This window comes from Ochotona curzoniae, unplaced genomic scaffold, assembly GCF_017591425.1.
Source record: "Ochotona curzoniae isolate NIBS_2020 unplaced genomic scaffold, NIBS_Ocur_1.0 patch337, whole genome shotgun sequence".
NCBI classification, from domain to species: Eukaryota; Metazoa; Chordata; class Mammalia; order Lagomorpha; family Ochotonidae; genus Ochotona; species Ochotona curzoniae.
Window position 1 is genome coordinate 2,011 of NW_024466903.1, and position 72,089 is coordinate 74,099.

The following is a 72,089-nucleotide window of genomic DNA, read 5'->3' on the forward strand; positions in this document are numbered from 1 at the left end:
AAATTATGACTAACAAATTCTCTACAGAACATCCTTAAAGGGAAATCTTGCAAGGATTAGTATTTGGAACATCTGGGTAACGTCCAAAAAGTTTTAAATTCACAGCCTTCGTGAAACCACATATATACTTGAGAAAATTCCACTGACGAGCCTCAACCAGGGACACAACAGTTTTTGTTTTTGTTAGTTTTTTTTTTTTTTAAAAAAAGGTTTTCCAAAAAGATGGTGTATTTTCTGTTTCTGTGTTGTCAGGTTCACCTGATTTTGATTCTATTTTCTGGTGGCTGACAGAGCAGACCCCCCACCTCCACTCCCCTTTAGATTCGAGATGGCTGAACTGCAGATCTTTTCTGTTGAAGTATCTGAAAGAGTTGGGCCTTGTATTCTCACCTGCCAAGTTCTTGGTAGTTTGAGAGACGAGTTCTGGGTTGTAGTCTTTATCACTACCTTCCTGGGAAGTTTATGGACATCAAGCCTTTGGATTGAATAGAATAACTCAAGGTAGTTACCTGCTCTCTGCACCTTCACTTGAGGACTTAGCTTTCCCTGCCTGGCTGTTTCCCTAACAGCTGGTAACAATTGTTATGTCATCTTCATGGCTGTATGACTTCATTTAACTGTGGACTCATCTCTGCCTTATACAGCATCAGTTGAAACACTAAAAGTGATCAGATATTTCAAGAGGTAGATCTGAAGAAATGTTTGAATACTAAACTTCTCCACAGCTCAAATTCTCTGTGGGTTGCACTGATACAAAGTGAATGGTATTTTTTGCTGATAGATTTCCATTTGAGGCTATTTCTTAAGCTTGGAAGATGAGATGACAGAAGCACCCTGTCACAGCATCCTAAGTTTCAGAGCAAACATTTAAGTTTGGTTTAATATTGTTTCACTACTAAAAAAAAATAGCACATTACTATTTATTTGTGATAATTTGGGGCCAAGCTGCTGCCTGCCATATTGGCGTCCTATAACAGAGGGCTGGTTGAAGTCATGGCTACTCTGCTTACAATCGGGATCCCTGCAAATGTACCTGGAAAGGCTGAGAAACATGTTCCAAGTGTTGGGCTCCTGCTACCCATGTGGGAGGTCTGGATGGAATTCCAAATTCCTGGCTTCAGCCTGGCCCAACCTTGGCTTTGCAGCTCTTTTGCGAATCAGTATATGAAGATATCTCCCACTCTGTCTCTCCTTTCTCTATAACTTATTTTTCAAATAAAGAAAACTTAAAATTAACTACATATCTCAAACTAGTCATCATCCCTGCTATCACACTTTGATTACAGCATGAATTATTTAACAATTGGTATCTGTGTATATTTGGAACACTTTTTTCATTTTTGCCACAGAGCCGTATTTATTTTAAAATACTGGCTTGTTAAATTAGATTTGAAAATGCTTATTTTTGAAAATCTTAACCAAAACTAAGAAACATAAAATGATGTATAATCCAAGACAGTCACTGACCATTGTATTTCTACCTCTTTGGAATGTTACTTATGTAATATAAATAGTAACCACATCAATAAATTCCTACATTTTTGCATAAACATTTATATAGCTATGCACGTATATATATGTGTGTGTATGCGTTTCATACTTAGAGAATACCAAATTGAAAACCGAAACTACATTGTCCATACTAATAGGGGATGGGAAATAACCTTTTTATCACATCAATAGGTTTATGATTGAGATAAAAAATAAAAATTAAAAAATAAGTAGCACACAGACATATTTAATATAATTTTTTAAAAAGTTTTTGTTTATTTATTTTGAAAGGCAGAATTAGAGCAAGAAAGAGACAGACAGAAAGAGTTCTTGCATTTGCTAACTCACTCCTTAAATAGCCACAATAGCCAGAGCAAGACCATGGCAACACCAGGAGTCAGCATTTAATCAGTATCTTCTGTGTGGGCAGCAGTGACCCAAGCACTTGTGTCATCTTCTGCTGCTTTCCCAGGCGCTTTAGCAGGAAGCCGGATTGGAAGTGGGAAATCTGGGACTCACACTACCTCTATGCACCACATTGGCATTGCAGGCAGCGATGTTAACCTGCTATGTCACAATGCATTGCCTTCATCGGATTTTTAAAAATTTTTTATTTCATTTTATGACAGTTTCATAGGCTCTGGGATTCCCTCAACCCCTCCCCATGCCCTTCCCCCATGGTGGATTCCTCCACCTTGTTGCAGTATTACAGTTCAAATCCAGTCATGATTCCTTCATTGCAAGCATGTACCATGTATAGAGTCCAGCATCTTATTGTCCAGATAAATAGTTTTTTGGGAAGACCATCTCTGGTCTGAGTAATATAAATTTGATGTGACATGAGAGACTTTAGAAATACAATACCAACGTAGCAGGTAGATATTTATTTTTATTAAGTATGTATAGCTGGGGGAAGTATCGCTGGACAAAGTTAGGTAATGCCAAGGCTTATTTTGGGCTAGTATGTCCTGAACTCTATCATTATTATATATAATTTAAAAAATCATTGTACTGTGATGTTTTAAACCAACAAAACATTTTTAAAGTATCTGGTTATAATGTAATAAAACATAAAACAAGATGATATTCCTTCTTTTGTTTCTCTGGCACCAAAAGTTACACTGGACACTTTTCAAATATGAATTGAAAGGACTTATATAGGAATGAGGGAAGGCTAAAAACCCATTTTAGGGTTTCATTTAAGACTATTTGCATTTATTAGGTATTAAAGAATCATCTTTTCTGTGCTAACCATTTGTCATGACTTCAAACACTTATTCAAGTTTGAAGTCTACATCCAGTAGGTTTCCCTTATCCATAATCCGTATTTGTGCTTTCAGTTATCCATGGTCAACTGCAGCCCAAAAATACTGCAAGGAAAACTCCAGAAAAAATTTTAAATGACATATAGTTCTGAATGGAGTGATGAAACTTGGTATCATGTTCTCTATCCCACTCTGGGTGGCACTTATACTTTGTTCAGTATTATCTATGCTGCATATCTGCCAGTCCATCAGTCACTTAGTAACCTTCTCCATTGTTGGATCACTTGTCTATGGCAGTGCTTGTATTTAGTATTCCTTGTTACATAGAAAAGGCCACAAAATGTGCATCTAGTGATGCTGGCAACTCCAAGGATGTCACAGAGAAGTCTTAAATTGCTTCCTTTAAGTGAAAAAGTCTCAATAAAGAAAAGACATCATATGCCTAAGTTGCTAAGAGTTAAGGTGAGAATACATCCTCTGTCCATTAAGTTATGGAAAAGGAAATGGCTAATTTTCTGTTGCATCTCAAATTGCAAAAGTTAGATCTACAGTGCATGCTAAGTGATTAGTTATGATGAAAAAGACTTTATATTTCTGCAGATATTGGAAAAAGCATGATGCATGCTGGATTTAGTACTAGTTGTGGTTTCAGATATCCCTGGAGATCTTGGTCTATATCCTGTGTACATAAGAGGAAATGAGAGAAACTGTAGTAGAATTGAAGAATGTGTTTTAGATGGATAAAGACAGATTCAGTAGGAAATTATTTTGTACAGTTCTTTCACTATTTTATGTTGAATATCAAGAAAAACAATCTTGTAGATTATTTTAGCTCTACTAGTCAGATAATGATTTTTGTTGCTATTGTTGCGTTACCATTTGAATAAAAATATTCCAGTCAAGATTGCCTATGTAAAGACTTGTATGTGTCCTGGTAGACTATTTGAAAAATATTACATACATTTTAAAACAAGTTTTGTATACTTTAAAACATTTATTTGAAAGGCACAGAGACAAAGAAAGGGAAACAAAGATCTTCCCTCCACTTGTTCAAACACTTGCAGCAGGCTAAGAGCCAGGAACTCCACCTGGGTCTTTCACATAAGAGGTTTGAAACCAAATACCCAGACCATCATTTGCTGCATTTTGGGTATATTAGCACTAAGCGGCTTTAGAAGTGGAGGTAGAACTCCAACCTAGGCATTATGACATTGGATACCAGCACCCCAAGTTGTAGCTCAACTTGTTCTGCTTGAATGACTGCCTCATAGGGCACATGCTATTTCTTAGAAAAAGAAGACGTTTGATAAATAAAATGTATTTTGTAAAGAGTCTGATGATTACCAAACTGTCTCACAGAATGGAAATATTTTTTCATCCTGGAAATGTTTTAGGGCTCCCTATATATCCACAGGATAATGATTAAATTCTTCAGCTTATTTCATGATTACCCCAGTCTTTCTACTTCATCTTACATTATACTTACCCAGATAACTTTTCCTATTTCTCTTACTTGAGGGCTCCCCAAACATTTCATCATCTCATGTTAATTCGTATTAAATACTTTTGAACCTCCTATTCAAAGAAGGGCCTAGAAATGTTCCATTTCCCCTTCATTTTCTACCATGCTAACTATCTATTTCCTCTTGCAGGAGATAGCTCAGGGGCCATGCCTACCCTCTATATATATGTGTGACAGTATGAACTTCATTTCTACTTCCATTGCAATCTCTGCTTTCTCCTACACAAAACACTATAGTTACTGATTCTTGTCATCTGTTTGAAAGTAACATACTTTAAAAATTTACAAGCCTGGTGCAATGGCTCAACTGGCTAATGCTCCTTCAAATGCAATGGGATCCCGTAAGAATCCTGGTTTGTATACTGGGTGCTCCAGTTCCCATCCAGTTCCCTGCTCATGGCCTGGGGAAAGTAGCAGAGTATTGCCCAAAGCCTTGGGAACCCATATCCACGTGGGAGAAGAAGCGTTAGCTCCTGGCTTTGGATCAGCTCAGCTCTGGCCATTGTGGCCATTGGAGGAGTGCAACAGAGTTCTCTGCCAGAGACAGGAGACAGGAGTTCTCCGTCTCTCCTGTAAATCTGACTCTCCAATGAAAACAAATCTTTAAAAAATACAGATATTTATGACTATTCCTAGTATTTAACATTCATTAAAGAGACAGTAATTGTTGTATCAAATATTCAAATTCATAAGTCTTCTTATATTCCATTACACCATGGTTATGATTGCCCTTGCTGTTCCTTGAAACAAATATTCAGGTTGTCTTACTATTATTCACTCAATACACAGATTAAGGGCAAGTGTGACAAAAATAAGTAGTACAATACTGGAAACATATACTATTTTTGCTATCATCATTTTGCTATCCTTTTCTCACTGTGTAATATTGATACCTTTGAAAAAGATCATTTGGCCATATATAATAAAGAGTTTATTTCTGGGCTCTTTATTCTGTTCCATTGATCTATATGTCTGTCTGTATGTCAGTATCACATTATTTCAGTTACTGTTGAGTAAGATGTTTTGAAACTAGGAAGTATATTCTTTTTAAAAAAATTAAAAATTATATGTACTTATGGGCTAAGTTTAATATTTTAATACATGTATTCAATGTGTACTGTTCAAAGGAACCAACATTTCCTGTTATGTGACATTTTTTGTTTGGAGTCTTTAAACATTATTTTACTTGCTCATTAAATATGAAAAGCTACTGTGAATGGTAGTAGTCCCATTATGCTGTGCATCAGTAAGATCTTATTGCTTGGATCTGATTTGGTACACATTATTCAAACTTTTTAAGCTCACTTCCCCACCAGCCTGTATAATTATCACTCTGTATTTAGATTGAGTGGTTTTTAGCTTCATACAGGTGGGAGAACATGAAGTGCATATCTCCTGAGTTCAGCCACCTTACTTAACCTGCTTATTCTCCAGTTCCAACTATTTTGCTTCCATTGACAAGAGAAATCAGAACCCATGTGCATCAATCCCATTTCTGAGTATATATCCAAAAAAAACTGAGATATTGGTACACCCATGTTCAATGAAACAATAGCTAAGAGGTAGAAACAACCTTAATGGTCACTGAGAGATGAATGGATGAAATGTGGAATATGTACATATGGAATATTTAGTAGGAATTCTTTTTCATGCTACTACATGAGTGAACCCTTTTTTTACACATGTCACAAAAAAGTATATTAGTTTTATTTCACTTACAGGAAAATAACTTGGACATTTATAATTATCATTACATATAAATATTTGTAAATTCTCAATAACAAAGTAAAATGATGGTTATCAGAAGCAGGGAAGAGGGAAAAAGAATTGTGAAGTGCATATTATGGGATTTCAGCTTTGAAAGATGCAAAAATTCTAGAGCAATGCCAACATGCATGTGGTTTACATTAAGATTCTACATATAAAAATGACCAAAATGGTATTTTTTTGCCACAACAGAAAAATGACCAGCAAAACAAATATTGCTCCAAGATTTGTGTGGAACATATACCTCCCAGAGTTTTAAACATGTGTTTTATTTCATTTCTCTTGTGTGATGGGGGGGACAGGATTTATGATCTTCAAAAGAAGCAAATCTCTTTGTCATTCAGCTTCATTCAGTTGACATTAAAATGATCTCATTGTTTTGGGTATAGCATTTCTGAAGAAGCAATGAATTAATGCCTCCGTTTTTTGGTTTTTTTTTTTTTTTGGTAAGGTTTTTAAATTTGAAAGTCAGTTACAGATTGAGGAAGACAGAGAGAGATCTTTCATTCACTGGTTCAATCCCCAGGGAAACAATCAAATCAGGAACTAGGAAAACCTTATGTGGGTGACAGCAACCCAAACACTTGGGCCATCTTCTATAGTTTTCCACAGGCCATTAGTAGGAAGCTGGATGAGAAGGGGAGTATCTGGGACATGAACTGATGCCTTATGCAATGCTAGTGTTGCAGATGGTGGCTTTACACTCTATATCACAATGCCAGACACCAAACTGCTTCTTTTTAATATACATCTGTGCTGCATTTCAAACGAGTTGTGCCTTGATCTAATCACCCTCAACATTTTGTGGTCTAAAGCATATTTTCTAAAAAGTGTCTGAAAACTATGTACTTAGGTTAAGTAACTGCTGTATTTAGTCTTACTTAGCATTAAGGTACATTATGATTTTGGCAATATATTATTTCCTTGTTGCATTTTTCAAGATTTTTATTGGAAAGGCAGATCTACAGAGGACAGACAGAGAGGAAGGTCTTTCACCGGCTGGTTCACTCCCCAAATGGCTGCAATGGACAGAACTGAGCTGATCCAAAGCTGGGAAGCTGACAGGAGCTGCTTTTTGGTCTCCCACGGTGGTGCAGTTTCTCAAGGCATTGGGCCATTCTCTACTGCTTTCCAGGCCATAAGCAGGGACCTGGATGGCAAATAGAATAGGTGCGACATAAACCAGTGCACAAATGGGATGCTGCACTTGAGGGTGGAGGATTAGCCAGTTGAGCCAATGCCCTGGATCCCCAATGGATCTTTTTAGTGGCCATAAATGGGAGATCTCTGATTTTTCAAATGCACAGAGGGCTGGCTTTGTGAAATAATGTATTAAGCTGATGTCTGCAACACTGGGATCCCCCATCAGAGCACCAGTTCAAGTTCCAGTTTCTCTGTTTTTGACCCAGCTTCACACTGATGTGCTTGAGAAAACAGTGGAAGATGTCAGCAATGGGGAAGATCTGACTGAGGAAAACTGGCTGCTGGCTCCTGATTTTGGCCTGGCCCAAATACGGACTATGGGAATATGGGGGAAGGGAGTCGGAACCAGTTGATGGAATATTGATCTCTCTCTCTTTAACCACCTTTCATAAATCTCAAAACAAAAACATGGGTCTAGAGATGGAACACATCAGAGTAAATATCTAAATATGTTTTCAAACATATTTACTATAACCAGAATAGCAGGAACGAGATTTGAAAACATAGCTATCCATTTACCGGCATCAGCTGTTTGGGAAAGTAATGTAGTAAGACTGAATGGTCAATAAATGGAAATTTTCAAGTAATGAAAGAAACATAAAGATGAAGGAATTATTATATAAGAAAAGGAAAGTAACTCTTTAATGGTATTCTGAATGAGAATTCAAAATATAAATACATAACGTGTCAATTAATTCTAGTACTAATTAAAATAATGGAAACTTCAATACCATAAAATTAAACAGAATAACCAATTTTATTTTTAACCATGCCCATAAATATCAAAATGAGCACACTATAATTTTCAATTATGAAATCAGATTTCCACATATAAAATCAGGCATATATTTTTATTTACAAAAACAATAAAAATTTTTACTATGGAAAAATAGGGATTACTGCAACAAACAGGAAAAACAGAATGCATAAAAAGTAACACAGAACAACTTTCTTTTCATTTATTTCATCATCTCTTTCATTTATTTTTTGTGACCTAGCCTGACAAAACATGAATTACTTTGGTATTTGCTAAAATACAAATAAATAACATTTTTAAGCAAAGAGTAAACTAAAAAATAGGCTGAGTGTTCAGTTTTTTTGAAGCTAAATGCCAATCGATCTAAATTGGAGTTTGTGGTTATGAAGGTCCTTGTCATTGTTCTTTCTTTGCCCATATGAAAATGTAGTAGAAAATACTCATGGAAAACTGTTTTAATTAAATCTTAAATTCTTATCAGTTTTACTGATAGTGCTTAGTCTTAGTCACGGTCACTCAACACTAGTGTTTGTCTACAATCATGCAGGGTGGACTGATCTTTGTATTCAAAAATTTTAAAATAAAAATGCAAATTAAGGAATTACATGAAATAATATTTTCCTTGGTATTTGGCATTTATTATTATATTCAAAATATAATAAATTATTTAAATTCATCTGGTTAAAATGATTATTCCAAGGAGCTATTCTATCTTTTAACTAATAAGCTTCAGAAAGCAATAACTTTTATTTTAAATAAGAGTTTCTATTTTTGGAAGAAACAGTTTCAGTGACCTGAATATGCTTACAGATTTTCTTATCACCAGAAAAAAACAGCCTAAGTATCATACAGGTATTTATGAAATAGTAGGTACAAGGACTGCTAGGAAAATGAAAAATGAAATCCAACAATGTATACTGGACAAAAGAAAAATTCAGTATTTAAATTTCACTTATTCTATTATTAAATGGGACATACAACTACTTGTAAATCTCATGCTTTTTCTCATTTTTAGTAGCAACTTGTATGTAGCAAAGCATAACAATGCCATTCTCATGTTCTTCTGCCCTATAAAGCATATGTTATGTCCCAAACTCATGACAGTTCACTCCAGTAGAGGATATAGGGGGCCCTCTCCCTGCCAGAAATCAGAGCAAAGGCTTAGTAATATATATAAATATATATAAGCATATTTATGCAATGTAAATTTTTGTATTAATTTTGAATCTTTCTTCATTAAGAAAAACCACGATACATTTTTTTAGATACCCAATGTATACTTTTAAAAATAATCATGACCACATTGTAAGCTTCTGCTTGAATGTATATAAATACAGCAATATCATTTGAATCTAGTGCAAACAAATGAGTCCTTTCCTGGACATGGATAATACCAAAAAATTTACATTTCACTTACCATTTGGAAAAAAAAATCTAAAATGTATAATTTTTAGGATTATGTGAAATATCTCTACGTTATTATACATGAAAATAACTTGTTTCACATAAAAATCATGAGAAGATATTGTAAAAGAAAAGCTTTTCAGAGATCCCATTTTATAAAATTTAAAATCTGTAGAAAATTTCCATTTAGTGTAACTTTGTTGTTTTAACTGTATTGTAACTGGGGTGGGATTGTTACATGGGAATGGGGAGTTATGAAGTGACTATTTTTTTTTTTTGTGACCACTCACTTTTAATTTTGGGGAGAAATATTTACTATTTAACAAAAATAAATTAAGCTAATTACTCCTCTGTCACAGATGACTTCCTGGATTTCAGGATCAGGTCTTTAATGGATGAAGAAAGTTCCTGAAGTTCTTTACGAGTAGTATTGATGATATCTTGCTGTTCTTTGTCCAATTCCTCATTCAAAGAATCATCTCCCTGTCCAGTCTTCTTATTCTGACTAACCAACTGCTTTACAACCAAACCTTGATATTGTACCAAAAGAGTATATTGATCCTGAAAAAACAGAAAGATGAGGAGAAGTTAGCAAATACAATTTAATTTTCAGTGGAACAGGTACAGCAGGATATGTATGACTAAAACATATCTTTATAAAATATTGGACATGAAAACATAAAAGCAAATATAGCAAAGTCCTTAATCTAAGGAGTATACAATTTAGCGGAAATAAAACATGAATGCAGATCACTTTCAGTTGACTTAACACAAAGATATGGTCAAAATGATACAGTAGTTCAAAGTCAAACTATTTTTAGCTAAAAGATTTTCAGAGGAATTTGTGTAGGATAAGATTTTTGAACTGGACCTGAAGCAAATTACCTTGTCTAAAAGCTTAATTTATAAATTCGGAGCATTCTTTACCATGGATCTTATAAATCCTGAATTTTGAGCCAGCTGTATTTTTAAAAATCAGTCTCCTAATTCACTGTTCACATTCTATCCCCTGAAAATATTCAGAATCTAAGAAATTGAAGTTGAAAATATATTGAAGTTTAAAATACATTAAATAGGTAATACCTCTGGAATTTTATTATTAAGAAAAGCAATGATCTGTGGGACACATCTTCCCGGTGCATGGAGCATGCTGTGGGTTGAGAACTGAAACAGTAAGACTGACGTGAGGTGCAGAATGAGAGCAGGGTCTTCTGTGACTTTCAGCTGTTCAGCCAGTGCTTGTCGATGCTGGAACATTATCTGTCTAAACAAATATAAAATCACATAAATGTATTATCACTTACCAAATTCTCACTGATATTAATTTTCTTCTCTATTCAGTTCATAACTTGTCTAGCTAATTTTATGAGCATTTTAAAGTACTTTCCATATATGGGGATAATATGGACAGACACAACCTTAAGTGGCATGGTCAGGCTGACTACAGAACAAGATATAGGTCAGAGATATTCAACTGTAAGCTTTTGAGTGTCTGGACATGAAACAGAACTACACTGATACAGAAATGTTTCTTGCACAGAAAATCTCTAAGCTGACAAAAAATTCTAAGCTTAATGGACTACGAAATAAGGAGCTCTACTCCTTATCTGAAATGTTAGAAAGGAATACTAATTTTAAGACTTTGAACATATTTGAACATCTATCAGGCATATTGATAGGGCTCTATGAACAATTCAGTAATATTCAAATTTCAGATATTAAAGGTCTCACACTTAAGAACGTTAATAATGTATACAACTCAATTTTACCTTTCTCTTTTCTTGTCTCCTTTCTTTAGCATAATATCACATGTTTCTGTTGCTGAATCCAGACAAGAAAGAAAGTCTTCTATGCTCTGAAAATATATTTTAAACCATAATTTAACTTATAACAGGAGCCTAAAGAAATACAGCATAAATACGTGTGTGTGCGCAATATCTTCACATACAATTCTTTCAAAAGTTCATAGCAATAAGAAAAATTGGGATTTAGAGTTTAACGGAAAAATGCCCCAGTATTATTCTTTCACTCTATTTGCTAAAGAGGTACATGAGTGCAATATACTTATTTTAGATTGAGTTCACAATTATTCTGGTAAAAACCTATTTAAAGATTTTTATAATACAAACCTCCAACCGGGAAAACTAACTAAAATCAAATGTTATTTACCTTTTCATTCAGAGAATTATGGAGTTTTGTGAGAGTTACTTTGGTTTCTTCTGACAACTTGCTTAAAATCTTTTTTCTTACCTGTAAGGAACAAAATTGTTTATGCTTTTTTTGGGCATTATGCTTCTGACACATAGTGGTTATATGATCAAGCAAAAAAAAAAAATGAAAGCATATATATTGCTGAAACATAACTGTGAATCAATTTTATATTGCTCTTGAATTTTAGATCTAGCTAGAAATGAAAACAAAAAACCAAACCAAAACACAACAAAAAACCATACACACACACACACTCTCTAGAATCAGAGAGCTAGCCAATAGTCAGCTCATTAGAGACAGTTCTAGTCCTCAAATCTGCACTAGCAACAAGAAGATGCTTCAAAAAACTTCACAGAAAATGTGCATTATGAAAAAACTATGCTTGGATTTCAGAATTTTTCCCACCAAAATAAACTTTAATTTCATTATTCGTGAGCTTCCTCATCATCCATGTAAGAGGAACACTGGAGAGACAGTGGGAATTACAGTATTTGGAAAAAGAGTTATCTCTTGTGCATGGGGGTGGAAAGAGAATACTCATCCCTTCCCAGTGTCAGCTGAGAAGGTACTCTGTCATAAAGAACAAGGATGCCTGTAAGACGGAAAACTGATCATGTCCTGTGGCTGGACGTTAGGCTAAGTGGTGTAAAGAGGACTGTTTGACCGACATCAAAGGCAGTGATAGGCATATGAAATCATTTTCAAGAACTTAGCTTTGCTAAATGTCAATCTTGAGTAGATCAAGAAAGTTAAGGGAGAAGAGCAGAGGTCATTTTCATCTTAGTGACAGATAGCAACCTTCTTCCACTTAGCAACTGAGAACCAAAGCTCTACCTGCCATTCGAAGAAAGGAAAAGATGAGCTTTCAACTTTAGCCTGTGTTGAGAACTTTGAAAAATATTCTGCAATTATCTAACTAATGAAATGAGATGATGTTATCAAATGAAAATGACTACAAAGTTGTTGAAACTAGTGAGAATGCTGTTAAGGATTTGGAACAGCAAAAAAGAAGCTATATAATATGAATTTGGAAAGGAAATCCTGTTGATTTCAAAGTATTTAAGCACTGCTACTTTTAATAGATTGGTTATATAACCAATCCTGTCAGCAAGTGTGTATATATTATATGAAAATTAAGACTGCTTATAGATTTTTTCTAAAAACTTTTTACTGTGTAATTTCAAGTGAGAGAAAATGTGCTTACACTTAAAGCAAAATACGTTAAGAGTGGTAAACAAATCACTAACATACTTCACTTGTAATGGTTGAAGGATCATCTACCGCCATCATCAAATCTGAAGCTAGGAAGTTGAAAATGAGGTTAGTGATGTCTGTACACACGGTCTTCAGCAAGTGCTTGGTAAGGGAAGCCTGAGTGTCATCTGGAAAAAAAGGAACTGAATTAAAACTAACTCCTCCCCCAAAAACATGAGAATCAATGAAAAAAAAATCAGTATTAAATTTACCTGCAAAAAATTTCATCCCTTTTTCAAACAATCTAATATTATTATACAAGTTTGAAACTTCTTCTTGCAAATCCTTGATGGTGCGTTTTCTGCCAGTTCCAGATGCAGAAGTTGAAGACATAAATACTGAACGTACTACCTCGAGATAAGTTTTATTAAGAGGCCTGTGCAAAAGAGAAGTATATTTAAGTCTATTAAAATGTACTGGATTTGTGCAGACAATAAATTTTGCTTCAATCAAACCTTGAAAGATTTGATACAATAAAATAAATTTAGATAAATTTAGATTGACATTTCACCCAGAATGTTTCACAACCCTAGGAATGAAATGCATTATTTTCTTATCTCTGCGTACTCAATGTTACTGCATGGAAGACAATAAAAACATTAACTGGGCCCAGCACAGTGACCTAGTGGCCAAAGTTCATGCTTTGAAGATACTGGGAACCTGTATGGGCAAAGGTTCTAATTCCAGCATCCCTGCCTCCCATCCAGCTCCCTGTTTGTGGCCTGGAAAAGCAGTCAAGGACAGCCCAAAGCCTTGAGACTCTGCATCCATGTGGGAGACCCAGAAGAGGCTGCTGGCTCCAAAAAGGTTCATCTTCAGGCACTGCAGCTGCTTGGGGAGTGAACCATCAGATGGAAGATCTTCCTGTTTGTCTCTCTTTCTCTCTGTATATCTGCCTTTCCAGTAAAAATACATAAATCTTAAAAAAAATTAACAATATAGACTTCACAGTTCAAAACAAATTTTTAAAGTTATTTGGAGTATAACTATAAATATCTTCTTATGTGTTTCTAAATTCAAAGTAGGATGTACTTGGATGCTGGATTATATTTATGTAAACTTATATACTCTGATTAATTTGAGGGATGACCAAGTAAGTTTAGTAATGGTCAAGTTAAACACAATTTCCTCTCCTTTTGTATAAAAATAAATTCAATCTGATTCATTCATAAGGTAACTTATCTAAAGTTAATATTTCTTGAGGATGCTCTATTACTTTTCACCCTAACAGCAAATATTTTATTAATTAAAAAGAACAAATTTTTTTTTTTCTTTTGTATACAATTTCTCATGCTATGGAAACCAGTGACTAGTGCTGGTATTTTCTTTCCAACTAAGACTTAAGGTTAAATCAGTGAACAAGGACATTTTTAAGGGTTTTTGTCCTTTATTTTCCTATATTGCTTTGCCCAAAGCATCTAACACATATCTGTTGAACTGCTACAGTCAAGTAATATCTACAATTTGGCAGCTAGATTAAATTCTAACCTTGGAAAAGGAAACGCCTAAAATATGTTTTTGTTGTTCTCCGGGAGAATTTTAATAACCCACAGAGTATCTATCATAAAATAGAAAAATGCAATTTATACTTGCCTTATCAAGTGTTCTGCAAGTTCAGAAATAAATTCCTCAGGAGCATCTTGTACATGTTTTCTTAAAATGTCTTCAATTTCATCCTGGAACATAAAAGTCATCTCTGGCTTTTTCTTTCCTATAATAGAGACAAAAAGAGAGAGAGAGAAAACAAATATGTAATAAAAATAATTTTTATTAACATATTAATCATCATTAAAAGATATTAATTTAATGTCAATAAAAACATCCATGTTAACAAATAATACCTAATGAAAATACTGCTTTAGAAAACTATATAGTATATGTAATGTAATTTATATAATTTTCCAACTTCATCTTAAAATGACCTTCTCCTAACAATTTCATCAAAAGATAATAAAAATTTTCTCCCTCATCTAATTTAGATGATGCAAATACACAGAAAAAAATATTTTATGAAAAGGTTCTTTCTCTCCACTGAAAAATGGACAGTGGTAGAATTTTACTCATAAAAAATTATGTTAACTACAATCCCAGTAGAATTGGTAGGCTAAATTTTGACTTTTTGGAAAGAAATTGAGCTAAGAACAAAACAGAAACAATCCAATTAATCATACCCTACGTTTATAACTTATTTTTGTTGTCAGAAAAACAAATACACACACAGGAAAATTTGTATCCAACTAGTGCTATTGGACTATATGTTGTAAAAACATAACCTCTATCAAGTTACTTGGTTGTGTATAAGAAAAACTAACAATATTTCCATTAGAAATTGCAAAGGTTCTTTTTTTTTAAGATTTATTTTATTTTCATTACAAAGTCAGATATACAGAGAAAAGAGACAGAGGAAGATCTTTCGTCCAATGATTTATTCCCCAAATGAGTGCAACAGCTGGTGCAGTGCTGGTCTGGAGCCAGGATCCAGGAACTTCCTTCCAGGTCTCCCACATGGGTATAGGATCCCAAGGCATTGGGCCATCCTTGACTCTTTCTCAGGCCACAGGCAGGGAGCTGCATGGAAGTGTAGCAGCCGGGGATTAGAACTGGCGCCCATATGTGATCCCAGAGCATTCAAGGCGAGGACTTCAGCTGCTAGGCCATGCCGCCGGGCCCAGAAATTGCAGTTTAAAGGTGAGTATTTCCAGCTAATTAACTTACTGCTTTTACAGGAGAAACCTTAGAATTAAAAATAAAATAGGGCTCTGCATCACAGCGTTGGCTCAGTGGCTAAATTCTTGCCTTGCACACCCAGGATCCCACATGGGTGCTGGCTAGTATCCTGACTGTTCCACTTTCCATCCAGCTACCTACTTATGGCTTAGGAAAGCCATAGATGATTGCTCATAGCCTTAGAACCCTGCACCCATGTGGGAGACCCAGAAAAAGCTCCTGGCTTCAGATCGGCTCAGCTTAGGTTGGTACAGCCATTTGGGAGGTGAAACGATGGATGGGAGGCCTTTCTATTTGTAAATCTGACTTTTCAATAAAAAATAATTGGAAAAAAAGGAATAAAAGTAAAATGGCTCAAAAATCAATTTTTAATATGAAGATTTAAAGAGCTGAGATCACTGCTTCTGAGTAGACAAACAGTATCCTTCTTTTCTGAGATCTATCCATTCCTGATATTCTAACTACTCTTGTAATTTCCTGTCGGATTCCTGTATGGATTTTACAGTGTATTGTGTTTTACACAGTAATCTGTCATACTGAACTGATAATATTTTACCCAAGACATAGTTAGGTCTTCAGATACTGTAACACAATCATTTTCCAAACACATTGAAATTACAATTTTTTTCAGGTGGAATAATTTTACAACTCGTGTAACACTTCTCTATCTATACAGAAAAATGAACACATGCCTCAATTAACAAAGCTACAAATATCAGAGAAATATTTTTTAAATGCTTCTTCACCTCCATCCCTCTTTATCTAGGGAAAAGGATAATACATTTATCAGTGTAAATTGAAAACCCACACTGAATAGTCTTAATGCTATTGAAAATATGGGTATAGCTGATAGCCTATCTAGACACACTTTCACATAATTAAGTTTTATACATACTAAGAATAGCAACAATTTCTACTTCTCTAATTAAAATCAGATCTTAAGTGACTGTGCTGTTACAAATAAGAACACATTAATAGCTGCAGCCACACCACTGATATGTGTACCTCCTAACTATGGTCCATATGTCATGAAATCTGTGAAAGAAGAAAAAAAAATCTTCTATTATCATCATCTGAAATTTGTTTTTAAGTATTTAATGGGGAGCATTATGGTGAGCATTATGGTTTTACTGTTAACTTTTTAAACAGAAAATGAAAATACATTAATTTTACTCAGAAGAACAAACTCAGATGTCTTGTGCATACTTGACTTGGTCAAACACAGTGCAGGAAATAAGGATGAATACAATTAATTCTCCCTCAGAGATAGAAGTAACCAATCAGTTAGGTATTACTATAGTAAGTAAGCATGCACCTTACATATTACCTTTTCCCATTTAATGCCTTTTGTATCTTTAAGAATTCCTTTAATGTGAAGCTTTCTACTTACTTCTTTCTGATCACAGCCAGTTACCTCACAGATATCATTAAGCATACATTTACTAACTTTATTTCATTCTATACCCAGTTTCTTCTTTTTTTTTTTTTTTAAAGATTTTAATGATTTGAAAAGCAGTGTTAAGAGAGAAAGGAAGGGGGCTACAGAGAGAAACAGAGATCTTCTATCTGGTAGTGCATTCTCCAAATGGCTGTAAAAGGTAGGGCTGGATCAACCTGCCAGGAGCAGGAGCTTCATCTGGTCTCTTACATGTGTGCAGGTGTGCAAGGACTTCATCATCTTCATTTCCTTTTCCTAGGCAGAGTACCTGGGAGCTGAATTAGAAGTGCAGCAGCCAGGACTGAAACTTGTGCCCATATTGGATGCCAGTCTTGCGGGTGGTGACTGAATCAGTTATGCCATAAAGCTGACCCCAACTGCTATATCTTGAACACTGACAGCATCAACATTCTCAGAGGTAACATTTTCCCCGTAAGATTACTTGTGAATGATTACAATCTTGTTTCCAGTATTACTGCTTTTAATTTCTTTGTTGTGTCTCTTTGTCTGCCAATTCCCTGTTCTGATGATCCATTTTCATAAAGTGGTATGTTGGTTAGTCACTGGGAGACAAAAAAGCATCACAACCACATACTCTACCTGTGCATAATGCATAAATGTGTAACTATCAGCCAATGATAAGCTATACAATTCAAAACATAAAATAGGCAACAGGACTGTCATAGTTTCATGATATACAACTAATTATGAGTATGTACTGATTTATGAATTGAGGCACTAGCAGTGAAGTTTGAATTTCACACAATTATTAACAAGTAAAATATCAGGGCAACTTGGTAACTGAAATTTGAACTGTTTTTGTGGACTGAAGTCACTTATACAATGGTAACTGAAATTTGTACCCAGTGAAATCATGTAAAACAAAATCATCCTGTGTAAGTATAAAGATATACTAATAAAGCTAATTATATATACATATGCACCTTAAAAATATGCTGAACAAAATCATACACAGAAAGGGAAAATCAAGATGGCAGAACAGGGTAAGGACACGTTAAAACGGACAGAAAAACATTTAATCAGGATGAAGCAGAGAGGACACATTCCAGGAAATAGGAGAGGACAGAACAACAGCAGAGGGGTACCTGGAGACTGACAGACACAGGAAAGCAGCAAAAACAATGGTGTGGTGTTGCAGTGACTGATACTCCAGCAGCATTCAGCTAACAGCAATCTGAACTCCACCAGCAGCCAGAACTCCACCAGCAACCAGGTGGGAAGGAACTTTCACTGGGAGCTTGGGAGGTGAACCCAGACAAAGAACTGTCTGTCCTGCTGGTCCGTTTGATTTGACCAGGAGCAGAGAGAGAGCAGCAGATCCCAGACAGGTGATGCAAGAACAGGGTGGATTTCACAGCCCAGTCAGCCCTCTTGAGCTGAATCGGGAGCCATTTTGCGTAAGGAGGAAAAGAGAAAGGACTGAGCACACGCTGAGCTGGGAGTGAACTCATTTGTGACTCAGTGAACTACATCAACATGGCATTCTACAGGTTCCACCCAAGACAGGTCTGGGTAGCCCTCAGACCTGACGGCCAGCAGATCAAGAACTCTAGTAGTGGAACGTCAGGCACCATTTTGTACACTGTAGCAAAAGCTTTAGGAGTACAGGGGACAACAGTGAACTGCACATGTGCTGAGCTTGTGAGAACTCACTGAGTTCTGTGGACTGCACTGGTCCAGCAGGAAAATAATACCTACTGTGGCATTGTACGGGTCAAAATAGGTCCATGTGGCACCCAGACCTAACGTCCAACAGGTTCTGGCAAGATCAGTGCCACCAACAACCTAGCTATATAGGACACCTGGTGTCTCTCTAATCCTGGGACCTGCTCCAACCAGAAGTGGGAGAAAGGTTGCAGAGACAATGGTGCAGCCTCAGCATGGTATCACAGGAGGTGGAGATTGGTGAGCCAGGAGTTGGGGCTATGGAGTTCTTTGTGGAAATCTGACATAAGAACCCAGACCTGGAACTCGCTGGAGGGAGTGGCACAATTGGCTGCAAACAAAGAGTTGTGTACCAACTGCAATAAGTAAAATCAAACTGTAGACCTGTGGGTGACAGAGCTTAGAAACCTGCCCCAAGGAGAAGAATCTGCTAACCAGAAGTATAATGACCAAGAGCAAAAAAAGAGACAAAGGCATAATGAATATTATCGAAAACTCCCCTGCAAAAGAGCAAAACCCTATGCCAACCTCAGAGTTAACTGAGGAAGACATTGAGGAAATGGGGGACACAGAATTCAGAAAACTCATTTTAAAGCTTCTGATCAACAATGAGAAGCACATGCAAGAGTTCAAAGAATTTAAGGAATATTTTACACAAGCAACAGCAGCAATAAAGCAAATCAAGGCTGATATATCAGAAATTAAGAACACAGTAGAGCAAATTAAAAGTACAGTGGAGAGTCTCCAAAATAGAATGAAACAAGAAGAGCAAGCAATCTCAGCATTGGAAGATATTTCCTGTCACCAGTGGGAAGCAAACAAAAAGCTGGAAACAGAGCTGGATCAGGCCAAAAAAAGTATTCAAGGATTGAAAGACACTATTAAGAGGCCAAATAAAAGAGTTATGGGAGTCCCAGAAGGTGCAGAAAGAGAAACTGATTTTACAAATATATTTAATGAAATAATAAAGGAAAATTTCCCTAATTTAGAGAAAGAATTGGGAAACAAGATCCAGGAGGCATACAGAACTCCCAAAGCGGAAGGGGGAACATAAAAAACATTAAAAAAAAAAACCCAGAATAAATAAATAAAAAAGAAACAAATCCAGTCAGTCTATACTTTTCATCCTGTTTTGTAGAGTTGAAATCAATTGTCCAAAGAGCAGCTCTCTTGGAATTTGAACATGAAATAAACTATTCCCAGGTCATAAAAAAAAAGTGATCTTCACCATGACACATGATCATGAAGCTCTCCTCAATCGAACATAAGGAAAATATCCTGAAATGTGCACATGAAAAATATCAATTGACATATAAAGGAATGCTAATTAAACTCACAGGAGATCTCTCACAGGAAACTCTAGAGGCAAGAACAGAATGGAGTGACAGATTCCAGATTCAAAAGGAAAAAAATTGTTGGCCTAGGATAACACATCCAGCAAAGCTTTCTTTTGTCTTTGAAGATGAAATATAATTCTTCCATAGTAAAGAAAAGTTAAAAGAATATGCCTTTTCCAAACTTGCCCTACAAATGATACTTCAAGATGTTCTCTTGACAGAGAAAAAGAATAGCATCAAACAAAACCAAAGGCAAACAGGAAGAACATCCCAGTAAAATGACAACAGAAGACTAAACCAATGAAGAACCCATTCCTAAAACGAAAGGACCAAAGTATCACGCATACATATTAACTCTGAATGTAAATGACTTAAGCTCAATCAAAAGTCATAGACTAGTAGACTGGATTAAAAATCAAAACTCGTCTATTTGTTGTCTAGAAGAGACACATTTCACCAACAAAAAATCAGCCAAAACTATCTCTCATGGGTTTTGATGTTTTCGTTAGTTTCACTTCTTCAAAACACTTTCTTCTGATTAAATTCTTCAGTGACTCATAGATCATACAGTAGCATCATTTTCTGCAAGAAGGCTCTTGATTTTCATTTCTTCAGCTACACATTAGTCATTTAGAAGCATGTTATTTAACCTTAACGTGTTGTTAATGTCTTTTTTCTTCCTGATGTTGATTTTGTTTTGTTGGTTTACATTTAAGGGGATGTATACTAGCTGCGTAATGGAGACTGTCATACATGTTATTCAACTTAATGACATTGTAAATTTCTATTTTTCTTTCTATTATTGATTTTGTATTATGACTTTTCATGTGAGGGGATGTACAGTAGTTGTGGAATGGAGACTAACATATCCAGATGTGAGGATACAATGTAGTATTGTCTACTTACAGACACAGATGGACTTATAATGAAACTGTTTACTGTATCTTGACAACAGGATGCTGGACTCTCTGCCATTGTCCATGCCCCCAATGATGGACATATGATTGTGTATGAAGAACTATACTTTAGCAATGATATAGAGGAACTAGGTGGGGGGTTGGAGCTGGGATAAGGGAAATACCAGGAGCCTATGGAACTATATCATAAAATTATAATAATAATAAGAAAATGTTAAAAAAAATCATACACAGAAAGAAAAAGTAAGATCAAGGTACATACCGGTGTGAGATGACTGAGACTCATCATCACTATCATCATCTTTTCTTCCTTTCTTCTTTACCTTCTTAATTTTGTATTCTCTGGCATTGCCCCCACCTCCTCCTCTCACACTTCCACTACCCTCTGTTAAAAAATGACATTCATTAGCATTACATAACTGAATCTAAACAATTTCAGAAAATGGTACTAAGTCATTGCATTTGATTTTAAAGCAAATAACAGAAAAAAAATAAGCAAAGAAAATTTGGGGCTCTGCAAATGTGAACACTCTTCATTAAAATAAAAGCAACTTTAATAAGAGATCAATAAAAATAAAATATGAAACCTTTGGAGTTTAGACAGGCATCCCTGCCCTAAAAAGCAGTCATTTATAATTCTGTCTGGTGTCAGCTAAACTCATTCCTTTATCTCTTCTCGCCTACTGTCTCTGAAACAAGTATGCTTCATTCATTCATTCTTTTACAAAAGACATATCAATATCCCCTACTGAGACTCTTCACCAAATTAATTCCACTTGATTTTGCCCTAGTGGGTAAAAGATCACAATGAATATTTAGGGGAGCTAACCTGACTCTTGTACCACCCAAGCTGATCATGAACTCCTGGAGAAGAAGGACCATAGCTCATAAACTTCTGCATTCTTGAGGTCATAACAATGCTTGAAATATAACATGTACAATAAATTACCATGAATATTAAGTTGCTTAATTAGAAAAAATTATCAGTTAATACAGGCTAACTTATCACTTAAAAAAAGCACAAATTAGGAAAGCAATTTGAATATTATAAATAAAAATGAAACAATGTCATTGAACTACTTCCCTACTATTATGCATTTATATATTTTTATTATTTAATAGCAATTATATGTATATTTCTGATTTATATATATTTATGGTTATAATTGTTTTAAAAATATTTATTTGCAATGAAGAATAACCTTCACACACAGAGATAGAGAATTTTCTAAAATAGCTACAGCAATCAGGGCTACACCTGCCTGAAGCTGAAAGCCAGATTTTCCACTTGAATCTTCCATGTATTTGTTAGGATTCAGATACTTGAGCTACTATCTGCTGTTTCCCAGATACATTACTAGGAAGGCAGAAGTGGGAATAGAGTAGTCAGGATGCGAACTGGTATTCTGGCATGGGATTCTGGCATCTCTAGTAGTAGCTTAAAAATCCCTGCATCACAATGCCTGTCCCTATAATTTGTTTTAAATATTAAAAATACTGAAACTGTTTTTTTCATAAATATTACATAGAGGTTTTTCTAGATTCTAAATTGAATTCACTTAGACTTTATCATATCCTTGACTTATATCCATTAGTTCCCATAAGAACACTATTTTCAAAAGTACTTATTGAAATGAACATGCCTGTAACATTTCATAGTAAGTTTATAAGAGAACATTCATTTTTGAGATGATTCAATGTAATGTAATTCAGTGTAATGTAACTACATGTCTACAGTAAAGTAGTACTAGAATTAAAAGCAAAACATCAGCCCCTAAGCTTTAGTGAGAAATAAAATGACTAGTTACACTGATGTAAATCCTCATTTGATATAAGCAAATTGATAACTTCAAATAATGACAAAATATGTGCAACTATAAATTTATTAATTTACTATAAATGTCCTGTTAAAATAGATTAAAACATCAGAATATCATTGTATGATTTTATAAATTTTAAAACAGGAAATAAAATCTCATATAAATGAGTGAATTCTCGTAACGATAAGAACGCTTTCATTATAAATGTGGTTTTCATAATATATGCTCAAGGTAGCTGTGCTGTTATTTAAAAAGTTGAATATCAGATTTTTAAAAATACATTTTTATTGGCAAGTCAGATTTTACAGAGTAGACACACAGAGATTTTCCATTTACTGGGTCACTTCCCAAGTGGTTGCAAAAGACAGAGCTGAGCCAGTCCAAAGCCTGAGTTGGGAAATTCTTCCAGGTCTCCCGTTCGGGTGCAAAGTCTCGCGGCTTTGGGCCATATTCTACTGCTTCCCCAGGCCATTAGTAGGGAGCAGGATGGAAAGTGGAGCAGCCAGGACATGAACCGGCATGATATGGGATCCAGGTGCTTGCAAGGTGAGAATTATAGCCATGGAACAATTGCTCCGGCCCTAGATCTCTTTAATATGTATTTAGTGCTTTCTTTGGCAGTACACATATTCAAATTGGAATAATACAGAGAATATTAGCACGGTTCCTAGGAGAGGATGACATGAAAATTTTTAAAATATTTATATTATACAATAAACTTGTTCCTATTATAAAAATTATGGAAAAATATGCTACCTTTAAATGCACCTTTTAAAAAAATTTAAAAATATACCAAGGGTGCTCTGGGTACTACAGATTCAAAAACAAGAAGATTAACAAGGCTCTTAAACAACAGAACACATTGCAGTGACAGAGTATTACAAAAAGCTGATGTCATGCTTTGACAGAACGACTGTGGAAACTATTATGAGGGATTAGGAAGTGACATTTAAAGTTGTCTCTGAATGAAAAGGAGGAACCAATTATACGAAGTTCAGGAAGCAGTATTAAAGGTTTAATGTGAACCTACACTTGGCAAGTTGAAGAATCAAAGAACTGTTGGGGTAAAACATTGAAGGTGACAGGGAAACAGGAGATGGGCCATAATCCTAAAAATATTACAAATATTTATTGCAAAAGAACACAAACTATATATAATCCCCCAATATTTCCAATTTTGTAATTAAAATTTAACTCATTAGCAACAGATTTGGTTGGTATTATCAGTCAAATTAAAGGGTGATAATAAAACAGTCTTTCAAAGAAACTAATAAATGCTAACTTTACTGGAACAAATTCATATTTTAATCTAACTCATAATTTATTACCTGTTGCTTTCCTCCTCCTCTCGTCTTTTTTATCTTTTTTATTTGTATTAACACTTTCTAACACGGAGACTTGTTTCAGATCTTCTTCAGTGATTAAATGTACAGGATTGTTTTTCATTTCCTGAAATAAAACATGCTTTTTTGTTGCTGTTGTTAAATACATACTGCATTTCATTGTTTATACTCATATTCTAACATATCTTAAATATTCCTGCTTAATTTTAATAGGAACTATAAAGCATTGTCATAGTTACTATTTTTTAAAAAGATTTATTTTTACTGGAAAGTGAGAATTAGAGAAAGAGAAGCAGAGATAAAGCTCTTCCATCCACTGGTTCACATTCACCCACGAAGTGTCTGCAACAGCTGGAGCTGAGACAATCTGAAGCCAGGAGCCTGGTTGGAGCTTCTTTTGGGTCTCCCATGTGGGTCCAGGGTCCCGAAGTTTTGGGACATTCTCTATTAGATTCCCAGGCCAAAAACAGAGATTTGAAGGAAGTGGAGCAGCATGCATATGAACAGGTGTCCATACAGGATCCTGGCATGCAAGGTGAGGATTTTAGTCACCAAATTATGGCATTGTGTCCCATAATTACTATTTAAGGCTATTTCTCTTTTCTAAGAACTAGTGATTATGGGCCCGATGCAACAGCCCAGCTAAATCCTCACCTTGTACACGCAGGATCCCATATGGGCACCAGTTCATATCCTGGTTTCTCTATTTCCCTTCCAGCAACCTGCTTGTGGCCTGGGAAAGCAGTAAGAGGATGGCCCACAGCCTTGGAACCCTGCACTCATATGGGAGACTTAAAGGAGGTTACTGGCTTCTGGCTTTGGATCAGCTCATCTCTGGCTGTTGTGGTCACTTGGGAAATGAACCACTGGATGGAACATCTTTTTTGTTTCTCCTCTCTGCATATCTGCCTTTCCAACAAATTATCAAAAAAAGAAAAGAAAAAAAAATCAGTGATTCTTCGTCTTTTACACCTGTCATGACTCTCAAAGTCATGCAGGTATACGTTTATATATTTGAAAGGTGGAGTTGGGCCCGGTGCGGTGGCGCAAGTGGTTAAAGGTCCTCGCCTGGCACGCCCGGGATCCCATATGGGCGCCGGTTCTAATCCCGGCAGCCCCGCTTCCCTTCCAGCTCCCTGCCTGTGGCCTGGGAAAGCAGTCGAGGACGGCCCAAAGCTTTGGGAACCTGCACCCGCGTGGGAGACCCGGAAGAGGCTCCTGGCTTCGGATCGGCATAGTATCGGCCCGTTGCGCTCACTTGGGGAGTGAATCATCGGACGGAAGATCTTCCTCTCTGTCTCTCCTCTCTGTATATCCGCCTTTCCAATGAAAAAATAATAAAAATAAATCTTAAAAAAAAAAAAAAAAGAAAGGTGGAGTTACAGAGAAAGAGATCTTCCATCCACTGCTTCAATCCCCAAGTGGATATTATCACTGGAGTTGGGCTAGTCCTAAACCAGGAGACAAGACAGATGTGGTTCCAAGGGTCTAAAGATTTGGGCCACCCTCTGCTGCTTTGCCAGGCACACAGGCAGGAAGCTGGATTGAAAATAGAGCAACAGGGACATAAATCAGCACCTAGATGAGATGTTGGCACCAAAGATGGCAGCTATATTTGTAACACCAAAACATCAGTCCCTGATGCAGGTATTTAAATCCCAAACTGATATTATTTAAGGAATGGAAACTTGATCAAATAATGGTGTTTAAGAAGTGGACTGGTGGGAGGTCTTCAGGTCACTGGGGATATATGTGGTGAATATAACTGTCACAAAAGAGTTGTTGGAAGAGACCTGAGTTGGGAACAGCCTCTTAATCTGTCTTTCTTCTCACCATGTGCTTCCTTCCTTAGTACACTGCTGTCATTTACCACCTAGCCAAGAGGCCACCTGATCCTGAACTTAATCCGCTCCAACAGTGATAACTTCTCTTCATAAAGTTAGTTGTTTCATTTCTTTGGAGTACTCAAAACCTAGTTAATAAAATATCTATTAATAGCTAATGAAAAAGTCTTATCTGGTACCCAAGCAATTGATTGCTCAACATCAGATGAAATTCTCCTTAGCTGTTATTGGCTGGTCTTAAAACGTCATCCCTTCCACTACCTTTCGAAAGGGAGTACCAAGTAGAGTATCTGGGTACCTGAGGTCATCAGAAAGATAACGAAACTTCCTCACCCCCTACACCACACACAAATATGAAATTATACCCTAAGTCAAATAAATGAAATTTTCTCTGAATTCATTCTCAATAATCTTTGTTTTTTGAAAGTTCATTTTGATAACAATGAATTATTTCCAAGGCCATAAACAGTCTTTATCTCATGGAAAGGTTCTATTTGACTAAAGTACATTTGTCAAATTTTACATTTTGTTTATTGACAAAAGTGCATTTGCTGGTAAAAATGCAATTATTTCCCTTTATCATTCTGTAAAGAGAAATACTTCGAATGTTACCATTTCAAGGTGATACAACCCTCTCACATGAACTATTTTGTGGTTAGAAGGAAGAGTCCATGGAAGGATAGTGATGCTGATATTAAGACCAAAAGATCAAAAATAAAAATAACAACTTATTTACTAACTTATTGCTGATATGTATCAGGCTTTATATTCCTCATTTACTTATATGTGTCCTTTCCAGAGTAGATAGCATCGTCTATTTTTGAAGAAAGCTGGAAGTCTATTTATCCAAAATCATACAGAAGGTGAATATACTAAATCTTGGATTTACTGATATCAAACATGTATTCTTTTTATTCTTCAAACCAGAATAGTTAATACAAGCTATTTACATCTTTAATAAGCCCTTATAAAGATTAACAGTTTAATAAAACACATGGGTTTGTCTTATGCGTTTGATAGCAGGTTTTATAAGGAAATGGCGCTGTATAATTGGTGATTATTAAAGCAGAGCCAGAATGACCTCTATTTCAGAATATTTTGACAGCAGCTGCTCTTAGGAACTAAACAATTTTGACACCTACAAAATTTATTTCCTCAGTAAGTTATTCTGTGTCCCTGAAATAGATGAACTTAACGACACTCAACCTTTAGTAAATACAATGTGTACTGATTCACATAAACACACTGTATATTTATACCCATCAAGATGACACGTTTGCCTGTCTTAGTGTTTTAAAATTGAACCAATGCCCTTAGTAACTATGATTTTAATATATAAAATCAGTTTCCATGTTCTAACAGAAATGAAGAAATGAAAAAACAATTCCAGGAGAGGAAATAAAAAAGGAATGATAAAGAAAATCATGTATGACATAAGGTGTTCATTTTGGATCAAACTGCTCACTTCATATTTCAAAAAACATCAGAAGATTCTAATATGAAAATAATCTGAAGATTAGCAGGTGAAAGGAAATCTGGCATACCTTTTCCGCTTTTTGGTGCATCAGTTCATTGAACAGCTCTGCACAGTCATTTATAAACTTTTCACTAGCTACAATAGTGTCATTAAAGACAACAGCTGATGCCTGTTTGGTGAATGCTCTCATCACCTGTTGAAGCAACATGGCAGCATCTTCAACTGATAAAGAACTGGGTAGCAGAGGCTAGAATAACAAATAAAATAAAGTCAATACAAGTTTTAAATAAAACATAAATCATTTGTTTTATACACAAATATAGAGGATCTCTTAGGGGATCTCTTCAGTATAACGGCCTTTGGATCCACATCTATGCCCCAAATTTCCTAATTTCCTTTTCGATTTCATCAACAATACTGAACTCTGGAATCACAGATCCCGCTGCCTACCATTCATCATCAAGTGTCAAAGAACCTTAAGTCATTCAATTTCTCCAACTTACAAAGTTACTAATAATGCATTAAAAAAGAATTGTCCTAATAACTTTATCTGCAAAATGTATTTCTTCTTCACTCCTTCTTCTACCAAAATTACCATTTTGATCAATGTTCTCTTTCCAAAGTGCTCCTCCTGTGGGCAGAAAGTCTGGCCACCAAATCACCACAAAATAGAATGGTTCATAGGATGCTCTTAATAAAAGTTATTGAATAGCTAAAAAAAACTTAAATCTGGAGTTTTAGAAACATGGATACCCAGAACAGCATTTTCTGCTAAAAAACAAACACAACAAAACAAAAGAAAAAAAAAGTCAGGTCTGAATCATGACTATGAAATAATGGATTGATGTTGATTTTACTTTACTACACTTACCTGTGTGGTATAATAAAGAGATCAACAATGAACACTGATCAGTAAAACAGTATCAGTGTCAAATACATTAGCAGAGATTAGTAGATAAAGGATAAAGAAATGACACACAATACCTAATACCAGTGCAGCTGAAGCAGTATGGGTAAGATAGGGGGAAGCCTTATCAATTTCACTATCAGGATTAACAAAGTGCTCTATTTATTTGTTGGAGATTTACAGAACAAAAGATATTGACAATCCAAACGTAGAAGGTTACTCTCTATTTGAGAAACTGTGATGACATAAAACATAAAATAAATTGTTTATTGAAATAATTATTTCTAGAATGTCTACCTAAAATCAGGATGATCTCGGTGTACCTTAACTACTTAAACAGCAAAGCACTAGTAAAATATAAGTTATCACTGGTTTAAAGAAAATTTAAGAAAAAAAAAAAACTTACTGCAATATCAACCCATGTTCCAGAGCTGATAGCTTCCTCCACTGATGCTTCCACCTGGTCCACAAGTCCTTGGCCGACACAAGCCGCTTTCAAAAACAAGAGCTGTGTAGTCTTGTATCTTTTCTTTATGTAGTTAACAGCATCTGGGATTCCAAGTCTGCACAAGGCATCAAATTCTATAAATATACCACAGATGAATTAGAATTGCTAGCCATTCACACCTCTTAGGAATTGCAAAAAAAAAAAAAAAAGATCCTGTCTCCTGGGTTGGGCCAGCAGAACTCTGGTTACTACGGTTAGTCATCTAAGGTGTGAACCCTGTCTCTCTAATTCTTTGAATAAATAATAAATATTGTTTTTAAGAAGATAATGTGCATTTACCAAAAAGTTTCTGAAGGAATTGTTTTAATTCCTTAAACAAGCAACCATTTTATCCAGATAACAGAACCTTAGAAACAGTATAACTTGGTGTTGAAGTACAAGAAACTAATAAAAATGAACACAGTAATGTCTAACAGCCAGTAAAATATTCCTAAGATTGTAAGTCTGGAAAATCTGGCAATTTTATAAAATATGCTTTCCTTTTTGAATTAAAAGTATTTGGATTTTAAAAGCATCATCTTAATTTGCAATATAGTTAATGGTTGGTATCAACATTTGTTTTTGGCTTTCTGATGTTACAGCTGTTCAGTAACCATGGCATTAAAATCAGGTCTATGAGCCATGGAAACCAACGTGATTATTTTTATACTAAAAGGAAATCAAAATAATCATCTGTTCAACAACAGAGAAATACACATGGATTCCAAGGTTAGACAACATTTTCTCAGAACGTGTTCCAGAAACATATTTTAGCAAAAAAAAAAAAAAGTAGTTACCTAGATAGCCATTCTGTCTGAAAAAGGAATCCACCCAAGCACTCTGTGTCTTGGAGTAGATGTCCGGGACAAACACAGCTTTATCTTGCCTTCCACCAACCACAGTGCCTCGCAAGCGGCCACTATTGACAAGCTCCTCAAGCACAGCTGTAAAAAGAACAAAAACAGGCAAATGCGAGTAAATCACAGTAGGTGAAACCTTAAATAGTACCTTATCACTTAACAGTTTGTTTCTTTCTAATCTCTTAAAAGCCAATGTAATCTTTAAAAAGTATAATTGAAGGGATTTTAGTTTTATATAAAACTCTGGCATTCATCAGAATTTTTAGGTTACAAATTCAGAGAAACCAAAAGTGTTGAATCTGTTGAAGATTTATTATTTTTATTGGAAAGGTGGATTATACATAATTTTAATATAGATTGCAATAAGTTTAATTTTAAATGTCTTAAAATTTAAAGTTCATATTTGGAAAGGTAGTAACAGTTAATTTTTCTTTCCACATTTAAATTTATTTCCCATTCATTTTAGATCTATTTTTGCACTAATGTCAATCAAAATATTAAATTACTGCTTTAAAAAATTATTTTAGTAAAGCATTAAATCAAAGTTGCAAAATCCCAAACATACACAGACACAAAGGACACAGTTCTTTAATAGATATGATATTTCATTATTTTAATATTAACAATAAATTTATATTGCTATAAACTATAACAACTTTGTTAGACTAGTTTCATTTTAGAAAATGTAATATAAAAGTATAAGAAACAAATTATAAATAAAAATTGCTCCAACAATTTAAAATCCCTATCTATATTAATATATATATAATTTCTCTCTATATATCAATAACTATACATTTTAATTTACACATATTTAAGCACATGTTCATTTCTGAAAGTAAATAATAATAAAACAGGTATAATGGTGCACATATGAAAACTATAAATGTGTCAGAATAAATTTTAAAATTAGGAGGAAACCACATTAAAATAAATGAGTTTTATAATCACACTATTTCGAAAGTAATTGAAGTATATATATATATATATATATCTGAGCTAAACTCACAGTAAAGAAGTTGCTCTTGAAATCCATATTTTGAAATTAAAGAATTCACTGCTGTAGGTCTTCATTGGAAGAAGAAAAAAATACTTTAATTAATTCAAGGCAGTTGTATTAATTACACAATAATTGGGATAAGAATTTATAAAAAAGACAATTATTTTTTAAAATTGGAGTCAAAACATACACCAACTTTTAAATCCTTATCAGAATTATCCTATTGAAAGATCAAAGAAATAGCCTTCCAATCCATAATTAATTACATCCCTACTCCATTAAATTTTCATTTCCGGTTTCTCTGGTGCTTGGCTACCAGCTTTGGCTTTCAGTGTACATCTTTCTTCACTCTGAGCTCTTCTCACTGGGATATTCAAGTGAATGTTATTTATGATTTCATTTTTAAAGAAAAATCAGCTCATAAGTGTACTGAAAAGAGCTCAGAATATACTTTTAGACTAGGGTGAACGGGAGAGATCAATTTAAAACGCTCTTTATTGTTTATCAAAAATTTTTAGTTATAACTGTACATTTTAAAAATCTTTATTTTTATTAGAAAGTCAGATATACAGAGAGGAATATCTTCTGTCCAATGAATGACTCCCTAAATGGCTGCAATGGACAGAGCTGAGCCGATCCAAAGCCAGAATCAAGGAGCTTCCTCTGGGTCTCCCATGCGGGTGGAGGGTCCTATGGCTTTGGGCCATTCTCAACTGCTTTCTAGGCCAGAGAGCTTGATGGGAAGCGGGGCTCCTGGGGTTAGAACTGGTGCCCATATGGAATCCTGGTGCATGTAAAGCAAAGATTTTAGCTACTAGGTTATTGTGCTGGACCCTGTACATTTTTTAATATGCTATGATATGGTATAATTTGTGTACCATAAAATATATACTTCTGCGCCCAGCATAGTAGCCTAGTGGCTAAAATCCTTGTCTTGCATGTACCTAGGATCCCATAATGCAACTGTTTGTGTCCCAGCTGCTCCACTTCTCATCCAGCTCCCTGCTTGTGGCCTGGGAATACAGTAGAGGTTGGCTCAATTCTTTGGGACCCTGCAACTATATGGGAGACCATGAAGAAGCTCCTGGCTTTGGATCAGCTCAGCTCTGGCCAATGCGGCTGCTTGGTGTATGAACCAGCAGATGCCAGATCTCTCTCTGCATTTCCTTCTCTGTAAATATGCCTTTACAATAACATAAATAAATAATTCTTAAAAATATATACATATGTATACACACACACACACACACACACTTCTGTAGTATATAGTAAAATATGTAACAGAACTACAATTCAACTCTTCGGACTTTCAATTAGATTTTTTTCCTCATGATTCCTGGGTGAGTTCAATACACTAATGCAGCAGAAGTAACTGTGAATTGCAGAAGTACATCTGTAATATGATGGTGGTAAGTACAGTGAGGGTAAGAGCAGACAGGTTGCCAGAGCACTGGTCACTCTGTAGGACTTCATAATTCCACTTCAATTTCACAGAAACTCCACTTCCATTTAACAAACCATAGCCCTGAATCAGTTTTTGTTAAAAGATTTATCTGCTGAAGGGGAAAAAAGCCAATCATAATAAACACACACACACACACACACACACACACACACAAAGGGCCAGCATTTTCTGATGCTTATATCCCATATCAAACTGCCAGTTTGATGAGTCTCAGCTGCTTTGTTTTTACTTTAGCTTCTTTTTTTTTTCCAATCATTTTTTTTTTTACTTTAGCTTCTTAATGTATTTGGGAAGGCAACAGAAGATGAACCCATGCACTTGGGCACCTGCCACCCAAGTGGAGAACAGGATGGAGTTTCTGGATCCTGACTTTAGTTGGGTCCAGATCTGGCTGTTGGCAGCCACTTTGGGAGTGAACCAAGAGATGGAAGATAGCTCTTTGTGTACCTTTCTTCATCTATCTCTCTCTCTCGATGCCCTCTCAAATAAATAAATCTTTCAAAAAGAAAAAAGACATGTACAAAGATGTATACTTTAAAATGTGTTTACCGGGTAACAGCACTGAAAAGTCCACGGATGCGAGCTTTATGTCGAGCTACAAAAGCTTCTGTAAAAATTACTCCTCTGTTGTCAAGATCAATATGTCCATTGATAATTCTACCAATTCTCTGAGTGAGTGCCTTAGAATAAAAATATAAATATCTATTAGTCTGAAAGAATAAAATGACCTACATGCCTTTTTATACTCATTTTCAATTCATGTCCTATGCTGATGTATCGATTATGTGACTGGGAAATTTCAACAAGCCCAAATTATAAAATCTAAATGAAAATGGACAATTCAGGACACTTCAATATCTCATGGCAAAGCCAATGACCAATCATTATATTAGCCATTGTTAATTAAGTCCATAGCTAATGTAAATAAATTAACTATTTTCCTAGATATATCTTCCATGTTATAGACAGCTAAGAAATACACGCGAGCTTTAGAGAACACTCCACCAGGAGCTTCTAGTATTGACACAGAGAAATGTTATTCCAAGATTTTGAAATCTATTAAACTAGAAGGCCTGAAATCTCTCCTCTTTGATGCAAATGTTAACAGATGATCTAAAATCACAGATGATCTGTTTTTATGACAATCTGCTTTCAAAGTCAACACTCTTTCTGTATGTGTATACCAGGACTGGTCAATGAGAAATCAGGGGTGGAAGTTTCACATCTCAAGCTAAATTAAATTTGCTCAGCACAGCTTGACCAACACTTTCATGATATATATATATATATATATTTAAAAAATGGTTTTCAAACAACTTGAACTTTAGAAGAATGCATAAGATATTTACAAAAATTAGAGCTAAAGCTAATATAAATTATTGTGAAAAACTTATACCTATAAAGAAATTCAATTTATAAATCTCAGATTATCAATAACAAAATAAACTATAATACAGTGCAATAAGTTGTGTGAATGTGGGCTCCTCTTTCTTCTTCAAAATATCTTACCATATGCACAGGCTATCATTGACCAGAATAATTGAAACCATTAAAAAGTGAAATCACAGATAAGAGGAGGGCTATTGCAAACATTATTATTTTATAGATATATAAGTTAAACCACAGAAAGATGAGATAATTTTCCTAATATCAAATAAGAATGGCCAAAGATAAGATTCACACATTTATATCAAAGCCTGAATACTTTCCACTGTTCCAAGAGCACTTCTATGATTCTAAAATGTCAAAATCCTTAAAAGGAAAAGCTTCTTATTTTCATGTGACACGGTTATTTCAAATTAAAGTATTTGAGTATTAACACAAATATGTAAAGAGTATGTGAGATTTCTGTAATACTGACAGTTCAGAGGAACAAAAGATGGTGGTGTTGATATTTTGAGAAGAAAATCCTTTTGAGAAACAGATCTTATTAAAGATGGTTAACAGCATCCTTGACTTTTACTAGAAATTCGTACCCCTTTCTAGATTATAATCTTCATTATTTATTTCTGAAACTGTAACTAGAATCTAGCATTCCCCTTTAAAATTTCTGTACAGTTAATATCAGAAGCATTAAATGCCCCATGCATTTATGGCTTTAATCTATTTACTATTTTCAGAGTATTCCTTAGTTTGGGATCATTGTATTATGATCGTTTTTAAATAAACTCCCCAGAGTCATAAACATAGAAAGCCCCCAAAATGTAGTGTTACAATTTATATTAAGTCAAATCTCTGCAGTAGGAAATTCACTGATGAGTTAGAACATCTGTTCCCAGTCCCCCCTAATTTTTTTTGACATTCCTTTTTTAAAAAGACATGTCACAGTATTTTCAAAATTACCTGTGTTAGAAAATTTCCAGGAAGATCATAAGTCTTACACAATTCTGATATCGTTACCTGACCGCTTTCTTGCAACTTATCATTTACCTCCTCTGCTAAATGATCCAAATAGTTCCTAACAGTGGGGAAAAAAAAAGATAGAAAAATCCAATTAGGAATAATGATTTTTTCCTCTATCCCTCTATTTTTTATATTTAATTTCTTAAGAAAATATGCCCCAAAAGTAGCAAATGTAAAACATGCATGCAAACACCAATATTCTATAAACTTTTTGGTTGAAATAACTGAATGAAAAGTTAGTCACATTATAATTTTTTAATGAGTAGAAATTTTGTAGTCATTTTTATTAATATTTTCCCCAATAAGCTTGCTTTCAGAGTTAAGATCACATAAGAAAGACTATAAAAGTTGGGACAGATGTGTGGTATAGCAGGTTACGTCACTACCTTGGATACTTTCACTGACCACCAGACTTCCTGCTTCTGGCTTCCACTCTGGATGTTTGGGACCTTTTGAGGAGTAAGCCAGAGGATGGCAAATTGGTGTTGCTCTCTTTGTCCCTGTCTCTCTCTCCCCACCCAGTCTGTCAATCTGCCTTTCAAACAAATAACGAATAAATCTTTTAAAAGTTTATGTTTTGTACTGCCTTAAGAAAACAGAAAATTACCTAAAATGACCCTTATAAATGCCAGCATTACAAGAATTCTACAGGAAATGAAATGACTAACTAGCTACAAGGCCTATTAAATACTACGGAAGGGGGAAAAAGGCAGCAAGGAGGTGCTGTAAATATTTTAAAACCACAGCTTGCCAGGTCAGCATCCTATAGGGATATGGTTCATGTTCAGCTTCTCTTCCAATCCAGTTTCCTGCTAATATGCCTGGGAAAAGCAGTAGGGAATGGCCCAAGTAGTTAGTCCCCTGCTATTCACATGGGAGACCTGGTTACAGCTGCTATGGCCAGAATCTGTGGTTAGAGATCTGGGGATTGAACCAGACGATGGAAGATCTCTTATTATTGTTTTTTACTTACTCATCTATTAGTTGTCCCAGTACTAGTTGAACATGCTTTTCTGATTTAATAATATCGCCAATTCTATTTTCAATATGAGTCAGGTCCACATTAATTACCTGAAAAATGACACAAATTACATTAGTGGTAGGGTTTTATTTTTCTTAGATCCCACATTAAACATATACAACTATAGTTTTGTAAAAGATTATTTGTTCTTAGATGAACAATTGACCTGAAATAATGCAAAAAGCCTCAAAGCCTCAAATAAGGCTTAGTTTTAATTTTGTAGAAATTATTTTCATTTAAGAAAATGTTTATTAAGCCATGAAATATTTTTTTCATCTAACAGACATCATTTCACACAAGATTTGCCAGGTTCTTATATTTTAGTGTTCTTTGGTTATGATATGTTGTGCACTTATGCATTTTTACACATCCTCTTTTTATTTTTTATTACTTTTACATATTAAATACATGTAAATATGAAACACTAATGATTTTTCTCTCAAAAGTTAGATAAAATGCTAACTATAACTCTATTTGGTAAGGTAAATAATTAAGGAAGTAATCTGAGAAAGAAGTATTAAATCAGTTCTATACATTAGAGCTTATTTACTTGATCCAATATACCAGCAAGGGTTACATAATCACTTCTTCACTAACAGTATACAAAATATGCTGCTGGTATCAATGGATACTTTTTAACTATCAAATTCATAGTATCAAAAATTGAGAAAACAAAGCAAAAATTTTATAAATTTAATATTTACCTGTTGTAGGTCAACAATGTTTACTCGGCCTTTAAAGAAATGAAAATGATTTGTTTTTAATTATGTGTATCCATACATCAAACAAAAACCACAAATTCAGATATGGATAACTGAAATCCATCTACAATAGCCAGGGAGTCTCAAGGATGAACATGTTCACATATGAAAAATAAGTAGGTCTGTATGACTAAATCAGCTGCAATAATTTATTTTCAAAGCTATTTTTATCATCTCAGGCGAATTATGTATAACTGATGCACAATCTAGTTAGATCTACAAAAGGTATCTGATTCTTTTCATAACTCCAAATGTACTGACCATGACCAGAGATTCAACTAAAGTAAGATAGTCTTTTTTCACTTATTTGAAATTGAGAGGTAAGTTTCTACCTGCCAATAAGAAGCAATCTGTTAAGTTTTCCAAATCAAAGCTCATATTTTATTAGCACTATGCAGAAAGATTAAGACCCACCAAAACTATATTCACATGATATCTAATTAAAAATCTGTGTCCAAAGCTTGTTCAAATCTTTTAAAGACAATTTTTGTGTGCTCAAAATAGCATTTTGTATGACAGATACTAAACCATGTTACACTGAGTTGCTTAGCTTATAAATACAGAAAATGTCTTTTTAAAGAAAGCATGATAGTCTTGATTTTTAGTGACTATATCAGCTTTACAAGTCTCTATCATTCTTGCAATTATCGCTTGATAACAGGCAATTTGTACCCACTGAGTTATGAAACAGAAGTTGTTGAAAAAAATGGTCATTTAATTTACATACAGTGCAAATAACGCAAAATCATAGAAAGGTACTATTTTGTAAAGTGGTAACATATGAATTAATTTTAATTATATGAGCATACTTGCATGAATCTAGAAAAATGTTAATAACTGAGAAAGGAGTTTTAGAAATAACTTATTATTTAATCATGCTTTCAATGTATCTTTCCCTTCCTAACATCTAGAAGAAAACACTACGGAATACTTACCACCCCGAACATGGAGCTCATCTTTCATTTCCTTGCTAATTTGGGCTGGAGTAATATATTCCTTTCCATCAAGTGTGTGAACTACTTCTAACTGTTTCTGAGCAATCAATTTATTCACAATCTCAATGCAGTTCCGCTCTGACAACCTGAGGGAAAGAAAAGTTACACTTTAGCATCGCCTTTAATACACTGGTGCCTATTAAAATTAGCACAATGTATAATAACTGGTTTTACAAAAAAATCTGGGAAAAGAGGCTCTGTCTTGTGAATTTTAAGATCTGTGCCTTCATTAGCATAGTGATTCTGACTTCATAATATGAAATTTCTCCAATAAGCAGGATGACATACACGTAAAGCATTTACTTGAGTAGTATTTATCATTTTACAAGAGTTCAAGTCTGCGCTCTTCTAGACCTGCTTCCTATCTTCAAATCTGAATAAAAAATTCAGAAACTATAATTTAGGTAGAAAAAAAACCAATTCTGCCCTAATTTAATTTTCAACTTAACCAGCATTTTCTTCAAGCATGTAATGGCCTCACATGGTCTACAGGTAGAATGGCGATCTGGCTCAGTAAGTTCTAAGTGCCACTTTTATTCACGCATTTACTGTGACCTAGTTTTTTAACTTTTAGATGGATTTCAGTAATACAGGATTCAGGTCCAGAAGCAACAAACACCACAGGTAAAAAACAAACAACCAACAAATAATAAGAACCTCTAGGTTCTGTAATCTCAAGCAGCAGAGGCCTGGTCCTCAGGGCACATCCCACAGCAATGGGCTTGTCAGGAATGTCAGCCTCAGAAACCTGTAAAGTGACAGATGGTGCCAGGAGTCTGTCCTGTTTATCTGCTGCCCGAACCCCTTCTCAACCTACCCCAGCCCCAACGTGAAAGGGTCAACACACTATTTGCGAAGTAGTGTATTCGGGGGTTCGTGTGTGTAAAGCTCATTCTGGGTTAAGGGTGTCACGGGTGCCAGGGTGACGCGGGGGACCCCGCGGACTGCCGGGCCTTGGACACGGCGCGGTCCCCGGCAGGCGCCTTCGCGAACCGAGGCTTCCCGCCGAGACCCGGACGCGGAACTGCGGTCCAGGCTGGTGGGCGAAGGACCGAGACGGCAGCAGAGACCGCGGCCCGGGCCAAGATCCGAGGTCCCCGACCCACGCGTGTCCGTCAGCTGCCTAGTACGAGAAAGGGTCGGGCACCTCTGTGTGGCCTCGGCGAACTGCGCGCGCTGGAAGTCAGCCGCCAAGCGCCGGATCTCCTCCCAGGCGTCCGCCATCACAGCCGGACTCGTCCAGACGCAGACCGGGAGCGGACACGTCAGCCCAGCGGCGGCGGCGGCGGGCGAGGCGGCGAGACGGGACGGGCCGCGCAGAGGGACAAGAGACTCCGCCCCCGAGGCCACAAACGAAACGCGTGCGCGCTGCGCGGGAGGGCGAGCGGCGGTCCCGCCCACCGCACCTCAGGCGCGCGTCCGGCGAATGCGGCAGCCTGAGGCGGCGGGGCGGCGTGAGGGGTGTGGGGGTGTCGGAGGCGGCCAGAGGCGGCGTGAGGGGGTCAGGGGCGGCCAGAGGCGGCGTGAGGGGGTCAGGGGCGGCCTGAGGCGGCCGGGCCGAGGGCGAGCGCCGGTTCGCTCAGGGGAGGCAGACACCTCGCGGCAGGCAGCGGGCCCCGGGGCTCTAAGTTGCCCAATTGTTTTTCACCTCTCCCGTGTTGGGGTGATTTCTGGTGTTTTCAGCGAATTGATGAATTAGCTACTTTTCCTCGTCTTCCGTCCGCCACATGCTTAGTGGGGATGGGACAGGAAGAAGCTGTGCCCACGTCCGTGGTGAGCATGTCCTCTGGCGGAGGGAACACTGCCCCATTGCCTCAGGTACGCTGCTGAAGGTAAACTGGGCGCTTTTGCGCCGGAGTAGACGTGCATTACACAGACCTGTGGAGTTGTTTCCTATCTGTTCTGAAGCCCTGTCACTTTTCTCTTTCAGGAAAGATTTGCTCTATCCAATAGTGAAGTAATATAACTTTAAGAAAGGAGCATGGCCACCAACAAAACAGGGGGAGCGACAGGGATTGTGCTAAGTTTTTTTAATCACTTTTAAATTATAAATCCTTATTATAGAGTTGGAAAAGGGAAATTATTTCCAGTCCTTTCCTACGTAAGTAAGTGATTCTCGGGGACGAAAGCTAGTGCCATGAATAAACTTATTTTTATTTTTAAATTTCCCAGCTTTACTTATAATACAGAGGACCCAGTCATTGCAGATTGTCAGCAAATACAGCCACCAAGGGACCACATTAGGGTGCAGCGGATTAAGTCATTGCTTCCTGCCATGTGGGCATCTATTGCATACCAGTGTTAGTGTCCAGTTTGATTTCCCATCCAGCTTCCTGTTAGTGCACCTGGGAAGGTAGCAGAAATGGCCCGTGTATTCAGGCACCTGCCACCCTTGTGGGAGACCAGTATGGGGTTCCTGAATCATAGATTCAGTCTGGCCCAGTTGTGTCTATTGCAACTCTTTGGGGAGTGAACCAGCATTTGGAAGATCGCTGTCTACCTTTCAGATGAAAAATGAGTAGGGCTTAGATAAATAAATAGTGCAGCAGAACAATGTCTGATGGTGAACCAAGAGGTGGAACACTACACATCAACAGTAGGTACTGAGACTCCAAGAGCATCACAGTGTTCTCTATGAAGATGTCATAGAGTGCAGTATGGGATTAAGCATTCATATCCTCACCTTAGTAAACAATAAATGTAATGAAGTAGACTAAAAATACAGTAAAGCAAGCAAGCATTGCAGCCTCTAGGGGGAGTAAAAGGTACTATGTGGCCACTTGGAATCCAAACTTGTTGCTTACCATGTAAAACTCACCATCACCCCACAGCCTGATTTTCAGTGGTATCCTCACCCATGGATGAAATGGTTTGCCATGTCCTAGACATACTAACCCCTCTCAGAAAGTCTTGTCTTTTCTGGAATGCATGTCATGAATAGTCTCTGAATTCCTAAGATGTGTTCCTGAGAGGTCTTCAATGGTCAGCATAAATAAAAGTACACAGTACTGTTAGCATGACACCTGCCACGTAGTACCTTGTATAGTCCACAAGTGTTTGTTATGTGAAAATGTCATCAAATGCATTGGTGCAGCATTATGCTTTGGTGTAACAACACCATGCTGATGTTATTAGCATGTGGATTTATCCCTAGAAAAATATTATAGGAACAATTCATAGTTATGGTTTTCTAGGGGCTAGCTTGTTCTAATATAGTAGTTACTAGGATTTTCCCAAGATATCTAAGCTAATTAAAATAAAATAGGAAGCTTAATCATTTGGACAATATGTATTTTTTGGGAAAAGATTTGTGTTTGTGAATGATACAGATACAGAGAGAAAGAAAAGGAGAAACATAGAGGTCTTTCATTCATTTTTCACTCCCAAATTGGCTACAGTAATCAGAGACAAGATAGGCCCAAAGCAGGATCTGGCAGTTTCTTCTGGCTCTTCCTTGTGGGTATAGATGTGCTTCTTGCTTTCCCAGGAGAATTAACAGGGAGCAGGATTGGAAATGAGGTAGCCAACTTTAATTAGTGCAGATCTTGGATGCCAGCTCTGTAGGTAGCAGTTTAATGTGCTCTGCCACAATGTCAGGTCCCACAAGTAGAGTTTCAAATGCTGTGTAGTCCTATGTGGCTTGTGGGTGTTGCACAGATGGACATTTCCATCTTCATAGAAAGTTTTATTGTACAGCTGTGGTCTATACTTTTGATAAGGATGAACATTTGTTCATATACTGAGATTATGTATTTTAAATCAGCTAATTTTGAAAGTTGCATAATAGAACTTCACATTTACTAATTGTCAGCAAGGAATAAACATTTGAATATTGCTATTTCATTTAACCAGATCTGATACAAAAAAGGAGGACTTTAAACAAAACACTTTATAGCTAGGGTCATGATAAGGAGTGATCTTTGTGTAGACTTGGGAAATGAAGCTTCCATTTCTAGTAGCTATCATTTTATTTAGAAATTTAACTTGAACTTTTATATAAAGGTGATGTAGGAAAGAATGATGGTATAGGAGTCCATCATCAAACTAATTTTTTGAAAGATTTATTTGAAAGGTAGATTTTACAGAAAAAGGAGAGATGAATGAGGTCTTCCAGCCACAGGTTTACTCCTCAAATGGCCCTTACAGCCAGAGCTGAGCTGATCTAAAGCTGGGAACCAGAGGCTTCTTCCAGTCTTCCCACCTGAGAGCAGGACCCCAAGCACTTGGGCCATCTTAACGATGCCTTCTCAAGGCGTACACTTAGAACTGGATCAGAAATGGAGTAACTGGGGTTAGTGCCCATGTGGAATGTTGGTGCCACAGGGCAGAGGATTAGTCTGATATGCCACTGTACCAGCCCCTCTAAGACTAATTTTTAAAGTGTGGTTTGATGATTTCATTAATAATATATTATCAAATGTGATCTTGTAAAGTTCCTCCAAGTTAAAACTTTTTAAGCAATAATGTTTGAAGTACTTTCCCCATCTTAAGTAAAAACCAAAAAAACACAAAGCTAAACAATTGCAAGTATATATAATATCAATTATGTTACTGACATTATCCTAATTGTAACTAAGGAGTTAAACATTACCTTATCTCACTCCAACTTTCATATTACTGGGAGAAGTTTACAGATAGCACATGTATCTTCAGAATCTATTGATTCATGGGTAGGAGGGTGGGAGAGGCCATAGAAAAAGATTAAAGTAATTGAAAAAGCAAGAAAGTATAGGGGAGAATAGTTAACAATATCTCCCTGCAGTCAAGGACAGTGAAAGTAAATGCAGAACCATTGTCTACGATAGAAAAGAGCTTATGACTTAGCATCATTTTTACCCTGCCATTATTGTAATAGAAGTCAGATTGTAGGAATACAAAGGTGTATGAATCAGGGTCTCCAGAGGGAAGCACAGGCAGCAAGCCTGGGTAAAAGGAGTGGAGAGCAGGTGGAAATTGAGATCCTCTCTTGCGATTATGGAGAATGAAGAGTCATTCAGCAAGTCATCTGTAAGTTGGGAGAACTTATATATCATTCAGTCCAAGTTTAAAGACCTAAGAGTGCTGGTAATTGAAGACAGGAGGAGTTGGATGTTTCCACATTGTCTTCACAAGCAATGCTTGAGGGATTGACTGATACCCCACCATGAATAGTTTGGGCATGTTTACAAAGTCTGTAGGTTCAAATGCTGTTGGGAACTCCTTCAGATGTACTCAGAAATTATGTTTTACCTGCTGTTTTGTCATCCATTAGATCATACTGACACATAAAATTGACCATTGCTAAAGGAGTACCTTGCAATTAACCAATAATGGGCGCTTAACAAAGATAGACGTTAAGTTGGGAGAAGGTAAATCGATGAAAAAATAAATTATGGTAGTATGGAAGAGTAAGACAAGACTTCAGAGATCATAGAATTGTAGAAGCATAGGCCAGAAAAGGCTCTTCAAATCACTCACACTCCCTGATACAGGAATTTTTTTTTCTGCTAAGTCTCTGGGAGATAGTTTAGGTTTTGCTTGCACCCTTAAAGTGATAAAGTGTTCCTTTCTTTGCGTGGTAGACATGTCTGAATTTTGAGAGATCTAACAGAAATCTTGGCTTTGCACTGAAGGAAGATCTAATAACCTGTAGCTTGTATAGACTTTCCTTAGGTGATACAAAGAATGACTATAATACATCTTTTATTTTTTTAATGACAACTCTCCAAATATTTCAATTATTCCCATCCCTAATTGTTTCATTTTCTGGATTAAACCTTCTCTAAATTATTTCCTGACTAGATTGCCAGGTCTCTTAATTCCTGACTATCTAATGAGGACAGAGTTGTTGAAGTTTAATTTGCTAATGTCACTTTTAGAAAATAATGTCCTGAAGTATTTTACACATTGTCTAACTAAAGCAGATTAATTTTGCTCTATATTTTACCTCAGTTAATTAGATTTGGTTTAAATTGAGTCTGTTACAAACTATATCTGGCTTGTGTTTATCTAAATTGTCATCAAACAAGTGTGAGTGTATCTGTACCTGAGCAAATCAATATTTGATACATTTCACTTTGTTAGCTTTGAACCTTTCATTCATTCATTCATTTAATGAGTAGTTTTAGGTGTGCTGTCTGGACTTTTTGTGCTATAATCTGTAAGTACCAGAAAGAATTAGTTGTTCTAATCCTTGAGATTATAAAAAGTAAGCTTGGTAGTCAGCATTTTTATTTCTGCCATTACCCTGATATCTGTGTATTGAATACATTTGATTATTCTCTTGTTTAAATTCACAGTGAGATTTATCTCAAGAAAATCAAAGATGCATTCCAATGATAACTTAATGACCTTGATTTTTTAGCATCTTAGATTTTACAGAGTTTGGGCTGAAAGTATACTGTTATTCATTCATTTTCTAGAAAAGAGTTAATACATTACTTTGAGAATGATAGTCTTAAATTCTGTATTTCTTTTTGTTCAAAGATAAGATCATAGAATGGCACCTTATATATGGAAAATAATATTCAAAGTTAGCAGTCCTGCAAGGAGTAGAATTTTCAAGACTTACTCGTAAGATCTCGTACTGGTTCCCAATAATTACTAATTTTCCTTATATAAATCCTAGAAAAACATGTGCTTATATTATTTGTTTCACAGTAATTCCACTATCTTATATTTTAATTCTCACTCCAAAGCAACATTTGGAAATTTCTTTTGAAGTTTTTACTTTAGGGGGAACAAAGCTCATTGTGATCTTTGGTCTTAATTAGAATAAAGCAACAAATATTTTATCATTTGTACATAGTTTTTGTGGTCTGAGCTGTAGAATCAAATGCATGTAAATTCTTTGTAAACTATAAATTCCCTCTATTCTTGCCCTACTTATTTTTCCATTAGTGTTACTTGTGATCACATTGCCATTATCTAAGAGAGACAGTTATTTGGAAATTGTGCTTCAAATGTTTTTCCCCAAACTACTAAGTATCCTTTGTTTCCAAGGAAACAAATTCTGTATATTAGTGCATACTTTTTGTTGTTCTTTTGCATTGTTGTATTTAGAGGTAGGCTCATTAGTCCAGGCATCACTTGTTTTGCTATGCATATACCCTCATGGTGTATTGCCCAGAGAGAACAACAAAAAGGCAAGTCTTCAGAGGAATGTTAATTATTGTCAGTATTGAATCTCATTCTCAGAAGAGTTGAACATTTATAATGAAATATCTTTTATAAGAATATATTGGCAAATATTGTCACTGCCAGGGCAGAGGTGTATCACTGAAGAATAGTTAATACTGAAACATATCCTAAATAAATATAAACATATATAGATTGTGCTCCTACTAAAGAGGGCACACCCCTGCCGGGCTCAAATCTGTATTAAAAACTTATTTCCTTTGTCTCTTACTCCTCCTTCTTCTCTTTTGCCTTCTTACCATTTTTTCCCTGTTGCTCTGCCATTGTATTTTCTATTTTCCTTTTCTTCTTCCATGCATTAATTAAGTATACCAACAAGATGATATGTTGAAAGGAAATTGAGTTACGGCATCTGTAGCAGATGCCACAGTAAAGCAACCACATTCACAACATCTGAAAGTTGTAATGATCCACAGCTGTCATTTCTAAAAGTTAGCTGTCTAGAGCCAGATTGTAGCATAGTGCTTTAAGACATTAATTGTAAACCCAACATCCCTTATCAGAGTGTCAGTTGGAGTCTGGCTGTTTCATTTCTGATACAGCTCCCTGCTAAGGAATATGGGAAAACAGTGAGTATTGGTTCAAATATTTGAGTTCCTGTTGCCTATTTGGGAGATCCAGATGGAGTTCCTGGCTCCTGGCATTGTTCTATCCAGACCTCGCTGCCGTGATCATTTGGGGAGTGAATCAGCAGATGGAAGGCCTCTGTGCCTTTTTGATGCTCTGTCATTCTGCCTTTTGAATAAATGAATAAATACATAAAAAGCAGATTCTTCATCGTACATTCCATTCTGTGAAGATTGTTTCTGAAAGCAACTTTTAGCCAAGTTCCTAAAAGTGACAAAACAAGAGTTGTTAACAACCATCCTGGTTAATAGGAAGGGTGAATATCTTTTGGTATATACACTGGCTATGTTATTACAAATTTACAATTCAATTCATGTGCTCTGATGTAATTGTTTTTTTTTGAATCACAAAATGTATGCATATATTTTAAGCTGATTGAGTTTATGAGGAAAATAAGTGTTAATGCCTGTTGATTTAAGTAATTACATTCAGGTATAATTTTACATGGATTAGAAATGCATTGTCTTGCTCTACAGCTGATTGATCATAGCATCTCCAGTTGATTTTACAGGGTCAGCAAATACGTAGCATATAAGTTCAAACTCTTCCTTCTAGTACTGAGTGTATACTACTAATCAATTATGACATTTGTCTTGCTAAGCCAAAAAACAGCATCAGAATCCTTCTCAAGCAATGTTTCAGGCAGCTGCTGACAATATATCAGATTTGGCACTTGCTGTGAAATATAGTTGCCATTCCAGTGAGAGGCCATAACTCTGAGAAAGAGTCTCCTGTAAACAGACTGCTGGGCACTGGCATCTGAAATAGAAGGGTCACTGATGGGGCATGTCCAGAATTTCTCTCTGATCGGGGAAATCTTCAGTAAAATCCGATGGAGAGGTCTTAATTTCTATGGTGAGAGAAATTGAGAAATAATAATTCTGGTTTAGATTTGAGATAAATACAAAAGAGAAATAAAAAAGGACATACTTTGGGACTGTGTCCATCTGTCCATAGATTATTTATGTGGCTAAAATTCACTCACTTTTTTCGTGTTTCAAGGTGGTATCTAATTGTGATGCAATGAATATTACCTATGGTTAATGATCTAATAGAGAAATGAAAGAGAAAGTTAATTTTTACTAGAAAATTGAAGAAGAACCCCTCCTTTTTACCCAGGGTTTCTAATTTTTTTTGTCTCAAAAAATATAATCTTACATGTTTTGTGGACTCGAAGAGTTTTTGATTATATGGGCTATATACATCAATAGTATCATGTTCAAAAATACAACTGAAAATGGCTATGGAAAATTATAACACATGCCTATTAATATAAATACATTATTTTTGTGAAGATTGTGTAGAATAAAAAATTTAGTGGTAAGAATGGGAGTAGTTTTATGACCATCTGGGGAGCAAACCAGTGGAAGGAACCTTTACCTCTCCTCTTTTTTTAATCTCTCTTCCCTCTTTATCACTTCCCATTTAAATAAATGAAATGTCCATAACAATCAAGACTAGGCTGGACTGAAGTCAGGAGCCCAGAATATCTGAATCTTCCACGTGAGTGGCAGGCACCCAATATTTGAGCCATCATCTGCCGCCTCCCAGGGATCAGCAGGAGGATGGATTGAAAGCAGAGGCAGGACTAGATTGCAGGTACTCCTCTCCTACCCAGACACTGTGATGTGGGATTAGGGCATCTCAAGCTATGCTTACCCTGCTGCATTATTAACACTCACCTTGAGAACTGTTGCTTTAATGTTCTATGATAATATTTGGTGAGTTAAAATAAGATAAATACAGTTCCTTGCTGGGGCTATTCCTAAGATCTCAGTGTTCAGACAGTATCGGAAGCTATATAGTCTGAGAATTTCATAATCTTTTTTCAGCACATATATTTAAATATAGACAAAAACACATGCTGTATTAGTGATATTGAACCAGTTATTCCACCAAAGACAACTTGGAAATTACAAGAAAGAAACTAAAATTGGGGGAAAAGTAACAATTCAGATATTCAGTTTACATAACCCTATAAAGGTCACTCATCAATTTAAAGATTTATTTCTGAGCTCTTATTCTTGGCATAGGAGATGCATGAATGAATAATATAGCCCTGTGTTACCCTTATTGGGGCTGGTTTGTAGTTATAAAACTTGTATCCAAAATATAGCTTTAGATGAAACAAATGTAAAACAAATGACAAATGAGATAAATATTATTGGCCAAAATGATTCAAAGAGCCTGATAGGATCAACAATTTTTGAAAATATATGAAATAATTTTCTCATAGTAAAAGTTATAATTGAATTTATATAATTGTCATTAGCTCTACTGGTCAAAGTTAAGAACATGAGGACAAAGGGCAGTTAAAAATATTATATAAACTTTTTGTGAAAAGTGAAATACATTGCCAATGCTATGAGACTGTGGTTCTAAAATAAAATTAACTTTCTTTTGTGTCCAAATGTTCATGAGAAAAATCCCTTCTGGTCCATTAGAAATAGCCCCATCTGCCTACAGTTAGTCCCAAGACTTCATCTATGCCGAGATGACAGAACAATGTGGAGGATCATAGCACATTCAATGAGAAATAAATGTCTGACACAGCTGGTGATTTGCAAGATTAGTTCTTAAGATGGGAGGGTCTTTGTTTGTTTGTGATTTTGTTTTGTCCAGGATGGGAAAGAATGTTATAATATGGGCTAAATTGTATCCTAAAATTTATATGCTGAAGCCCCAATTTCCAATTTCCCTGAATGTTTCTGAATTCATAGATTGGGTCTTGAAATCAAGTTAAAATGAGGTTGTTAGGATGTGACCTATGCCTAGGGTGTTTAAAGCACACACGTACAACAGAGAAAACCTTGTGAAGAGAGGAAGAAGATGCCCATCTACAGGCCCAGGAGAGAAGCCTCAAAAGGTTTCTAGCCTTCAGAAGTATAAGAGATTTATGTTGTTTTAAGCCATGCAGTCTGCATTTTGTAATGTAACCCCTACTCAAATGAATTAATCCTATATAATTCTGGGATGAGGAGATAGACTCACTAACGAAGAACATCACTCTTCAAGAGTAATACAAGAGAATGGCACATTAAAGGGAAAGGCAGAAGGAGGAGAAGGGAGATGTGAGAATCAAAAGGGACAAATGTCTGAGCTGACAAACAACCACTAAACAAAATACTGATACATGTGACAAATCCAAAGAGAGGTGGGGAGACTCCAAGTCAAATTCCTACAGTCTATGCATTTACTTTATAGAATAAAATAAAAAAATAAAGTTAAGGCTCTTGAAATGAAAAGTGTATTCAGTATTGTCTGGGTGAATTCTAAACACAATTAATTACGTATTATAAGAGCGAGGCAGACATAGGGAAAAGATACATAGAAGATGAGATAATGTGGCTTGAAGCCAAGGAATACTTAGAACTATGCAAAGCTGAAGAAATAGGAAGAAAATATATTTCTGTTGCCTTAAACCACCAAGTTTATGATAAATTTTTACACTAACCATAGAAGTTTAATACAGCTGCATTAACTTTGGCCATGTGGAAATTTCTTACATTCAGACATAGGGCACAAACTAAAAAGACAGAAGCATTTTTTGGGGGGAATGGACTTAGAAAAGCAAAAATTCAGCCACCAGGGGCATCTGCTAGCACTTCTTGAACTCCAAAGATTCTTTGTAATATCACATCATTTATTTCTTTTCCTTTTGTTCTACAAATGCCAGCAACTGATTCATAGTTAACCAGTGTAGGGATAGTGTCCTGAACTTGTACGGATGGATTTATACAGCCCAGTTCTTTTACACCTTAATGCTGATCATTGATTGTAAAAGTCAAGTAGTTGTTTTTCTGATTCTAGCTGATATTTACACATGCTATTTATATTAAAGAATAGTTTTGCTTAGGGAGTAGCACAAAAAACTACTTAAACTTTTAAAAATATTTAATGTATCTCATGCCTTAAAAGATTAATAACTCTTTATTGGTCAAAGTGATGAAGTACATTTGAAATAGTGCTGTAGATTTGTCTCCCAGTTACTGGTTCGCATGCAGCCTTATCTACACCTTTCAGGCTGGGTTTCAGCATTTGCCAAGCCATTTCTCTATTAGAAATTTATTTAGGTCTCTGCCTATATGCACAGTATTGTCCACCTGTATGAAATACTCTTTTTATTTTTCCATCTCTGATAAACCTCTCCTTTTTCCCTCTGATAATATATCTGCTCTCTTCTTAACTAATATTATATTAGAAAATTTTAAGTTTTCCAGTTAAATTATCCCTTAAACTTTATTCCATAAATCAATCATAAATTTATTAAAGGTTTAACATTTGTTTCTCTGAAATTCGTCTTCACCTACTCTTTCTTAGTTCTCCTTCCTTCAATATAAAGTGAACTTACAATGAAAAAGTTCTTTCTGGCAAGGATAATTAGTGGTGACACCATTGTCTGTGCATCATCAAACCTACCAAACTGCCAATGATTATGAAATTCAACTGTTATGTGCTGATAAATATGTGAGATACTGCTGGTGCCAGTGTAAGTGGACAGAGGAAACAGTGTTAAAAGAACATAGATTGGGCCCAGCGCGATGGCGCAGTGGTTAAGGTCCTCGCCTTGCACGCCTGGGATCCCATATGGGTGCCAGTTCTAATCCCGGCGGCCCCGCTTCCCATCTAGCTCCCTGCCTGTGGCCTGGGAAAGCAGTAGAGGACGGCCCAGAGGCTCCTGGCTTCGGATCGACATAACATTGGCTGTTGTGCTCACTTGGGGAGTTAATCATCGGATGGAAGATCTTCCTCTCTGTCTCTCCTCTCTGTATATCTGCCTTTCCAATAAAAATAAAATAAATCTTAAAAAAAGAACATCTATTCAAGTGCTGAATATAATAAATATCCTGTACCCCAATACTTTAAAGACTGTCATTTGTTTATTTCAAAGACAGAGTGACACAGAGAGAGGAGACAGAGAGATAATCTATCTGATGATTCATTGGTTCACTTTGAAGTACCCACAACAGACAGGGAAGGACCAATTTGAAGCCAGAATCCCAGAACTCTGTCTGGATCTCCCATGTAGATGACAGGAGCTCAAATACTTGAACAATCTGCTGCTTTCCAGATGTGTTAGAAAGGAGCAGGATTAGAAGTGAGTAGCCAGGACTGAAATGGGCATTCCAACATAAAACATGGTAATCCCACATGGTAGCTTAACCATTGGCACCACAACTCCCCTGAACTCCAGCAATTTGACTCCAAGATAAAATCCAAGAATACGTATTGTGGGAGGGTGAAAAGTGGCCTCCTCAAATGACCATGTTCTAAACTTCAGAATCTATGAATGTTACCTTCCCTAAAAAGCGGATTTTTCGGGGCTGAGTACATTAGCAATATTGAGCTAGGGAGCTCATCTTAGATTATCTGAGTAGTGGCAATATGATCCACAAGAGTTGTTATAAAAAAATGACACATAACAGGAGAGTCAGAATCAGAAAAATCAATATAATGACTGAAGCAAACAGAGAGTGGTAAGGCTGTAGACTGATGTTGCTAACAGCCTTTAAAGCTGTAAAGGTCAGGAACAGATTCCTCCTGGGCACTCCAGAAAAAGCAGCTCCACTGACACCCTTACTTTAGCTCCAAGAGCTTCATCTCAGACTGACCTTTTCATTGTAAGAGTGAGGACTCTGTGCTGTTAATGCCATTCACTTTGTCTGCAATGAGTGTATGTACTCGGCAACTATTGTTGAACAGCACAGTGAAGGAATAAAAATGTCTTTACTCTTATTTTGATGAGTAAATTGACATAATATGGAATTCTAGTTTGACAGTTTTCCTTCAGAACTTTAAAGAGGTTCCAGCTTCTGTTTTGTCAGTGTTTTCTCATCCTTCATGTCTTTGAACACTGTACTTCTTGCATTCATTCTGTTTTCTGCTGCACAACAGATTCTGGTATGCCTCGCCTTATGTCCCTAAATTTCTCCTTTGAGGCATGCATCTTGGTTTCTTTATTTGCCAAAAGGTAGTCATTAATTCACTGTTTAATGGGTCTACAAACACGGTACAAATCAATGAATTTTGACAAAGCATATCTTGAACCACCAGCTAGATCAGTAAATAGAATGTTATTAGCACCAAGCAACTCCTCGTGTACTCTACCCAAGTTGATGCATGTCTTCCTACCTAAAGCTAACCATTCCTTTTTAGTATTTCTGTTACTCAAGTCTAATATCATTCTCAGACAATAGAAACTCTTGTTTTGATCTGCAAATATTCTAATTAAGTTCATTCCTCAAAGACGTTTTCATTGATAATAAAAATTTTAGGCTGCCAGTTATCTTCTTTTGGTACTTTGAAAATGCAATGACTTCTAGCTTCATTGTACTTACTGAAAATCAGTGATGCTTATTGGTCTGCATTATGCTTACATCTTTTCCGTTCTGCATGTGGTTTCACAATGTTATTTATTCTTGCATTGATGTGCCAATGAGTTGCTTTCTTAGGGTGTAGTTCTTTGTGTCCCAAACGAAAAGCTCAGGATATTTACTATGGATCTGTATTGGGGTTTCTAATGCTATTGGAATCAGAGACTTTATTGCTTTTGCTGATTTTGGAAAATTACCCTGTCAAATATTTTTCCACCTCATTTCTCCCTGTCCTGGGCGTCCAATTATAAACATAATTTTTAGAAATTTTCCAACATTCCTTATGCCTCCCTTATACAGTTTACTCTGATTTTCTTTCCTTCTCTCTGAACTTCATTTTCAACATTTTTCTCTTATCTGTATACTAAGTGACTTACTCTTTTTTTTAAAGATCTATTTATTTATTGGAAAGTCAGATATACAGAGAGGAGGAGAGACAGAGAGGAAGATCTTCCGTCTGATGATTCATTCCCCAAGTGAGCACAACGGCCGATGCTATGCCAATCTGAAGCCAGGATCCAGGAACTTCTTCTGGGTATCCCACACAGGTGCACGGTCCCAAAGATTTGCGCCGTCCTCAACTGCCTTCCCAGACCACAATCAGGGAACTGGATGGAAAGTAGAGCTGCCGGGATTAGAACCGGTGCCCATATGGGATCCTGGTGCGTTCAAGGTGAGGACGTTAGCCGCTAGGCCATGCCGCTGGGCCCGACTTATTCTTTTTTTTTTTATCTCTAATGTACATTAAATCCTTACACTGAATATTTGACCTCAAATATAATATTGTTCTATCTAGACTCTTTTTTGTAGTGTTTACTTACCTGACAATACTACTTAGGGCATCTATAGTGCAGTTTCTTAAAAAAAAAAGTGTTTATTCATATGAAATGCAAAACAGCAGAGAAAAAAGAGAAAAATTGTCATGAAACATTTTTCTTTTGAAACAGAAAAATATACCTTGAAATCCTGCCTCCATATTATTTCTGTAATTCAAATTTGCTGAGCTCAAATTTCAAAGTTAATAACTGCTCCTTAAACAGATTATCACTAAAAAGAATTAATATGAAAAACAAATTATCTATACAATATCAGAGTTATTTTATTTTTAAAAATAAACATATGTGTTTATAAATCAAGAAGAAAAAGACTTCCAAAATAAGAATTGCTAAATAATTTTTAGGAATCTTATTGTAGACGAGAAGTGAAATTAGAATCAGAGGTCGAAGCAGGATGAACTGTTTCAACTCCTTGAAGTGTTAAGCTAGGAATGAAGAAGAACTTGAAAGACTTGTGACTCAATTTCTCAGTGGAGTAGGAAATATGAGATAAATTAAGTAACTGGATTAGAAAGAAAAGGTTAAAAAAATAAGATTCTTGAAAGAAAATGTAACAAAGATGAAAAAAAAAACAGGAGGATGGCTGACTAGTATGTGACTCAAAAATGAGGATGATCAAGATGGCAAGGGTAAGGATACATTTAAACAAACGGAGAATCACTAGCCAGGGTGAAGCAGAGCATGTACATTCCAGGATAGGAGAGAACAGACCAACAGCAGTGGGACTCCTGCAGACTGACAGACATGGGAATGCAGTAGAGGTAACAGTGTGGTGTTGCAGTGACTAGATAACCCAGTGGCAGTCAGCGAGAAGCAAACAAGTCCACTGGATCTGAGCTCCACCCTAGGCCAGGTGGGAAGAGGAATTCACCAGGAGCTGAGCAGGTGAACACAGGCAAAGAACTGCCAATCCTGCTGATTTGTTTTATTTTAACAGGAGCAGAGACAGAGCAGTAGATGCCAAGCATGCTGTATGGGAACAAGGTGTATTTTATAGCCCAGACCCTCACCAAAGCTACATGGGACTCATGGGGAGGCAAAGGTTGTGGAACAGGACTGCACATGCATTGAGCTTGGAGAGAACTCATTTCTGGCTCAGTTCATTGCACAGATGTGGCAAATTACAGGTTCCATCCAAAATAGTCCAGGTAGTCCTGAGACCTAATGGGCAGCAGATTCAGATATCCACCAGTGCCATATCAGGTGACATTTGTATATTGTTGCAAAAGTTATGCACACATGCTTAGTTGGGAGCAAATTCACTTTCAACTCAGTACATTGCACTGGATCCACAGAGAAAATAATACTGACTTTGGCATCTTATCAGTCAAAATTGGTCTAAGTGGCCCACAGACCTAATGGACAGCAGGTTCTGACAAGATGAGAACCACCAACAATCCTGTACACCTTCTGTCTCCCTAAACCTGGAAACTGCTTGAACTGAAGTGGGAAAAAGATTGTAGAGACAATGATGTAACCACAGCACAGGATGATATAAGGTGGAGAGTGGTGAGCCAGATGCTGGGGCTGTGGAGAACATGGTAGAAGCCTAGCACAAAAGCCCAGACCTGAAACTCACTGGAGGGAGTGACACACGCGACTGCAATGGGTACTGGTACTGATTACTGATTAAAGTAAAATTGACCTGTAGACCTCTGATTAACACAGCTTAGAAACCTGCCCTACAGAGAAGAATCTGCTAACCAGAAGTACAATGACCAAAAGCAAAAGAAGAGACAGAGGCACAATGAATATCACCAAAGACTCCCCTGCAAAGGAGCAAAAGCCTTTGTCAACCTCATAGTTAACTGAGGAAGACATTGAGAAAATGTGGGTAAAACATTCAGAAAACTCATTATAAAGCCTTTCAATAACGAGAAGCACATATGGGAGGTGTTCACGGAATTTAGAGAATATATCACACAGGAAATAGCAACACTAAAACAAAATCAAGCAGAATTATAAGAAATGAAGGACACAATTACAGCAAATTAAAAATTCAGTGGAAGTCTTAATAATAGCATGGATGAGGCAGAGGAGAGAAGCTCAGAATTCGAACATATTTCTTGCCACAATGGGGAAACAAACAAAAAGCTCTGCTCTGTAAACAGAGCTGGGTCAAGCTAAAAAAATGTAAATTCAAGTCACTATTAAAAGGCCAAATATAAGAGTTATGGGAGTTCCAGAAAGTACAGAAAGAGAAGCTAGGTGTACAGCTGTATTCAATGAAATAAGAAGTGAACACTTCCTAATCTGGAGAAATTATTGGGAAACAGCATTCAGGAGGGGCACAGAACTCCCAACAGAGTTGACCAAAAGTTATCTTTGCCACAACACATGATAATCAAGCTCTCTTTAATTGAATGTAAGGGAAAGTTCCTTAAATGTGCATGTGAAGAACATCAACTGACCTATAGAGAAACCCCAATCAGACTCACAGCTGACCTCTCAGAGGAAACTCTACAGGCCAGAAGATAACAGAGTAACATATTCCAGATTGTATAAAGAACAAAAATTTTCAGGCCTGAAGAGCTTTCTTTTGTCTTTGGAAATCAGATAAAATTTTTCCACACTAAAAGATAGCTCCAAGAACACGCCTCTTCTAGACCTACCCTATAAATGAGAAATATATTCTCTCGACAGAGAAACAATAGCACCCATCAAAATCAAAGGCAAATGTGAAGAAAATCCCAGCAAAATAACAACAGAGGACTAAATCAAACAATGAGCATCCCATTGCTAAAATGACAAGGCCAAATTACCACCTATTCATACTAACCCTGAATGTAAGTGGCTTAAGTACATCAATCAAACGTTATTGATTAGTAGACTGGATAAAAATAAAGCCCATCTATTTGTTGCCTTCAAGGAGACACATCTCACCAACAAAGATCAGCAGAAACTATATCATATGGATTTTGATGTTTTTGCTTTTATTTTCATTTCTTCAAAATAGTTTCTTTGGTGTCTCTTTCCCTCCTCTTCGAGAGGCACCACACTTCCCAGTTTTCTCTCTTAGGTGCTTTTCCCTTCCCTCTTCCTTTCCTGCTTGCCTGGTCCCTTCGCAAATAAACTTTTCTGTCTGCAACAACAACAACAAAAAATAGTTTTTTTCTCATATTAAATTCTTACATGATTCATAAGTCATGTCACACCGGAAATAGCAACACTGACAAGATCATGTCACACAGGAAATAGCAACACTGAAACAGAGTCGAGTAGAATTATAGGAAACGAAGGATACAATTACAGCTAATTAAGGTTCAATAGAAAGTCTCCATAATTCTAACTATTTATATTTGGAGATAAGACAAAGAACTAACTGAGATCCTTACATCAACAAAAAAGTTAAATTTCTTTTAAATATTTAGAATTTAAGAAAGAATTGAATTGTGTATGAAAGGTTAAAAGCTTTTGTTGAAGTTTATTAGAAAAGATGAAATTTTGTACCAGAAAAGTAAACACTAATTGCTCAGAAAACCTGTTTACTTGGAGTAATATTCTACTTTCTCTTATTATAGTGAGATACCCAGGCTTGGGCAATAAACTTCTATGCAGTTTAAGAATGATACGTAGATTTTGACCAGAATTTTATGATGGATGGCACCACAAGAGTGGCGTTTGCTAGAGAGAGAGATCTTATGACAAGACAGGAAACCAAAGAGAGATTCAAAGGTCAGACTTGGCTCTGTTATAACTCAGACATCAGAAGAGAACCACTCTAATTCTTTCTTAAAGCGGTGTTGCCAGTGGCTTAAGTATTTCTTAGTAGAACCCATGTCTTAAAAGGCTCTTCCATCTTCTAACATTGTCATACTGATACCTTGTAAACTGTAAAGGAACACCCTCAAACCACACCTACATCATATAATATGGATATGTACTGAGTGAATTATTAATGGATTTCTTTACTATTTATTTGATTACATTGCCCAAAACTGCTTTTTCTTTCCATAAATATTTTTACAAATTAAAGAACAATAAGAATAGTAAACCTTAAAATTATTCACACAAATGTTTGGAAACTATTTGGATACTGTGCATGTTATTTTTGAAATCCTGATATCAATAGAACAAATGCATGTAAGAATTTTAAGCAATATTCTACAACATCATTTCAATGCCATTGTAATCAATCATTCTGTTAGTTGTTCTAATCACTTATTGATCTTCTGGTAACTAGCATGACAGCTGAAACAAAAGCCCTATCATGTTTCTGTTGGAAATTGCTGCTGTACCACAGCACCTGCTGTGAAGAAAATTAAGTATGGATGAGCGATCCTTGTTGATTTCACTCCCAGCAGGTTCCACATGAAAAGCAAAAAGGTGCTTTGATTCAAAAGATTTTGACATAAGAGAGAAACCAGAGAGAAATGATGAGAATCTGAAACAGCAGAAATCAAATTGTGTTGAAAAAGTAAACAAAAATAGAAAAATATTTAAGAATTTTAAAATTTAGAGACTATAAGAAGCAAGAAAATCTCCATAAGAAATTTGCTGAGGGAGTTAGATTTGAGAATTGCCAAAGTCAAAGGAGGCAAGAATTGATCTGATTCCAGAGCTACTGGCCCCTTACAGAGCTCTTTGGCAAGCAATACTCCCCTGGAAGCTGCTAACTGCTTAGCCCTCCGAGGCGTTTAGAAAGAACAGTAGACTATACAGAGCCTTGTGTAACTTAGTGTCTGTGATTAGGTTTGATCCTGAGGATTTCATAGGCTGCCAACACTTTATTTTTGTTGTTTATCATTTTGGTATTTTTTTGAAGAGTAAGGGAAAATTAGATTGAGATGTATTTTAGGCTTGGCTAGAATGTTTTAAGGGCCGTCAGAAATCTCTTAGAATCATTGGCTTAATTGAACTCTAGGAAGCTCAAGGAAGTTAGTATCCAACTCATCCAGTAGATGCTTATCCCTAAAGATGACACATCCTTGGTATTCATCTATCTATTGCTTTTACTAGGATATTGTATAATTAATAGAAACACACTTGCTGAAATTATGCTTAGAAGAAGTAAGTTTTTATTTATGATTGAGACAAAACATTACAGGTTTGCAAAAAAATTATAGTCGCATGAAATAAAAATAGAGACTCCACAGAGAAAGGAAAACTAGCTTCTTAGTGTTTAAACTTCATATTCTAAGCCCCGTGTGATTTGTTTTGAAGGAAAGCCTTCTAGGTCCCGATCCACAGGCTCCTTGCTGTCATTTACACTCTAACCTGTTCATTACACATGATATATGGAATGGGTGTGTCTAGTGGGCCCTGAGGAATTACTTTACTGTCAGTTCCTTAAGGGCACAGATCAATAATGCTTTTCTCAGGTTTGGATTTCTAGTGCCCAGTGTAAGCCTGTTATGTAGTACAACAAGTATTTGTTGAATAAAAGAATAAATGAAAATTGACAGGATGATCAGGAAATCCTGTGAAGCCTAGGAACTCTAAACCATTATGCTAACAGGATAACTCTTAGGGATTATTGGAAACTATTTCATTTTTCTGAGATCTGTCAGATCTCTCCTGAGTGATCTACACTTTACATTTTGTAACTGAGAATATTGGCCACTCTCTAGAGCAAAACTAACCCTGTTCAAAATATGAGTAATTGTATTTCCATGGAAGAGTGGTAAAGTTCTAATTGCCTCTTAAATCAGAGTTAATTTTAATGTACCACACATTTAAAATACATTTCTTATCAAACAAACCTGGAAATTAATATGCATGTGACCTAATATCTTAACCGATAAACTATTTTAAAGTTTTATTTTATTTATTTGAAATGAAGAGCTACGTAGACAGAAGGAGAGACAAAGACATTTTCCATCCACTTCCCCAAATGGCCACAATAAACATTAGGTTGGGCAAGACCAAAAACAACAACTATCTGGTCTCCCATGTGGCTGACAGGAACCCAAGCTCTTTAGCCATCTTCTGCTAATTCCCCAGGCACATTAAGGAAGAACTAGGTTGGAAGTAGAGCAACCAGAACTCAAACAGGCATTCATATGGAATGACAGCATTGCTGACAGTGGCTTGACCTGCTATGCCATGATGCCAGTCTAATCAAGGAACTTTTGATAGAAGGAACAAACTACTTACCAACTGGGTTCAACATGAAAGAGATGATGTTTCTGAACCTCTGATACTAAATCTTTGATGGCAGTAGTTCTTGAGTAGCATAGATTCCTTTTGCATCTGTTTCCAAAGCATGGTAGTGAATATAAAGGTGATTAAAACAATAGATTCATTCTTTAAAAATGCTTTAAAATAGGTTGAAAGCAGCTCATATTATTGTCAGTCATATAAGCATACTTTAAAAGATGTATAGAACATGGAATTAAAATATATCGTTTGGTTCATGAAATTTCTGAAGTCAGTACATATAGAAGTATTTTTAAAAATCAACGGAAAATACATTTTATGAAGAAACAATGCATGAATTTCAAAATTTTTGCAGCAAAAGAAATTTCTAAATATGCATACAGTTTCTAGAGAGAAATGAGAACTCTTCCTTGTGCTGCTTCACTCCTTAATGGCTAAAACAGCCTGGGTTGAACTAGACAATCCAGGAGTCAAGATCTCCATCCAGTACTCCCAGGTTGGTGGAACAGACTCAGGTGTTTGAGCCTGCATTTGCTTCCTCACAGGCACAGAAGCAGGAAGCTGAATAGGAGACTCTTAGTAGCCAGGACTTGATAAGGCATGTGGGTATCCGAATCTGTGGCTGAACCTGATGTGCCACATCACCCTCCTCAATAGACTTATATTTTCATTTCTTTTTTCATAAGCATTTTAATCACTCTCAGATGTGTTGAAATCAGGCATTAGTCAGGAAGTAATATATTCATCTGAAATGAGAGAGCTCTCCACTAAATAACAGTACTTCCAAGGTCATAGAGCTTATAGTAACCATTTTCCATTTTCCATTTACATTTTATAGTAAAAATGTTACCATTTTGAAGTTCAGATTACTCAACTGTAAAACTGTGCTTATAATGTTACCTGTTTAATAGGGTTGTAAAGATCAAACAAATTAATATGAAGTTCTTAGAAAGTACTTGAAATATAATAAGTACTCAATAAGTGTCTACCTTTCCAACTTTTCTCATAAGTAGCACAAAGCTTTAATCGTTGGCTGGAGAAACTAGTATGAAAAGGAAGAGAAGCATGTAATTATATAAAAATTAATTGCCTCAACATCTTAGCTGTATTCTCTGCGCGATTGAGCAGTGTTTTACTACTGATCTTGTTTCAAATGACTTCACTTTGGTGGACTTGGAAGGGGTTTGGAACTGATCTTCCCTTTTGTGTTAGGAATTTGCTGGATCCTTTAGCAATTGAACCCTTTTATGAGGCTAGCTTGGTTTAGATTAATGTATTTTATTAGACTGGTCCCACCTCCATAGCCAGCAGATTACTATTGAATTTGTCATTTTTTAGCTTGTAATTTTTAAGCTTACTTAATATGTAGCTTTAATGCAATAATTCAATACATGTATACAGTGTAAAGAATGATACTAAGGTTTCACTGTTCATAGTGTAGACTTTTGCTTATGCTCCTCTTTCAAGTGTATACATTAACTCTATTCTCTAGTGAGATGTCATTCCCATATCTATAAACTTTATGGTTTAGATTCTTTATTTTTAATCCATTCTGTGAACATTCGGTGTCGTGTAGTGTATTTGAATTTGCAGTTGAGGTGACGCTTTTACAGAGTTTTGAATCAGACAATTAGCATCTTCATCTTTGTTTTGTTTGAAACCTGCCAGCTCCTCTCTTCCCGTTCTTTATGCAGTTTATAATAAAGTATTGTGAACTACAGTCACCCTACTGTGCTGTGGAACGCTAGAACTTATTACTTCTATCTAAATGTGTTTTGATAACACTATCCTATTTTCCCACCCTACCCTTCCTAATCTCTAGTACTCACTACTCTAAGTACAGATCTACTATTTTTTATTTGTTTGTTCAACTTCCACATATTTACATTTTTTCCTTCTGGATCATTTTGCCTAACATGAATGACTTCTCCCATTGTTGGTATTACCAAACAACCCTGCCAGATGGCTCTTGCCCTTGAAAGCTCCTGGGAAGTAGTCAAACTCCTGTTCACTGAACTCTCTCCCATGATTCACAGCATCCTAGAAATTCTCCCCAAAGAAATTTTCTTCCCAAAACTTTTTTACAGTCTCACTGTTAGTCCATTAATACTTCTATGTGGATTTTAAAATTGTGTGTGACTCATTCTGACTTATATTGAATATATTTGAGTACTACTGAGTATTATCCTTCAGCTCATTTTAATATTATTTATCTTGGTGCCTAAGATAGATTTTCCCATTACATATGTATTGTAAAAACAATAGCTTTATTCTGTAAAAATATCAGTATAGATCTTTTAGAAAGTTTTTGTGCAGTATTTCTGTTTTCTATAAATTTCTCAGTGCAGTGTGTACCATTCTCAGCCTTCATTTTGTACTCTTTACTCAACAGCACAATGGTCCTTTAATGTCCACCCACAATTCATAGTGTAGCTCAAAGCTTACTGGAAGCCCTCTGTACATGTGCAGGTTGAATTATCCACTGGTAGGTTTCTAGATATATGATCCAACAAGCCCACTTTATGGAATGTTAGAAAAAAAGGGGTTGTTAGTTCTTGCCCTTGGGGCTGGTTATCCCAAAAAGGAATCCTGCAATCTTTTGCTTGCTAGACAAATTTTCCAGTTTTCCATTTTTCAGGTCTTATAATTTATCTCCTACCTATCCTTAAGATTTCTGTGTGCCAGAGTTTTACGATTTTCTTTCTAATGTATAACTTCAAAATGTTGCCAATTTAGGGTCTCTTCAGTGATTCATCAGGTAACTTTTATTAAAAGAACATGAAAGTGGCATATTTATGTTTATTAAATTTTATTCATCATTTTGGCTTTGTTTGAAAAGCAGAGAAAGTTTCAGAAACCTTATATCTAATTGAGTAAAATTGGAAATGAGAATTAAAATTATCCTTTTTAACAATTGACATGATTCTATACATAGACTTTCCCCTCAACACCCCCCAAAAAAACCTCACTGGAGGACTACTGGAACTCATAAGAGAATTTGGCAGAGTAGTACAATAGAAAATCAGTGAACATAAATTGATGACCCTAGTATACAGAAACAACTGCATGCTGAGAAAGAACTTATAAGCATGGTCCTCTTTATAATAACAGAGAAGACTCATCTTGGAACAAACATATCCAAAGACATGGAATACCTGTATGATGAAAATTATAAAACATTAAAAAAGAAGGTACTTAAAGAAGGAGAAACCATCTTCCTGGATATATAGAATCGATATCATCAAAACATACTCATTACAGAAAGTAATATAGAAATGTGATCTGAAATGAAAATCCCAATAGTATTCTCCTCAAAAATAGAGAAAGTGATACAAAAATTAATCTGGAAATCAAAGCTATTATGAAGAAAATAATAAAGCTGGATGAATCATATTTCCAGACCTCAGGACATACTACATGGTATGGTAATCGAAACAGTCTGCTACTTGTGCAGAAACAGAATAAGAACAATGGAACACAATCGAAACCATTGAAGTGAGCCTACACATGTATAGACAACTCATTTTCAACAAGATAACTGAAAATAATTCAGGGAAAAAGCCTAGTCTCTTCAACAAACCTGTTGGGGCAATCAGAAAATGGTGAAATAAGAACCCGAAGAGGTAAGATGGTGTTATAGGATACAGACAGGTTTAAACTGGCAGAGAATCATTATCCAGGATGAAACATAGAGGGCGATTCCAGGAAATGACAGAGGACAGGTTGATAGCTGAGGGGTGCCTTGGACATGGGGAAGCAGCAGAGTGGTGTTGCAATGACCAGATAATCCAGCAGCAGTCACTGAGTAATGATCTGAGCTCCACCAGCAGCCAGAGCCAAACTGGCAGCCAAGTGGGAAAGGGAGTTCACCAGGAGCTCAGGAGGTGAACACAGGCAAAGATCTACCTGTCTTGCTGATTTGTTTGACCACCAGAACAAGGGGCAGTGCAAGAGTAGAGTGCACCTCACAGCCCAGAATCCACCAGTGCTGCATCAGGTGTCATTTTTTGTAGTGGGACAAAGGCCTTGGATCTGGAGGGATATCTGGGAGCAGGGTCGTTTCTGGCTTAGCACATTGCACTGATCCCATAGGAAAAGCAGTGCCAACTTTGCATCCTGCAGGTTCCACACAAAGTGGGTTTGTGTGGCCTCCAGAACTAATGGCCAGCAGAACCAGAACTCCACCAGTGACACATTAGGTGCTATTTTGTGTAGTGTGGCAAAGGCTATGGAACTGGAAAAGGCCAGGTATGCTGCATGTGTGCAAAGCCAGAAGCAACCAGGTGCCATTTTGTGTAGCATGGCAAAGGCTGTGGGACAGGAGGGGTGGCCAGGAGCAGGCTCCTTTCAGGGTCAGCCCATTGCACTGATTCCACAGGGAAAGCAGTGGCATGTTTACATCATGCAGGTTCACTCACAGTGGGTCCCTTTGGCCCCTGGACCAAACAGCCAGCAGACCCAGAAGTCCACCAGTGGTACATCAGGTGCCATTTCATCAAGTAGGGCAAAGGCTGTAGAACTGGAAGAACAAGAGTAAGCTGCACATGCACTAAATCAGTAGCAATCAGGCACCATTTTGTGCATGAAGCCAAAGGCTGTGGAATTGGGAAGGTAAAAGTGAGCTGCATAAGTGCTAGACTAGGAGCAAAATCACTTCCAGCTCAGTGCATCACACTGGTGCCCTAGAGAAGACAGTACCAATGTAGTACCCAGTAGGTTCCACCCAAAATTGGTCCAGATGGCCCCCAAATCTAACAACCAGCAGGATTCAGGAAGATCAGAACCACCAACAACCCATTTATTTAGGACACCTAATGTCTTCCTAAACCTGGAAGCTGTTTGAACTGGAATTGGGAAAAAGACTGTAGAGACAATGATGTAACCACAGCACAGGATGATATAAGGTGGAGAGTGGTGAGCCAGATGCTGAGGCTGTGGAGAACATGGTAGAAGCCTAGCACAAAAGCCCAGACCTGAAACTCACTGGAGGGAATGGCACATGTGACTGCAATGAAGAACTGGGTACCAAACCTAATCAGTTAAATTGACCTGTAGACCTCTGATTAACACAGCTTAGAAACCTGCCCTACAGAGAAGAATCTGCTAACCAGAAGTACAATGACCAAGAGCAAAAGAAGAGACAGAGGCACATGAATATCACCAAAGACTCCCCTGCAAAGGAGCATAAGCCATTGTCAACCTCATAGTTAACTGAGGAAGACATTGAGAAAATGTGGGTACAACATTCAGAAAACTCATTATAAAGCTTACCAATAATGAGAAGCACATATGGGAGGTGTTCACGGAATTTAGAGTAAGTCACACAGGAAATAGCAACACTACAACAAAATCAAGCAGAATTATAAGAAATGAAGGACACAATTACAGCAAATTAAAAATTCAGTGGGAGTCTTAATAATAGCATGGATGAGGCAGAGGAGAGAAGCTCAGAATTTGAACGTATTTCTTGCCACAATGGGGAAACAAACAAAAAGCTCTGCTCTGTAAGCAGAGCTGGGTCAAGCTAAAAAAATTTAAATTCAAGTCACTATTAAAAGGCCAAATATAAGAGTTATGGGAGTTCCAGAAAGTACAGAAAGAGAAGCTAGGTGTACAGCTGTATTCAATGAAATAAGAAGTGAACACTTCCTAATCTGGAGAAATTATTGGGAAACAGCATTCAGGAGGGGCACAGAACTCCCAACAGAGTTGACCAAAAGTTATCTTTGCCACAACACATGATAATCAAGCTCTCTTTAACTGAATGTAAGGGAAAGTTCCTTAAATGTGCATGTGAAGAACATCAACTGACCTATAGAGAAACCCCAATCAGACTGACAGCTAACAATCTGTCTGTCTCTCTTTCCTCTGTAAATCTAATCTTTCCAATAAAATTAAATAAACCTTTAAAAAGCACACACACAACACAACAACAGCAACAATTTAAAAAAATGGGCCTGCTCTGATCGCCTCGAGGTTAAGTCCTTGTCTTACACTCCAGAGATCTCATATGGGCACTTGTTCGTGTCCTGGTTGCTCCACTTCCCATCCAGCTCCCTCCATGTGGTCTGGGAAGGTGGTGCAGGACAGCTCAAGTCTATCATGCTGCACCCTTTTGGGAGAATAGGAATATGCTCTTAGCTCCTGGCTTCACAGCCTTTTTAATGAAAATAAATAAATCTTTAAGAAAGTCAATTAAAGAAGCAGCGAAAAGCCTAGGTTATAAAGAATTAACACTGTTCCCTTGGTTTATGAGCTATCATGTGATCTAATACATTTCAGAGTTGAATTCCAGGTGGAGAGAAGGCCCTCTCATCTGAGGCATGTCACCACGTATAAGAATGAAAAGGTTAGGTTAAGGTTTTGAAAATGATCAGAAAACAAAATACTACTAATGCCAAGATAATGATTTTTATAGCAGCTGTCTTCTTATTGGAGCAAATAAATTGGAATCTTTAAAGTGCGGAAGAGAAAATAAAAAAGCTATCAACCTAAGATTTTATGTCCAGGGAAAAGATTTTTTAAAGCTGAAAGCAAAATGAAAATATTTTCAGATAAATAGATTGGAGAGAATTTGTTATCATTAGGCTTGTGCCTTCAAGAATACTAAGGGATGCTATTCAGGCTAAAGAAAAGCAGTAGCTTTATGTAAACTGGCTCCACTAGAAGAAATGATAAATATGCAGATAAATAAAATATATATAATTTTAAGAAAATGGTTTTGAAATTAATGTATTTAAAGCACAGTTGAAATGTATGAAAACCTTTTTCCAATGAGTGGGTTGTAGACACGTAGATTTTTACTTTTGTACAATTCCTGCTTGATAATGAATTGATTGGTATACTAATAAGTGATAAGTTAACATTTAGGATAGCTGCCCCAAATACAAACAGTTATAGCTAAAAAAGCTGATGTACAAATTAAAATGAAATGACAAAAGTTACTTGATTAACCCCATATCTTCCTCGAAAGAAGGGACAGAAAAGAAGGAAACAGACCACAACAAAGAGGAGGTACATGTTCGGCATGGTTGTTAAGACACTGGTCTGCCTGCATCCCGTTCTGAAATGTCACAATTCAAGTTTCAACTCTTCTCTTGATCCCAACATTCTGCTAATGCATACATGGGAAGCTCCAATAGTGATTCAAGTAGTTGGGTTTCTGCCACCCATGTGGTGACCTGGACTGAGTTTCTGGCTCCTGGATGTTTGGAGAGTGAATCAATGGAAGGAAGTTCTGCCTGTGTCTCTGTTTCTCTTCCTTTAAAGTTATACACATTAACTACACAAATGTAAAATATATTATATATATATATATATGTATATGGATAGGAAAAATAAAAACCAAGTGATAAACTTGTACACTTAAATCAACCATGTGAATTATAGCATTAAATATAAATGGCTGAGAAGAACGGTTTTTTAAAAAGTTGATCACTACAGAGATGAATGAAATGAAGTAGAGGATGAACTGACCATAAAATTTGACTGATGTCAAATTGTTATAATGGCCTGACCCAATGTAGTATCGCTATATTGTTTGTTAAAGCTTTCGTAGATAGATCAGGCCTAATTTGCAACCACGAATAGTGCTCAGGATTATTATTGGTTTGCTTTATTCACTACATTCACTGGAGAATAAAACAACTTTTCAGGGTCTTGAATTATGTCTTTTGTTTGTATCTTTACAGTATGGAAGTCATCAAATATCTAAAGAATAATGAAATAGGAAAACTGGGACCAATATACTCATGGCTATTTCTTTTCTGTATTATTACCTTCTTTTATTCAATTTGGCACAGAATAGTGTATATCTGTTTTTAATAACACTCAGTGAAGAGCCTTTCTCTTGGGAACTCAGAGCAATGCTTACCAGGTTTCTCTGAAAGAGAGCATTTTATATATATCATGAATTCCTTTTTGTTGCTCTTTGAGTTTGTGTAAATAAATTCAGAATTTTTGAGCACCTGCCATGTGCAGTACTATGGGGAGAAGGTCATTAAAGTTGACACATTTAAAAATGTCTCAGTCCTTATTAAATTCAAATATATGTGGGGGTCATTTATAAATATTTAAATAGTTAATTAAGTGAAAAAGTGATCAATATTAACCGACTTGCAAAGAGAACAAATGCAATAGGAGCCTCTAGAAAGCATAAACTGGCATAAAAAAGATTAAAGAAAGCTTAAGAACACGATTTAAATTGAATGTAAAATAATGAATTGGATTTGGAATGATAGGGAAAATGGTGAGAATGCTTTCTGAGTGAAGAATATTGGGAACAATGTTGTATTGTAGTGAATCAACATATTGTATATGAAAACTGAGAACAGACCAGACCAACAAATACAAAAGATTAGAGCTGGGCTAGTACCAGGACCTGCCAGGAGAGGCAGGTTGGTAACAGCCCACGGAAGTAAAGCAAGCAGTTTAGATTGTTTGACTGTTACAAGGAAGCTCTTTGGATGTGTTTGAGCAGAAAACTATTTCACAAAGTTTAATCTGGTTGTGAAATACCACTAAATTAGAGGAGAGTTTTATTTTTGCTTTTACTACAGTGATAAAAGTATGTCAATAAAAGCAACTATATATAAGTAGAAGAATAGGTAGGTACATTTACTATTGTCTACTTTGATAGAACATAAAAGGTGAATCCTAATTTTAACTACAGAACTGTTTCAATGAGAAAATTAGTGTTACAATGTATCTGTGAATATTTTTTTGAGGAAATTCAAGTGACTTCAAGATATGATATTTTATTTGTTGTGCTCATATGATTAAATCTAATAGCTCAGAACTCAATTTGAATGAATTGTTTTGGGTCTCCAGGAGAAAGCATGCACAATTTACATCTATCATTGGCTTGCCTTAACTCTTCTTTTTTCATATATGACAGTAACTCCCTATTAAAAAAAAACTCAATTTCTTTATTAAAAAATTAACTGCTAATGCTTCCATAGAGGTTTCCACTAGGCATTTTATTTTATTATATCACAACTTCCTTTGTGCTGTAGTGGAGGTCTATCTTTACTTCTTTGCTGTAGAAGATTTATGTAATTCATGTACAGAAATATCTTTTGCACCTGCATGAATCTGGAAACTTCATAGTGCTAATTGGCAATATGGTGCACAACCAAAAAAGTACATCAGATAGAACACTTAAAAAATATCAAAAGATCCCTTCTGCCATTTTTTTTGATGACAGCTTTATTTTTTTAATAAAATGCTTAAAAAATGAGTTGAGGTTGAACATGGAGGGAATTATACAACATATTTTAATATAAAGATATGTATTTAATGTGAGAAATGTATTCTTTTGAGCTTTTCTTTTGTTAGTAATCTGCTCCCATTATGCAAGAGAACACCATTGAAATTCCTATGAGGCCTACTTTGCTTTTATCCTAGGAGGTACTGGATGTGGTATGAAGCAGAACATTGAAACCTTATGATAAAATTACCCTATATTTCAAGCCTAACTGAAGGGAGAACTTGCTAATATTTAAATGATGTATGGTTTATTGCACCATCATTGATGAAAGTGATTGGAATTCATTGAATTTGGATTTATCTAGTTTTGACTTATGCAGTTTTGAATTTATTAATAACTTTTGTAGCTATTTGCAACATAAATGTGGATAAAAATATATCACTTTATTATTTCCAGAATCTTACAAGCTGTAGATGATCAGAGTTGCTGACAGATAAATATCTGCTACAAAGTAATTTTATCTACAAAACAAAATTTAACAATGCTTAAATCAAAACTTATGTATTATTTTCCTGCTCATTTATAGAGCATAAGTTTGGAATAACTACTAAAAACAATGAGAAAAACAGTCCTTTGCAAAATGTAATTAGCTTATTAAACCCTGAACAAATGTTTGTTCAGGATATTCTCATGTGAGGAAATAAGTATCCAAGGCTTACTTCAGCAGTGCAGAGAGGGTAGCCATTCAGAGATGGAAGAGGTTCTATTTAACACTGTTTTCTCTTCTTGTTCTGAGGTTTGACATTTAGACATGAATCAATTTTTTTTCCATGAAATATAATCTTCTTCAAAAAATATAATTGCAGATTATAAAATTATTTACAAGTTGATTTTTTCAGTACTGTTTAGTGGTTTGGAAATATCTTTTTTTAAAATCTTAATGTGTGTGTGCATGCATTTATGAAAGAGCATAGGAGAAAGTGAGAGAATGGAAGACAAGTAGGGAGATAGTAAGGAGTCTAGGATTCTGATGTCAGAAGTCCTTTGCTAATGCTTATTTTCTTTCAGTATGGCAGTGTACGTTTAGTGTACTATCTTATGGCTTACAAATCTTATACTTGGATATTTTGTTCCCCTATTTGAAGTAGAGTGTTAAATATAACAATCAAAAGAACTACTAATACATGCATTATAATAGCTTCAAGTCTTTGGTTCAGAAGAGAATTTTCAGGGGAACTGGAACCTGATTTGTAGCCTCTTCAAGGGAATGAATAGTTCTGAATACGGCCATGGCAGAACACAACTTTGGTAAGATAAGGAGAAAGAAAATAAAAGAACTGTAGTCACTTACATTTTTTTATCCCTGATCCAGCCATCTAGAGTAAGTATGATACACATTGTCTTATTGTGATGCCAATTCTTTATTTAAATCTCTAGTTGTATTTTGCATACATTTAGATACATTTGATTAAATTCTGCCCTATTGTAAATGGTGAGATTGAAGTTTATATCTTGCTTCTAAAACTACTATGTTCTGCACGTGTAGTCACTAAGTAGGTGGGTGGTAGTATTCATGCCACTTTCAGAGGGTAATTGATAATTGGATTGCCACTTGGCTAGTGTATAATGGAAGACATGCTGGGTTTTAATCCCTGGAAGCCTTGTAGGTTTCTGCATATTTGTTATATTATAGCAAGAATGTTGCTTTGAATAGAAGTATTCAGAATTTTTTTTATAGATTTCCTATGAAGTAGCCTAAAATTATCCTTAACATCGCTAGAACTGTTTGATTCTGTTCTCAGTGTAGATGAAATAACTGCAGCTGGTTGCAGAATGATTTTTTAACTTGAGTCAGTAGGTGAACAAAAATTGGACCAGAATAAACAGAGGGTCTGGATGATAAAATCATTTGAAGACAAAGATTATTTAATAAGAATTAAAATTATTAATAATATTCAAACCACATGACAGTAAGAGGGACTTTAAAAAACACCAGATGCACATTAATGAAAAATGAGAAATCTCAAAGTATATACAGTTGGCTTGTTCTTTGTTAACAAAATATTCTTTCTTGTGAAATAAAAGTATTAAACTTTTCAAGTTCACTCTCATAAAGTTCCTATTGGCAGTCAAAGAACTGAACAATCTACTTGTGCTCCATCCTTTGCTATTTAATTTTAAACTGTGAACACACACCAAAAAATTACCCAGAGAATGTGCATAGAGAGAGATTTGCATAGATATATAGAAGGCCTGTGGTTTGGGCTCTAGGAAATATCCCTCCCACCACACACACCATCTGGTCCCTGTTCTCCAAAGTAGTATGTTGAAGAAGTATATTATCAGGGCTCAGTGAGTGAGATCTTAGCCAGTCTTGGTGGGTGGAGACAGAAAGCAAAATGTTGTCACTGCCCATGAATTCCCATTCTGTTCTAAGTTGGGGATTATTCCTCATAAAAACAAAAGCAGTACATTGATTGTGACAGCCAAGTTTTTAGAAGTACTGTGTATAATGAAACTGCATATTTCTATTCTGAGTTTCATTTTTGCTTGATCATATAGCCAATTTATATAACAGTTCTAATGTTATATCAAGAAGGCATATCTAATCTTCTATTTTGCTGTCTTACTGATCAGTGCTATGATTATTGTTATGAAACTATAGTCTCTAGGTGGCAGCATTTCAAACCTTTAAAATACATACTCTAAAATATGTGAAGTGATGGTTTTGAGGAAGCTTGGAAAACTACCTAATTTGTTGAGAAATAGAAAGCACTTGTTGGATTTTCAGGCCATATTTGATAATAGTAGAAACAAAACTGGCAGAAAATAATTTTCTTCCTACAGAAGGAAATAGGACTATGGTTTTGTTTGTTGCTGGGCTTTCCTAGGATCATTTTTGAGATTCTTAATACATTACACTCTCTAGAACTCTGGTGGAAATAATGTTAACTCAGGAATCCTCAATGTGCATCAGTATGTAGTATTTGCTGTAGTGATCTGTGAGGCTCCCTAAGCAGTCCAACAAAGGGCCATGGCCTGTGCTGCATCCCCCAAACAATATCAGAGTTAATCCTTGTCTTCATTTTTTGACAGCACTTAATGACACCAGTTAAATGCTGGCTTTAATCTACTTAGTTTTATATAAAGTTGGGGATTTATTCCTCACAGTGGTCCTAAGATATAGGCACTCCAATTCTTGATTCTGAAGATTGAGTTCTGAAGCATAATGATATTCTGTAGGTAGCAGAACTGGGAACTGATGTTGGCCAGTCTTGATGCAGAATTATTTTTTCTTATCTATTATGCTATACTGCATACTCCTAACCAGGGTAAATGATTAGACATGTAGAAATACAAGTACAACAGTATCTGAAATATTGGAGCATGGCTTTTCTTGGGCTTAGAGAGCTGCATCTTATGCTCAGGTATCTACACAGTATTATTCTGAAGATTTTGAATCTAAATTCTAGCCTGGCATTTAAATTCACATCAGCAGACAATAGTCACTTGTGGTCTAGGAATCACACCAGGTATTGCGGACAGAAAGTCAGAAAAGGTACAGAGAAGAATATACTAAATCTTAGGTGATGACCTTTCTTTTACAAATGTCCTCAAATGATGACTCTTTGCTGATATCCTTGAAGAAGCTGAATGTTACAGTGAAAATGCAAAACTCCAAATGCTTGCTTATACCTTACAAGAGGTCAGTGACCCCTTTTTATTCACTGTTCATTTTTCAGTGAAGTACAACAGAAGATACCACATAGATTAGCTTTGTATTATCCTTCTTTGCCTTGGCAATAAGAGACTACTTATTACCCCACTGGCTTATTGATGAATTTTTCAGACCATAGACGATAGCTTAACTAAGTCAACTTTCTTCATCCATCCCTGTATCTTAGGGTATTTTGGGCTCTTGTTCCTTAAAATAACACATGTAAAAAACATGACTTCTGACAAATAATCATGCATAAGATGACTCGGCAAAACTGCCTCCCTGAAAGTGAGGTATCATCTGAAATTTTATGCACTATTGACCCATGAATTATATAAAATAAATAAATGGAAGTCTTTTTCTCTGTTAGGTAGGAACAACAACTCTCAATTATACGGCTATTTTCCACAAGTAAGTTTGTAGAAATAACCTGGGAGGGCCCAGAAATTACAAAATGTAAAGAGAGGATGACTGAACTCCAAAAACTGGTTCACAAGATAGACCTCAAAAGATTATTTTCTTCTCTCTAGTATCTGTAGTCAAGTGGCAACCTTGGTAGAAATTATTTGTATTTTGTGACAGTAACACCATGCTAATTAGATTAGTAATTGAATCAAATCCTATACTAAGTGTTTTATATGTGTCACATAATTTAATTCTTCCCAAACAACCATTTTACCAAAAAGAAA

The 72,089-nt window shown here is 36.0% G+C and overlaps 1 protein-coding gene and 1 non-coding gene across 2 annotated transcripts; one reads left to right on the forward strand and one right to left on the reverse strand.

The window, feature by feature from the left end:
• Window positions 1–7,986: 7,986 nt before the first annotated feature.
• LOC121167136 (E3 UFM1-protein ligase 1) lies at window positions 7,987–38,633 on the reverse strand. Its single transcript, XM_040996516.1, has 19 exons — window positions 38,510–38,633; window positions 37,303–37,448; window positions 36,311–36,339; window positions 35,559–35,656; window positions 34,526–34,640; window positions 32,732–32,862; window positions 30,727–30,785; window positions 29,655–29,801; window positions 28,777–28,952; window positions 27,531–27,710; window positions 24,128–24,248; window positions 21,242–21,364; window positions 14,468–14,585; window positions 13,087–13,250; window positions 12,872–13,002; window positions 11,579–11,659; window positions 11,179–11,264; window positions 10,493–10,673; window positions 7,987–9,970 (listed from the first exon to the last, which is right to left on the reverse strand). Exons 1-19 carry the CDS (start codon window positions 38,584–38,586, stop codon window positions 9,752–9,754), a joined length of 2,382 nt encoding a protein of 793 aa, XP_040852450.1. The 5' UTR covers window positions 38,587–38,633; the 3' UTR covers window positions 7,987–9,751.
• Window positions 23,405–23,511, forward strand: LOC121167140. Its single transcript, XR_005885554.1, has one exon. It is a non-coding gene; the product is annotated as a U6 spliceosomal RNA (small nuclear RNA).
• Window positions 38,634–72,089: the final 33,456 nt, after the last annotated feature.

Coding starts and splice junctions, on each gene's coding strand:
- LOC121167136 (XM_040996516.1), bottom strand. CDS start 38,586: ATGGCGGACGCCTGGGAGGAGATCCGGCGCTTGGCGGCTGACTTCCAG. Junction 34,641..35,558: donor CTGGGACAACTAATAGATGA/GTAAGTAAAAAA, acceptor CCCCACTGTTAG/GAACTATTTGGATCATTTAG. Junction 28,953..29,654: donor CAGACAGAATGGCTATCTAG/GTAACTACTTTT, acceptor GTATATTTATAG/AATTTGATGCCTTGTGCAGA.